At 37.2% G+C, this 72,089-nt stretch overlaps 5 protein-coding genes across 6 annotated transcripts; 4 read left to right on the plus strand and 1 right to left on the minus strand.

Moving 5' to 3' along the window:
* Window positions 1-8,099: 8,099 nt before the first annotated feature.
* On the plus strand, window positions 8,100-13,973 carry LOC107774136 (cytochrome P450 714A1-like). Its single transcript, XM_016593612.2, has 5 exons — window positions 8,100-8,505; window positions 11,681-11,907; window positions 12,017-12,267; window positions 12,422-12,794; window positions 13,150-13,973. The coding sequence occupies exons 1-5, from the start codon at window positions 8,148-8,150 to the stop codon at window positions 13,582-13,584; spliced, it is 1,644 nt and encodes a 547-aa protein (XP_016449098.1). The 5' UTR covers window positions 8,100-8,147; the 3' UTR covers window positions 13,585-13,973.
* Window positions 13,974-15,067: 1,094 nt separating this feature from the next.
* LOC107774138 (uncharacterized) lies at window positions 15,068-16,509 on the plus strand. The gene is made up of 2 exons (XM_016593615.2): window positions 15,068-15,643; window positions 15,804-16,509. The coding sequence occupies exons 1-2, from the start codon at window positions 15,202-15,204 to the stop codon at window positions 16,313-16,315; spliced, it is 954 nt and encodes a 317-aa protein (XP_016449101.1). The 5' UTR covers window positions 15,068-15,201; the 3' UTR covers window positions 16,316-16,509.
* LOC107774137 (uncharacterized) lies at window positions 16,443-22,027 on the minus strand. 2 transcript variants are annotated; one of them, XM_016593614.2, is made up of 6 exons: window positions 21,635-22,027; window positions 20,426-20,912; window positions 19,617-19,956; window positions 17,656-17,754; window positions 17,389-17,509; window positions 16,443-16,991 (listed from the first exon to the last, which is right to left on the minus strand). In XM_016593614.2, exons 1-6 carry the CDS (start codon window positions 21,804-21,806, stop codon window positions 16,777-16,779), a joined length of 1,434 nt encoding a protein of 477 aa, XP_016449100.1. In that variant the 5' UTR covers window positions 21,807-22,027; the 3' UTR covers window positions 16,443-16,776. The 2 variants fall into 2 exon arrangements, with proteins under 2 accessions (XP_016449100.1, XP_016449099.1); XM_016593613.2 differs by having other exon boundaries at window positions 20,426-20,921; window positions 21,635-21,991.
* A 4,887-nt stretch (window positions 22,028-26,914) lies between these two features.
* On the plus strand, window positions 26,915-31,882 carry LOC107774139 (uncharacterized). Its single transcript, XM_016593616.2, has 6 exons — window positions 26,915-27,362; window positions 27,662-27,770; window positions 27,876-27,967; window positions 28,049-28,307; window positions 29,444-29,587; window positions 31,542-31,882. The coding sequence occupies exons 1-6, from the start codon at window positions 27,013-27,015 to the stop codon at window positions 31,635-31,637; spliced, it is 1,050 nt and encodes a 349-aa protein (XP_016449102.1). The 5' UTR covers window positions 26,915-27,012; the 3' UTR covers window positions 31,638-31,882.
* Window positions 31,883-37,879: 5,997 nt separating this feature from the next.
* On the plus strand, window positions 37,880-38,479 carry LOC107774141 (uncharacterized). Its single transcript, XM_016593617.1, has one exon. It carries the CDS (start codon window positions 37,880-37,882, stop codon window positions 38,477-38,479), a length of 600 nt encoding a protein of 199 aa, XP_016449103.1.
* Window positions 38,480-72,089: the final 33,610 nt, after the last annotated feature.

The raw sequence follows: 72,089 nt of genomic DNA on the forward strand, positions 1-72,089 counted from the left end.
GTTGATCCCCTGAGTGAATGCCTGAATGGACCAATCATCTCCAACCGGTGGTAGGTCCATCTGTTCCATATGGAAGCTTAACATGAACTCCCCGAGCATCTCGTTATCTCCTTGCTTAACTTTGAAGAGATCTGACTTTCTGGTCTCAACCTTGATGTCCCCAGCATGGGCCTTTACGAAAGAATCTGCAAGCATAGCAAATGAGTCAATAGAATTTGGTGGCAAGTTGTGATACCATATCATTGCTTTCTTGGACAAAGTCTCCCCAAACTTCTTTAGTAACATCGACTCAATCTCATCGTCTTCTAAGTCGCTCCCTTTGATCGCGCATGTGTAAGAAGTCACATGCTCGTTTGGGTCCGTGGTCCCATTATATTTGGGGATGTCGGGCATACGAAACCTCTTTGGGATCGGCTTTGGTACTGCACTCGGATGAAAAGGCTTGTGGATAAACTTCTTGGAGTCTAGCCCCTTCAATATCGGGGGTTCTCCCAGAATCTGATCGACCCTGGAATTGTATGTTTCCACCTTCTTATCATTAGCCTCGATCTTTTTCTCACCTGACTCCACCCGTTTCGCCAATGCTTCAAGCATTTTCATTACCTTAGGACTTACCACGGGTTCGGTATCACCCGGTCTCTTGGGGATTTGTTCGTCTCTTCAGGTGTTTTCCCGGGATTGTTCAGGCTCAACCCGATTGGGGGCGTGGCTTTGGTTCTGCAGCAGCGCTATTGCTGCTTGTTGGCTTGCAGCATTTCGAAAATCAATCGTAGGATTACCCATCACCTTCGCCTTCAGGCGTTTCTCGAGTTATTGGTCGAGGTCCCCCACGGACACTGTCTTCAGGATCAATTGGCAAATTGGTGTTAATGGCTACCTACGAGTTAGCATCGACCGGGTCAGCGACTGGGACCGTTAGGATCGGTAGGAGGCACATCGTTGCTAGGTACCAAATTATTATTTTCGACGTGATGGCCAGACTCAGTATCAACGTTCAAGTGAGCAGACTGTGAATTTGACATTTTTGGGCTGACCTGAAATTAAGACTTCAAAGAACGAGCATAAAATAGGGTGTGTTATGGAGATTCGTATCAAACTACCACTATTATCCTTAGCCCCATGGTGGGCGTCAAACTGTTTACCCAAAAATTGGATATCAATTAAATTTGTACGCAGTTTTAAGGATACGTGGTTTGATTCAACACAAATAATTAAGAATAGTAGATAAATGAATTAAAGACGAAATAAGCGATCAAACCAATTGTGATGTTATAGCCAAGCCTGAACTTAAATTGAATAGTGACCTCGTCCTCGATTGGACCCTCGGTTCGAGCCCAGCCGTGAATGAAGAACAAAATAAGTGAACAAGAACTTTAACAGTAGCTAAAAGGCAGAAAATAAACTTGTATTGCTTTGATTTGTGTGTTGCAGTGTGTGTTACAAAAGAAAAACTTCCTTTTTATATAGTAGGAGAATTTCATCCCCAACATAAGTTTTAAAAAGGTAAAAATCTTCCTTTCCCGGTAATTACTGTTCCATAATCGACATCGAGCGAGATCCACGTCATGATATTTGGTTCAGTGCGAGTATCACGACCCTCTATCTGTCATGCGTAACCCGAGGTCTTAGAACTCATTCTTGGCTCGGGGCGCGTAGCTTTACCATACCCGATGACGGACACATCGTTCACTCTTCCTGGATCTCGATGTGAAAGGCTTCTAACCTCGATCACAATTTCGTGCATGTGCGCTCTCCCTCCATTTTCTCATTGGGAAATCGGGGTGGACATTACCCCGATTTTACCCGTACACAGATTATGATTTGGTTATGTGACAATGAACTTTGGAATAAAGTTTTCTAAATGTTGCTTACTTTTGAAAAAGCTAATTCTCCCAAGCAAATTAAGCTTTGATGATAGATATGTAAAAATATAGGTGCCTTGCAGACATAAGAATTGCTAGATGGAAGAGGAGAGTATTTTTTACTTCAACATGTAACAAATAGTCCGGTGCACTTTTAGTCTAAAGCCCAAACGTTTGTTAGGTTTTTAACGGAGACAACCACAAGCGACCGATATCGATCATTTTTGCAGTATTAAGAAGCTTAACTTCTTTTTTTCTAAATGCTTTTTTTAGACTCAGTTATTGAAATAACAAGAATGCATTTCTAATCTTTGTGACAGAGTATGTGCTCAGTTAAGTTATCAAACTGCGGTTGCACATTAACGACTTCTTTCACCACCTTTTAAACTTGTTATAGAACGGTGTAGGAAGGTTTTCTGTGTCTATGATAATATCTTGAAATAAGATTGAGAAATTAACAAATCTACTTCAATTTTATACACCCAAGAATATACCTAATTAAGAGAGATCACGAAAAAGTATATTTGTGAAGGCTTAACAAAAGTGGTGAAATACTCTCATCAACTAATACTATTTGAGGTAACTAACACTAATTTGATGTCAAATGTTTTAAATTGGTTAAATCTAAAGTAATAACATAGTATTTTTTGTACTATTTCACTATACATATCAATACACCTAGAGATTTTCCTAAGGGGATTAGAAACGAAATGCGAAATAACATATTATTTTCTTTGCGAAAACTCCCTACGACAGAAGCATTTGAAACGGAATTAATTCGCATTTATTTCATTGGCAGAATGAGAAACAATCTATTCGAGGCTTCGGAAAATCCAAAAATGCGGTTACGAATCATTATCATATTTACAACTCTTTCTTTTTGATTTTATATTTTAATATAGGAGTGGGCTGCTCTAGTGGTTAGCTCCCTCCACTTCCAATCAAGAAGTTGTGAGTTCGAATAACCCTAAGAGCAAGGTGAAAAAATTCTTGGAGGGAGAGAGACGGGGATCTATCGGAAACAGCCTTTCTACCCCAGGGTAGGGGTAAGGTCTGCATATACACCAAATATTAGATTGAACATCCACAAGCCAGTGGTTTAGATTTCTGAAACGTGTTCTTTAGTTGGAAAGGAATGACTCAATAATAGACTTAACACATCTTGTCAACAATTATAAGGATAAATAAAATGCTAAAAAGCAAAAGGCCCCTATCCCCAATATGGTTTGCGCACACGAAGTAGGTCTAGATGTGTGTTTTTTGCGATACATCCATATGCATTGTTGAAACTGTATTTGATAGGCTAGTCCCTTCCTATTTTCACGTTCTTCTATTGTGTTCTTAGAAATAATTCAACACATTTGTCGTCTTCCACTAGATCTTTCTTTTTACTCACCGTTCACTTTTAGTTGTCACATATAGTAAAAATAAAATTTTATTTTTATTTGTCACTTTTCGCATATTAAAAAATGATAATTTATTTTTTCTATTTTACCCTTAACATTAATTAATCATTCTAAATAATTTTTCTAATCCAATAATACTATACACCAATTAATATGAGTATCATGATAAATTATGCATTTTTTTATTATTTCTTAAGGGGTGTGCAAAGTCAATTGTGCATAAGTATAAGTGAACGAAGGGAGTAATAATTGTTCTTGCTATGTTTGACATGAAAGTTTGTCGCATTGACATAAACAGATTGCTCGAGTGGTAGGCACTCTCCATTTCCAACTCTAAGGTCGGGGTTTCGAGTCAAAAAAGGGAGTAAAGAGACAAACTTCTTGATATGGGTGTACGTAGGCCAGATTGTTCGGGTTTATTAATTATCAAATCAAACCAATTGTTTCGAATTTTTAAATCTATTAACCAAACCAAACCAACAAAAGTCGGATTTTTCAATCTCGTTTGTTCTCGATTTTTTTCGATTTTCTCGGGTTTTTCCGGTAAAATCTTCGTAACATAAAATATATAACTTGTACTCTATTATTTCTTAGATCCTAGTAGGATAAAATTATATATATTTGCTCTATTGACCATGAAATAGTACTGTATTTTTTTTTTAATAAGCATTGAACATTTCTTCTTTACTAAGAAATTATCACCTCATTTATAGATGTTTACTATTGAACTCTTTTATGGATATAATATATTTCTATAAGATTTCATTTAAACAAACAAGTTATAAACAAAAGTAGAACAATATAATTTCTAAATGGAGAAATGCAGACTGAAATGGCAAAAGGAGAGGTAACAGCATGGAAGGCTTTGACAGTAAAAGTTACTTCTTTTAGATTCTAGTTTCACTATATTTCTCAATGGTAGAAATTAGAATAGAATGGACCCTTCTGACCGTTACGATGGTGTAGGCCTAAACTTTATGTTGGTCTAATTACCCTATGAACTTTGGCAATTTAATAATCTCGACTCTCCTAGAGGTTGATATGGCAAAAAGCGTGAATATATTCTCTTTTAGGTACACATGTGAGAAAAAAAAATCGAAAAATCAGTTTCCAAGTGATGTATTTTTCAACAATTAATTGTCACTTAATCAAATACACAATGATTTATTTGTTCCAACAGTATTTTTCTCCTCGTTTCTTCTTAATAGACATTGCATATAAATTTTATCCAACTGTGTTGTTTTCCTCTTTAATACAATGGTTATTTGTTCAGCGCATATTTTTTCTTTTTTTTGGACCAAATTTGTAAAGTTTAGCTGAAACTCCATTACTTTTGACAAATAACATAAGGTTTAGCTAATGTAATGGAGTTCAAACGGTATATTTTCTAGAGAAAGAAAAAAAATATGTATTTTTTTGTATTCAAGCAATGGCTATTTGTTTTAACTTTGTGTTTATTCTGAATATATATGTTGACGATTGTTGAATTTTATAGATAACGCTTCCTCCTTTTAACTAATGAACTTTACGCGACATAAATTTAAAATACTCGATGGACATTTGGTTTTTGAATACCAAATGGTTATATAAACAAAAGAAATGAAATAAATTGTATCTCCTATATCTCTTATTTTATGCGATTCGACATTTAAGAGAAAACGTCGTTATCGACTCCAAAGAGTAAAAGATGAGAAAGAAATGAAAGAAAAAGAACATAAGAAGAAAGAAAAGGGTGCCTACAAGGCTAGGAATGGAAGGTGGTAAGGCATATGGCCCAAACATAAAAATGGTCCATCATCTTTTAGTGCAAGTTCCTTGTACATTTCCTTGTTTTTGTTGCCACTTCTAACATTAATTCATCATATGACTACATGCATGCACTTGTTGCAGATATTACTTCCTCTTTCAAAGGAAGGAACTTTAACAAACTCGCGGAGTAGATCGATTAGGCATAAATTTCTTTAGTGGAAACACACATCAATATTCTAACATGCCTGCTTCCCCTAAAGGGTTACGAGGCGGATCTAGAATTTTTAGAATATGAGTGCACCACTAATGAAAGGAGAAAAGAAAAGCATAATGTGAGAATTGATCTCTATTCCTTTGGTTAAATAACTCAAGTATTCAATCAAGTGCATCATTTAACCTTTTTAAAGTATGATTAGGTTTAATAGGCGTTTGGACATAAGAACTGTAAAATTCGAAAAAATGGTGAAAATATTTTTCAAGTGAAAATAGTATTTGAAATTTAGAGTTGTGTTTGGACATAAATTTCAGTTTGGGTTATTTTTGAAGTTTTGTGAGTGATTTGAGTGAAAATTTTGAAAAACAGCCTTTTGGAGTTTTTCAAATTTTCGAAAATTTCCAAAATGCATCTTCAACTAAAAATTGGAAATTTTATAAACAAACACTGATTTCGAAAAAAAGTAAATTCTTTTTGGAAAAAACTTCCATCAAATTTTATGTCCAAACAGGCCCTTAGAATATGAGTGCACCACTAATGAAAGGAGAAAAAAGAAGTATAAAGTGAGAATTGGTATCTGTTCCTTTGGGTAAATAACTCAAGTATTCAATCAAGTTCACCATAACCTTTTTGAAGTATGATTAGACCAATTCTAGAAAAAAACATACATAAAATACCTAGTTTGCCGGAGAGACCATGAGTTCACGTATCCCACAGTCTAAACTATAAATCCATCCTTGGATCCGAGGTGGATCTAATACAAATTGTGCGAGTTCAACTAAATTTAATAATTTTTACTCGAATTATATGTATGTACAACAAATTTAAAAATATAAATAATAAGATGTCACACGCATATTCTCAATTTATCAATTCTAAATCATAGATCCGCCTATGTCAAGGAGAGAAACAAACAAACAACGCCTAGTTGACGACCTGTCTCAATTTCCATTTCAAGGCCTTGGCGAGACAAAACGACCCAAATAATACTCCCTCCAGTTCACAATAAGTGATTTTTTGGTCTTTTTTTGTGATCCAAAATAAATAATTTTTTCAGATTTCAAGAATGAATTAATTATTTTTTTCCTACACTGTCCTTGGAGTAAATAATGTTGGACTATGTGTTAGAATTATTTATATGAAGAGATAGTAAAAATTAATATGGTCAATTTTATTGTTAATTAATGTTAAAAGGTAAATTTCATAATCCGTATGAAAGCAATCAAAAAAAATCAATTATAGAGGAGAGAGTATTAAGTTAGATCCGTTCAATGATGGCATCAAACTGTCGGCATTCTCTTATCCCATTCCATCAACATCAATTAATTTTCCCCTCTTAATTTTTAGCATAAAATTAAGTTCCAAATTTTTTAGTTCTTCTATCAACTTTAGTATTAGAAAGATTTGATTGATATGCGTTTTGATTTAAATTACTAGAGTCTTTGCCAATTTAATGCGTTAGGCTCTTAAAAAGTGAGTATCAAACACATGTGCTTACTGCATTTATACTGTTTTAATTCACGCAAGTCTTAATCAAGAGATGCCTACTGTATATTTAACAGCTTATTTCACTATCCGGGGTTCATTAGTCTAATCATTCTAGTGTAATTACTAATTAGTGACATTGTGGATAAGGGCGTTCGTACTTTCTATTTTCTAACAAATCTTTCTCACATTCTCTTTTTTAATTTTAAAAATTACTATTATACATAGTGGGTAGGAAGGGAACGGGAGGGGGATTACAAGGTGGAAATCAAAATCTCACCAATAATATAAACTTTCAGTAGTCAACCAGTTGAGCTAGATTTTACGTCCGATCCTTTTTATCTGTCACTTTAGCTTAAACATTTTGTCTTAAATATTTGTCATCCTAAAAAATTTAAGAAGGTACTAATCTTTTGTCCAATTCTACCCTTTCTTAATACCCTAAGAAAGTGTATAGTAATTAATTTGTCATTTAAAGAGAAATTATTTTAAGTAGGTTCTATTATGGTTAAATCTATGCAATGAATTGTTTTAAGTTCATTAAATGTGTCCAAATCTTAAACAAGTGCCAATATTAAAGATACATGAGAATCAGTTCATTAATTAGTTTAATCATTCTGGTATAGTTAGTAACATGGCGGGGGAAGGGCATAGTCTCTTATAAGTATCTCTCTTCGATCCTTTTTATTTATCACTTTAGCTTAATAATTTTCATTTTAAATATTTATCACCTTAGAAAACTAAGAAGATATTAAATTTAAAAATTTCTTAATCTACCCTTAGTAGTTACTACTCAAAAAGGGTATGGTCACTAATTTCTTATTTAAGGAAGAGATGAGAATAATTGTTACTACCTCTTATGATTAAAATTGTTACGAATTTTTTTTCTTAATAATTGTGTCAAAACCTAAAAGTGTCAATATTAAGGCACATGAGGTGTCAAAGTCGGTCCATTAGGTCTAATCAACTACTATATGAACTTGGGCAAATCCAGCTTAATATATATGTGATCACGTGAATTCAGTAATTTTTGTACATACATTGTATATGCATTAAAAATTTACTAAATTTTCATAAATATATGACTGTGAACCCAATTACTTATTGCATATTTACTTGAGATCGTTGTAGGAATTCATAAATTTTAAATCTTGAATCCGCCTTTTTATATAAATCATGATAATTTAACTAATTAATTTATAATGGAGCGTCACACAATAAGATGCTATATATGACACGCCCGTAGTGCCAATCCCTGTTTGTTACATTGTAATTCATAATAATAACATAACAATAATAACAAATCTAAATAAGGTGACAAAAGGCTGTCAAAATCGCAAAGCATTATATATATAGTCTCTCCCCGATACTGCAACCTGATTTATTATATATAGAGTGTGTATCCAAAGAAAGGCGCAAGAAAAGCCAAAAATGAAGGCTGCAGCTTTTGTACTACTCTCCCTCTTCCTCCTTCTTGTTCCTCTTCTAATTTCTCCTACTTTTTTCAAGAGCTTTATTTCTTCATTGGTGTTAATTCTACTGGTTCTTGGTTTTGGAGGTTTTTATATATTTAATATTCTGTGGTTAAAGTCATCTCAAATACTTCGATGGAAGCTTCAGAAACAAGGAATCAATGGACCTAAACCATCTTTTTTATATGGAAATGTTCCTGAAATGCAGAAGATTCAAGCTGCTTCTCTTAAAGCTCCAACCAACTATGGTGAATTTGTAGCACATGATTATACTTCTTCACTCTTTCCCTACTTTGAACAATGGCGAAAACTCTACGGTAATTAAATCTTTTTTACTATTATATATCCTTTTATTCTTTGGTTTCTGGGAAGATTCTTCTTTTTTTCTTATTCTTCTACTTTAGGGCTTGATTGATGGAAAGTTTTACGTCATTCCACGTGACTCATGCACCCATAAAGAACAAGAACAATGAAAAGATAACCGACCTTCCTATCCAAAATAAAATTAAAAAGAAAAAAAATAACAACAACGACAAACACAGTCAAATCTCATAAGTGGAGGTAGAGACACGGGTAGTTGGAGCAGACCTTACCTTACCTTGGGTGGGAAGACAGAGAGATTGTATACTTTCAATTCAAGAAAAAATGAAGAAAAAGGAAAAAAAGGGAAGGATAGCAATAATTAACTTGAAAGAAAGAAAAAATGGGCTGTTTCTGTACTTCAAAACTTCCAGGCTGTCACTAAAAATCATGTCTTTAATGGAAGGGAAAAGGATTCTAATTTTTGTCCATTTTTTCTGTTTCTATAAAAGAGTGCTTACATAAAATCAGAAAGGAAAAGAAAAAAAGAAGAAGACAGAAATGCTTGCTTAACTAAACTTTGATTTGTTTCACTTAACTTTAATTAAATCAGCACTTGGAATAGGCTATTAGCCTTTCCATAGAGAAACTTTTAAGCAGCTATGGGACTTTAATTCTCTCTTTTTTTGCTAATAAAGATTTATATCAAAAGGCAGTAGTACAAATAGCATAGTCATTATAGATATTTATGTATCTAGCAGAAGTAGTTCCTAAGTTGCATGCTATGTACTGTGAACTAAAAGATCTTAAGGCACTAAAAATTATGATCAGAGAGATGTGCTGGCATCTTTGCTACTAGTTTGAATTATTATCTCCTATAGTAGTATACTTGCAGATTCAAAAAGAAAAAGAGAAAGAGAGAAAAAGAAAAACAAGAAAAAGAATAAAATCCAAAGCTAGTGAGAATGATTTCATCATATGCACCAAGTGATTTCTTCTTGTTATTATTAAATTTGGCCCTCTTGGCATTTTTCTATTCATCTCTTATTATTCAATACTTCATACAGTAGCAAGGAAAATGGTTGTCATCACATGCTTTTGGAGCTTTCTTTCACAATTTAATTTGAAAAATTAATCTAAATAGTCATCCACTAAATAACTTAAACTAAAAATAGCCGACGAGTACATAATATATGTATAATATATGTATAAGATGTGTAGTAAACGTGTATAATTAATGTATAGTTTATATATACTGGCTATTAAAAATCTGATAGGCTATTTGTGTAAAGATTCCATTTAATTTTTTCTAGATGCGCATGGCAAATTTGTGTTGATGACAATATAATTAACCTTTTAGCATGGCAATACTTTACCCCCTGGGGAAATAATTAAGGGGGCATGGGTTAGACAACTGTATTCGTAAGAGGTTATAGTGATTGAATTAGAAATACTTCCAATTACGGACTGCATTATTGTTATGTTACAATATGCAAACGACAATGAGATGATAGTATTATTTAATACTGTGGACCTATAAATGATTGCCACCGATATTAAATATTTTAAAGAGATTTAAATATTTGTCGGGATTGGACGGGAGGAAAGAAAAAGGGACCATATTTTGTTAGAAATATAAGAACGTAGCATATCAAATATTTTATCCTGTCTTACTTTTTTCCTAAATTGTGTTTACATTCTTCTACATTTATCATTTCTATTACGTATTAATTATAAAATAAAATAAAAAGAACTTCGGGGTCTTCCTTAATTCTAATTTCTAAAAATATTTGAAATTTTAAAAAAAATCTTATTTAAATAGAATTAAACTTTAACTCTAACTAGATCCACTAGTTGGAAGCCAATACATGGATTCCAGTAATTTACTGAAGCTTGTACTGAAGTTTTGACCAAAGTGCAGTACTTTTAATATATTCAGTAAATATAAGTCAGATTTTGGCCACGTGATATCCTTAATTCACGGGCAGATCTAATCACTAGATCTCTACGATTAATGGAGTAATAAATTGTAGCTAAAGTAGGATAGAAATTAACATCAAATTGTTAAGTTTTACCAAAATAAATTATATTCAAAGGTAAATATAAGTCAGATTTGGCCACGTGATATCCTTAATCCACGGACAAATCTAGTCACTAGATCTCTATGATCAATGTAGCTAATGTAGGATAGAAATTAACACCCATGTTTGTATTATCAATATAATTTAAACAAACATATCAATTTATTAGTCAAATGTTCAAATTAGCATATTAGATTTGTTATGAAAAGTTACATTTTGGTTACGTAAATTTTATCCATAAAAATTCTAGTCGATGCGTAGGTCTGGTGAACTGTCTAATGTAAGGTCAAAATTTGAGGACCTTTCCTATTTTTGGTGTTATAATATTGCTAAATCAGACTTTCTTTTCAAAGGGACAATTGACTTGATGGGTGGGTCACAGTTAAAAGACACATGTAAGATTGAGTACAACCTTCCTCATTTACAAGTTGCCCAATTGGTTATTGGGTTAAGAGTTAGAGATTTAGGGAACACATGGACAGTAACAGTGTAACAACATGTTCTTCTTCACTGTTACTACTTTTAGTATGTACTTGTATAGTTACATTAGAGTTGTGATGCTGATGACGAAGGGTAGACTACCCCTCGTATAGTTGTTGGTCTTACCCACCCCCGATCGCTTCCGGCGAAGCTGCGAGTTCACGAGCAAGTGAATGAACGAGTCATGTTCCTAGAAGAAAATGACCCTCTCTGTTTTCTTTGCGAGTCAAAGAAAAGGATTGACAGACTTCTACGAATAACAAATTTCTAAAGGAGTGTGCATGATATCTTAAACGTCGGAATGGAAGAAGAAATTAAAGATCTTTATAAAATATTTATAATAAAAATTCACATTGCATGCGCGTTTTGCGCTTAGTGATAACGTAAACCGAGGAACAAGTCCACGAGGTTTGCTACCCCAAAGAGAACAGTACGTACCATTAGATTAGGTTATGACAAGAGCTCTTTCGTGAATTTTAACCGTTAGTGTTAGACAAGTTTCTATTCATATGTTAGTTAAAAATTCAAATCATTTATCAGATGCCGCGAGGCTAATATCACCAACGCCTACTTCAAATTGAAATAATCTGCATAACTGATTTGAGTGTTTTGCTGGTGTGATTAACTGCAGGTCCTATATATACATATTCAACAGGAAACAAACAACATTTGTATGTGAACCAACCGGAGCTAGTAAAGGAAATGAACCAAAGTATAAGCCTGGATTTAGGGAAGCCTTCTTATGTCACAAAGAGACTTGCCCCTATGCTTGGCAATGGTATTTTGAGGTCTAATGGCCACATTTGGGCTATGCAGAGGAAAATTGTCGCGCCTGAATTCTTCATGGACAAGGTCAAGGTAATCGATGAAAAAAGAAAATAAATAGAAACTTAATACCAATGTAGAATAATTAATGGTTGGATTGAAACAACATGAAACTTGAATACTATGAAATATGAATATACAGGGTATGGTGAGCCTGATGTTGCAATCAGCAGAGCTTTTGACAAGAAAATGGGATGAAAACATTGAAGCTGAAGGGAGTAAATTGGCGGAAATCAGCGTGGGAGAGGATCTGAGAAGTTTTTCAGCAGATGTGATCTCAAGAGCTTGCTTTGGAAGCTCTTATTTCAAAGGCAAAAAGATTTTCTCAAAGCTTCGAACCCTTCAGAAAATCATATCAAACCAAAGTGTTCTTTTTGGTTCTCCAGCATTAGGGTACATACATTCTCTCCCTCTCGTCCATATTATCTGCCTTTTAAGATTTTCGCTTATCTTAAACGAGTTTATGTTTTTTCTAAAACGTTAAATATTTGGGATTTGGAGGGGAGTATCTATTTTTGTCATTATTGACATGAGGACTATGCTATAGGTTTCTACCAAGTAGGCAGCAAAAGGAGATTGACAACTTAGAGAAAGAGATAGAGTCATTGATATGGGAAGCAGTGAAAGAAAGAGAAAGGGAATGCTTAGAAACATCCTCAAATGAGAAGGACTTGTTGCATTCATTACTCGAGGGAGCTATCAACGATGATAGTGTAGGCGAGAATTCGTCCAGGAAATTCATTGTTGACAATTGCAAGAACATATATTTTGCAGGTCACGAGTCGACTGCTGTTGCTGCATCATGGTGTCTCATGCTTCTGGCTTTGCATCCAGAATGGCAATCTCGTATACGTGATGAAATGGCTCAAATTTGCCCCGATGGCGTCCTAGATGCAGAGTCAGTCTCCAAAATGAAAATGGTACTCATCACATTTATCCTTCATTACTCAATCATATCATTCTAAATTACTAATATGTGTTGAACCGTGTGACCATCTGGTCTAAAAACTTAAGCGGTTAGAGAAACTGCATTTTTAGTTACTTTTATGTTTCAACGATCTATATCTAACAATTAAACTTAATATGAAGGTGACAATGGTCATTCAAGAAGTGTTGCGTCTATATCATTCTATCTGCGTAAAGAATTTTTACAATATCGATGTATTTTAGGTTACTAGTCTCACTTGTTTACTTTTTAGATGACCTGACAAGTGCATAGAAGATAGACTCTTCTAAAATTTTGATTTGCATCTAATACTGAAACTTGATATGAAGGTGACAATGGTTATTCAAGAAGTGATGCGCTTGTATCCGCCAGCAGCATTTGTGTCAAGGGAGGCATTGAAAGATACACAGATTGGTCATATTGTTGTGCCAAAAGGTGTATGCTTATGGACTTTGATCCCAACGCTGCATCGTGACCCTGAGATATGGGGACGAGACGCCAATGAATTCAAGCCGGAGAGGTTTGAGAATGGAGTTTCAGGTGCTTGCAAATTGCCTCAAGTTTATATCCCATTTGGACTTGGTCCTCGGCTCTGCTTAGGCAAAAACTTCGCGATGGTGCAACTCAAGATTGTGATTTCACTCATCATTTCCAAGTTTCGTTTCTCTCTTTCTCCAAAATACAAACACTCGCCAGCTTATAGGATGATTGTAGAACCAGGCCAAGGAGTGCACATTCTTGTTGAGAGATTGAAACAAGGCTGACATTGGCTTATATGCTTTAGCATCAGCACACTCCTCTTATTTTTCCTCTTCTTTCTTCCTTTGGAAGCAACCTATTTCCGCTATTCCGGGTTCTTATTAAGCATAGCGAAATCAAAGTTGATGATAAAGTCAGCGAAGTTTCCATGATATTTTACCTTTGCGTAGTCTCGAGCGGAAGGCTCCGCACCTGAACCTCGTTAGACTCAATTGAGGTGTAAGGTGTAAGTGAAGAAAATCAACATATTGTTATAGCTCGGTGGAAACAAAATCCTTTTTTATCCTCAGTTAGTGTAAATGTCGATACATAAATGATTACATAGTTGTAAACTTTTTCCTTAGTTCACTAACATAAAAAATGGTCTCTGGATGGGCTAGTGATTTTGGATAGAGCATTTTCCTCTAATGACTATATTATTCTTTATAAAAAGTAGAGATTTATTAGTTCGTCGAACAAGCTGTTTCCTATGTCACCACTTGTAAATAATCTCACTTGTCTTTTTGGTTTTAATTAGTTACCTAAAGATCCTTTTTACTTTCTAAATTAAAGATATTCTTGTCAAGAGGAGCAAGACATTGTTGGACACAAGAAAATGTGGAGAAGCTGGAAGCTAAAACCTTTTGAATCTATGTAAATTTTCACAGTAAATAAGAAAATCATACGTACACTGTGGCGTTGGGCTAAAACGGCCCACAAATACTCTTAGCATGGTCTTATATTGTTCATTTTAAGTCAAGCCCGCATGATTTTTCCGAAAAAGAATCACACTATTAAGAGTATCCAACTCCTTATAAGTAGATCAGTTTTCCTTTTTACTTTCCATGTGGGACTTTGTTCACATACCTAACAATCTTCCCCTTGAACTAAGTTCCACATAACTCATCACCATTGATGGGCTAATTTAAAGATTAACTGTATGCCACACATATGATCCGAGTATTTATGGTCACCGAACCCCATATGAGAGGTTGTGTATGCGTATTTGAAGCTACGGGTAAAGGTAGCAAACTGACTCATAGACGGGCAAAGACACTAAATCGGGCCCTACGCCATCACTCCGCCATCTTTATGCTTGTCTCACTAAATCATTGGCTTTCATACCCGTTGTTGAGCTAAAACGGCCCAAAGATACTCTTAAGATGGTCTGATATTATTCGCTCTGGACAAAACTCGCATGGTTTTTCCAAAGTACCATTAAGAATATCCAACTCGTTATAAATAGAGTGTTTCTTTTCTACTTTTTCATGTAAGAATTTGTTTATACCCCTAAAAGACTCAAATATTGTTGTAATTGTAGTACAACCATAAAACTGGTGGATAAATTACTTTCTTGTGGACCCTTGAGTTCATTTTTCAACGCTGTTATGTTGCAAACTTTTGACTAACATTCTGATTCCTGTCCCCCTCTGATAGACTAGTGAGTCACAATACGGGGAAAAGCTACCTAGATTAGTCTTTAACAGAACTCAAAACAATGTAAAGTAATTTCTTAGCATAAAGTAATCTAGCCTTCTTATGATGCAAAACAGTACACCTTTTTTTTTAATCAAGAAAAGAACCTTTGAGGAGCACATATTCTGTCACCATTTGTATCAATCAAGGAGAAAGCTTTTCTTGAAATGGGGAAAATATGGATTGAAGTCTGCCTGATTTCCGCCAGGGGAATCCGAAGAACATCATCTTTGTGGAAGCTGCAATGGTATGCTGTTGGATGGATTGATCCAAACAACAAGTACTGTTCTAAGATTGATTCTTCAGGCAATGCAAATCCTGTTTGGAAAACCAAATTCTCAATGTTGGTTGACACTTCTGAATTAGATGCCCTCCATGTTGAAGTTTACAGTAGAGAGCCCATTTTTCTAAGAGAAAAGCTCCTGGGAACAGCTACTGTGATTTTGAAAGAATTTCTGGACAAGTACAATAACAACTCTGAAGTTTCAAAGCCGATTGAAGAGGTGGGCAGCTTTCAATTGCGGAGAAAGAACTCGAATAAACCTCAGGGATTTGTTGATGTATCGATACGAATTTCAGAGGAAAGGGAAGAACCAAGTTCACTCCCAGGTATAAATATTTAACAAGCTTTTTACATTGAATAGATTGTTTTTGCTCCCTTAGAATCAATGAGAAAAGACCCTTGATTCAAGTAATGCTTTGGACCAAGAACCATACTCTTATGAGTCTTAAACTGAAGAGTTAATTTTGATGAAATCTGGTTTACTAGGTGACAATGAGGGATTTAAGCTTGCAGATAACTGCAGTGGCTTCAACTTGGCTAATGGATATAAACCTGCACCAGCATACCAACAGCCACAATCCTTGACCCCGTCTAAACTGCAGGGAAACCAACCACAGTCGAATCACCAATATGCACGCCCAGTAACATATCCTACAAATTATTCCCACCCATCGGTGGGGGGAACGAGCTACGCACCAACAGCAGGACCGAGCTATCAGCCACATCGTGCTCCACCACCACCACCTCCACCTGCTAATGTTGGTTACATTCCAACTTTCCTCCCAAGAACAGACAACACGCCGCCTAGTTATTTCAACATGCCACAAACTGGATCAGCAGCAGCACGAAATGCAAGACCTGGTTTTGGAATGGGAGTAGGTGCTGGAGCATTAGCAGCCGGTGCTGTGATATTTGGAGAAGATTTCATGTCTGGTTTTGATATTCCTCGTGGTTTACAGGATCCCTCTCTCACCATATCTCTTGATCCCCCTTTCTGAAGGTGGAATATCAACTATTGTCTTATGATGCATACAATGAGATATTGTAAAATTAATATGCTTTCCGCACTGCTACTATCGCAAAAATCTGCAAAGAAGTTTCAGTTTGTAGCTGCAAATCATGGGCTTCTTGTAAAACTGCAGAGGTTTCAGCTACTACGGAATAAACTGAAGTAAAATTTTACAAGTCTCAATATACATGTATTGTATTACATTATACAACTTTGTCCTAGTCTCAAGGGTGATCAAAGAAATCGATGTTTACTTGCACAAAATAGCAGCTACCTACCTTTCATATAGGATGAAATGATAGGTGTTTATAGGATTGAAAATATTGATAAAGAGGTATAATATATTCCTATATATGAACTAGAGTAGGCAACTCTTCTCTCAAACTTAATGTTCACCAGTCACCAATAGGTGTCAATCCTGGCCAAGTTGAACTAGACAAAATATCAATCTCAAGTAGCTGGTTGCAGATGGGGCTCTTTTTGCACCCCAAAAACTCTTTCAAGGAATCTGTCAACAATGGATACAAATTCTTCTACCTTTTCTTCATGGGGCAAGTGGCCACAATTCTTGATTATTTCAAGACAAGATCCAGGAATGGCCCGTGAAAGTCTATCAGAATTCCATGGTGGAACAAGGCGATCACTATCACCAGTGACAATCAGAACTGAACCTCAATTTGCAAATAAAAGAGAAAAATCAGTATTATGAAGTTTTTGTGTATTCACTGTGCTGGAATTTGTTGTTTATAATGTAAGCAAGCTTAGGACAATATGTTTCTTAGAACATGGTGTTATACCACATCTAAGAATGTAAAAAGAACATGATGGAACAAAGGCTCATATGACAAGCACTTTTTCAGTATCAGTTGAGGTGTAGCCTAGAGAGAAATGGTGCAATCAAGGTTAGTTGGTAGTCAAGAGATGTTGGTCATATGGCAAAATCTTTTTGAATACTTCATAATAACTTGAAATCTTTCTTACTTCTTCAATTAATTATTTAGAAATCTAATGTTTCCTTTTAGTTATCAAATTCAATTTGCTGGCAATAGATGATTTTCTAACCAGGACATGAGATTTCGCCCAATCTCTTTGACAGCGGTGGCTTTGATTCAGATGCAGAATCTGTAAGCATAGCCACTGTATACTCCACCAGAGCCTTATCCCAATCTTTTACTCTGAGAGGCTGCAAATGTTAAAGAGTCAAGATGACAACAATGCACTACGAAGCCAGGTCCCGTACCTGAACTGAATACAGCAGAATACAGCAAAAGGAAAAAAATCGAGCCCATCCTCACTCAGGTTGGAAACAACTAGCTGTCAAGGAATCACCTTTGTATACCCTTGCAAGACATGATCATCAACTTGTTTAGGATCGTACCAAGCATTCCTAACAGCAGCTAAGCCAAACTTATCAATTATCATTCTTACCTGAAAGAAAATGGCAGTCAATAGTCATTTTGAGTATCCATTTCAATCAAGTTTTATAGAGTGCTGATCAAGTATTTTCTCATTATTGCATATGACTAATAAGAACTGCTAAGACTTCTTCCATCTATTCTGATAACATAAATATCTCAAATTTATCATCAAATGAAATGTCAGAAAGATAAAGGAGTAAGGCTGAATACACATGCAGCCCCATAAACTTGCCCATATATTTCACTTAAACACTTTAACTGATCTCATGACCTATTGGCCACATTAACTTTATTCAAAATATACAATATGAAAAGAAAGTACTTTTTTGTTAAAATAAAAGAAAATACTTTTTTTACAACATGAAAAGAAAGTACTCATTTTGTGAAAAAGAAAATACTTTTTCTATATCATGAAAAGAGAGTACTTATTTTGTTGAAATAAAAGAAAATATTTTTTTTCTAAAAATATTCATTTTGTTGAAATGAAAAACAAAATACTCTATCTATAACATGAAAAGTAAGTACTTTAAATAATATTTTTATTTAGGGCGGGTGTGAGAGGTGGGAAGTTCTAATTTTACTACTTTTTTATTATTCTGTTTTTTGTTAGTATTATCCGCAAAGGGCCAAATATACCCCTCTACTTTCGAAAATGGTCTACGAATATCCCTCGTTATACTATTGGGTTATCTATACCCTGCAGTAATACTTTCTGTTCAATTATACCCCTCATTTAAACGGAGGGACACGTGTCATCGTCTTGTTGGTCAATTCTAAATATCTCCTAATTAATTAAAAAGACTCATTACCCATACCCGAAAAATAATTTTATTTTTTGTAAAAACTGGAAAAAACTAAAAAAACTTTTTTACTAAAAACTGAAAAAAAACGAAAATATTTTTTTTTTCCAGTTTTTACAAAAAAACTGCTTTAAAAAAACTGAAAAATATTTTCTAAAACAATATTTTTGTAAAAATGAAAAACAAAACTAAAAAACAATTTTCTAATACAATTAAAAACTGGAAAAAACTGAAATATTTTTAACTAAAAACTGAAAAAAAAGAAAATATTTGTTTTTTCAGTTTTTAAAAAAACATTGCTTTAGAAAATTGCTTCTTTTTTTTCAGTTTTTATAAAAATATTGTTTTAGAAAATATTTTTCAGCTTTTTTTAAAGCAGTTTTTTTGTAAAAACTGGAAAAAAAATATTTTCGTTTTTTTTACTTATTTTACAAAATAAAACTGCTTTAGAAAATTGATTTTCAGCTTCTTTTATTTTCAGTTTTTACAAAAACATTGTTTTAGAAAATATTTTTCAGTTTTTTCTAAAGCAGTTTTTTTGTAAAAACTGATAAAAAAAATATTTTCGTTTTTTTTTAGTTTTTAGTAAAAATAATTTCAGTTTTCCCAGTTTTTACAAAAAAAAAAATTGCTTTAAAAAATTATTTTTCGGGTATGGGTAATGGGTCTTTTTAATTAATTAGGAGATATTTAGAATTGACCAACATGACGATGACACGTGTTCCTCCGTTTAAATGAGGGGTATAATTGAACCGAAAGTATGACTGCAGGGTATAGATAACCCAATAGTATAACGAGGGATATTCTTAGACCATTTTCGAAAGTAGAGGGATATATTTGGCCCTTTGCCATAGTATTATTAGTGAAAAATGAATTAGCATCTCCTACTTGTTTGACTGCCATCTTCCTTCAAAATGGCAGGGAGGATTTCTCATTTAAAAACCTTTTTCGAAATTGGAAAAATGAAGTATATAGACCTAAGTTTGCTTTCACAAAGCTTCAAGATGTCAATTTTGAGAAATAAAATTTAGGTTCAACAAATAGATTAGAAGATCCAAAATAGAGTACATACCAGCATAATACCAATGGTAGAACGCAAGAACGCAGATAAAGTTTTCTTATATAAAGAATTTATCATGTCTCCCATCCCTTTCACCAATCGCACTATTGCTTGTCCAAGATATTGGGATAACTTTGACAAAATGCTGACAACCGTGGTAAACCAATTCCCTTTAGAGTTCACTTCCAAGTCATCGCCTTTAGTCTGGTTACTTTTTCCACTTGGATTGTCCTTAGCTACAGGGCCTGAATTCAGGGGTGCTAGAATTGCTGGCGCAACAAGTATAATGGCAGCAACCCGCTTAGGTGCTTCAAAATATGCTTCAACTGCTACAAGGGAACCAGCTGAGTGTCTGGTGTCTCATTAGTTACCAATAAGAATCAAATCTTTGAGAATGAAATAGGAAGAGCAAAGGAAGGAGGGCGATAATGCAACCAAAATGACAATTTGAAGTACATTATCCTCTCAATGGAAATCATGTAAGTAAATACACTTTCTAATAGTTGCACAGACAGATGGGAGGGGGAGGGCAATGAAGATAATGATTGAGAATAATAATTATTAACTTCTAATCATGTAAAAGTTCATCGGAGAGTAGGCCAGTCATTCATTTAGGAACACACATCTGATTTTCCACAAACATCATTTTCGCCTTTCCTTCCTTTTATACTTCTTTCATTTGTGGTGTAGCAGATGGACCATTATTTTGGCAACTGAGCTAGTGTAATTCAGTTTTCACTGCAATTATGCTAAATAAAGTCACATCCATAACATGTTCATGACGGAGATTGTGGGGGAAAAAACTATAAAATAGAACTTACCCCACTAGAATTGCCTTCTCAGCTGCTAATAAGTCAATGAAGTATAGAGTGGCCAGCACGGAGAATACCATAGAGTAAGGATTAAAGGGTCTGGTGTCTTCACTTCCCTGAGATGAATGGTTGACATGATTCAGCCTTGAAGTCAACCCAAAGGCTGGTCTGTCAAAGGCCAAAACTTTTGATCCTGTGACTTGTGCCAATGGCTTCATAACTCGATTCCATGAATAAATAGAGGCACCAAATCCATGTAACAATATCATGGGAATGTTCACTCTTTTATTAGCATTAGGAGATCGAGAACTATCCCCTTCTTCTGACAAGTTTGTAGCAAGTGATTCTGAATCATATATCTTGTGGTGTATCTGTACTCCTTTAAACTCGCAAAAGCAACTATCAGGATCTGCTAGAAGAGTTGGATCTTGTAATTCATCTTGATCTATTCCTGCTATCTGCTTTTTCCGCTTTGGCCTTGTCTCGGGTAGTTGTCCTGGATTAACTTAGAAAAATTAAGAGACGGATAAGATGAAAAGAAGGAAGACTCCCAGCTTTATCAATTTTCTCAGCTGCTTCTAAATGCCAACAAAAATCTGATTGAGCTCCCATATGTTCCATTTAGCGTTAGCAATTCTCCAGCATTGCTTAGCCTCTAATAACAGACTTGATATTACTCTAACATTTTTTTAGTTGACTTCTCAGGACGAAATAAATGGTAAACAAACATCCAATTGCTGAAACGTAATTTGCGCTATAGATCATGTATTCCATATATATATATTTATTCCGTCTCTTCGTTCCAAAATGAGTGTCCTATTACTATTTCAAAAGTCAAATAGTTTTTTCTTTAACTCCATTTTTTCGAATCATTTTTAATATGTTTAACTGAATAAAGCTGACAAACATATTATTTTTACGTGGTTTTATGTAAATTTTATTTCAGAAAAAATAAAAAAACGAATGTGAAAAGTCGCACATACAGCCATTCTCTTTTGGAACCACAAAGTAGTTCTTATCTTCTTTGAATAAGCATGATTGAGAATTATTTGTTGGGGGATGTGAAAGGATGAGAAATTAGAGTTGCGCTTAAAGAGTTAAAGTGAAGGAAGAAATCCAACAGTCAGGAGAAGTTTGATCGAGAATGTAACATGAAGTAAATGCTTAGTACAAACAGAGAATTAAGGATAATAAAGAGTGATTTGAGTCCCAATTTACCTGGATATTCAGCAGGTGGGAAAGAAGCAGCAGCAAAAGCTACAATTGGGAAAGACTTCGAGATTGGTTTTCCCCAAATAGAATGAAAATATTGCTTCCTCCTAATTTGTAAGTGCAGTTGAGGATAGGTGAGACAACAAGGCAGTTGCAGATGAAGTAGACAAGTATTCATGTCTTAATTTACAAAATAGATACTCCGGCAAATCAATATGTTCACTCAGCTCGTCTTCCGGTAATTTTACGGATTTCAGAATTCCTACTGCCCACTGCACTGCTCAAGAACAGTACAATAGACGAGGGTAATTGTAACCAAAAATAGAAGAGAAAATGCCTAAAGACCCATTGAACTTATCTTCAAAAATCATTTACAAGTCTAGACTTTATGGGTGTCCTAACACCCTACTATTATTAAAATAATTATATTTATTTACTCCCTCTTAAGCCACATAATTATGAAGCCACATAATTATTTACTCCCTTTTATTATGAAGCCATATAATTAAAATGTTCGTTAAATAAAAATATTAGCCTTCCACTATTTACTAACACTCTCATTCATCCCGTTAGTTAAAAATTCTCAAATTGAAGAGCTCTAATGCCTAACCTTCAAAGATTCGATTTGCCTCATCAAAATCGATTTGTCTGACCAAAATCGAAGGGACCTGTTGCAAAATCCTTCGATTTCATTGTTCTTAAGGGTTCCGTTTGTTGTTACCCGTTCGAAGCTGAAGGTCTTTGAAGAATCGAGTTCAAAGGATTTTCTCATTATCTACGTTTGGAGGTAAATCCATCAACCCTAGCCTTTTCTATCATCAACCCTAAACGTTATCTCTGTTTTAGTTTGTTTAATATCATCCGTAACTAGGGTTTTGAACTTGCTTCAAATTTCTTCACTGTATCTTTTTCAATGTAAAATCGAGTAACAGAAATACAATTTTTAAGGTGTAATAATAACCAAATTTTAGTTTTTTCTTATTACACGTGTTGTCACTTGTAAGGATCAGGTCTAATAGTAACTATTAATCCTTAATTAGTTTATTTTCTACTATATTCAGGTATTTCAATATCTTTTGTACTTGTTACATTGAGGTTTTTCTATGGTGGAAAAATCTCCATGGATAAGTTACATTCCTTTTCAATGGAGGATTATGTTGGTGGGATGATTACTGATTGTGTTGATGTCGATGTTGATAGGTTCTCACATTTTGAGTTTCTAGGTTATGTGAAAGAGTTTGGGTACAATAGTTCTTCTGCTGTTATTTATGTTAGACCAGCTAATTGTCTTGGTTTAGTAGTAATTAAGGTTGATAGGGACTTTATGGGTATTTGTGAAGAGTTAAAAATAGGAATATTTTGGAGGTATATGTAGATCACATGGTTGATGATGTTGTAGTGGTCCCCCTCTATTAGAATATGCCAGCCAAGTGGGGGGAGGGGGGTGATAGTAATGTTACTTTTGAGAAGGAACTTCTGAAAAGGCATCCAATGCTGCTGAAAATAGTGCCAATAACAGTATGCCTACAGCTGTTACTACTGATGATAGTTCAAACTCCTCATCTGAATCAAACTCATCTGAATCTAGCAGCAACACTAATAATAGCTCAGATTCAGAGCATGAGGAATTGTTTGAAGAAGGAGAAGTTGATTATGGCAGTGATACACATGAGGATACAAGGCATTTAGGGCAGAAAAAAGGACTGTAGAGAGAAGGAAGAGTAAAGAAAGTGCTCTTGAACAAGAATGTGTTAATCTAGGTAAGAGAGGGCCAGATGTGGGGTATGATGAATAAGAATCTAGGAAGAAAAAGAGTTTAGAAGGTAAGATAGGTGGTGATGAGCCTTATTACTATTCAGATGAAGCTGCTAGCTTTGAGACATATCCAGATGATGTTGATGATGAAGGTGAAGGGGAGGTTCAACAGAAAGTTAAAGCTAGAAGAAGAAAGACTAAAAGAAGAGTAATCTCTGACAACACTTGCAAGAAAATAGTTTGGGAAACTTGACTTGCATTTGCAAGTGAGAGATTTCAGAGAAACTGTAACTAAATATGTTGTTCAACAAAAGGTTTCTATAGAAAAGTATGTAAATGAACCTACAAGGGTGAGTGTTAAAAGGCATACCATGTGCTCATGCAGTTGCTGCCCTGCATTATAAAAATTTGTAGCCTTTGAACTATATTTCTCATTGGTACAGTAATACCACTTACATGAAAACATACAGTTACTTTCTTCAGCCTATTTTGGGTATAAATATGTGGCCAGAGTCACAAAACCCAATTGTTATACCACCTCATGTAAAGAAGATGACAGGCAGGCCAAAAAAGGTTAGAAGAAAAGAGCCAAGTGAAAATAAGACAGAAAAATTGATCAAAAGTGGAGTGAAAATGACATGTAGCAATTGTCATAACAAGGGTCATAACAAGAGAGGGTGTCATAAAGCTGCTGGAAGTAATACTGCTACTACTTCAGCAAGTTCTATGCCTGCAAGTGTTGGTAGTTCAAAGCCACCAAAGCAAAGTACTGGAAGAGGAAAGAGTAGGCCAAAATATTCTAAAGAAAAGGTAAAGTTCTTCCCTTTAATGTCTTCTTTCTCTTTTTTAAATAATTAACATATTCTTACTTTTAATTGGTTGATGTAGGATATTGATACTAAAAGTGATGTAAGAACACAATATAACAGGACAATGATAGTTGGGATGGGAGTTTTACACACTTAAAGTGGCTTCAAAATTCAAAATATAAGTTCTAGCACAATCTCTCATATTTAGGTGAATTCATTGTCTGATTTTCTGTTGGATTTTGGCAGCCTGGAATGTCCTCTACAAACTTTAAGAATGTGAGGTTTTCAGCAGAAGTAACTGGAGATCTAGTCCATCAACCAACACGAGGTGTTAAATGAAATGGCAAAGAAGTTATGACATCAAGGCAGCTTCAACAATTGAGAGACAAGAAACTCATCCAAACAAGGTGCAGGGCTGCTAAGTTGAGCGAGGAAAGCACCACTGCAAAATCACCCAATTGATCAAGATACTATTTTGTGGATGACTGTATTGCAATAGACTGCATTATGATAAAATTTTAGGCAGCTATAAACTGCAATTCTATATTATGATAAGGATTTTTAGGCAGCTATAGACTGCATTTTGGATTTTGTTATCTTATGGTGTCTGTTTTGCTGCTGCTACAATGAGAACAAATAGATGTTTTGTTATCTCATTTTGTGATTGTTTATCTGTTTCTTTTAGGTCAATGAGACTAAATATGTGTTTTAATACAGTTTATGCAGCTACCATATTAAGTCTTTTGCGTGTCTATTGTTGATATTAAACACTAAAAATAGATGTATGAAGATACACACTTGATTGATTGACAAGTTCTGGGCATACAAAGAAACAACAAGAGCACGCCTACAACACTTCAAAATGTAAAAACAACACTTCATTAGAAACAACACTTGATTACATTCCGTTAAAAAGGTTCATTACATTCAAATGAAAAAGTCCATTATAAACATACAAAATAATACCTACAAGCAACAACTACATACATATTGAGATGCCAAAATTAGATTCAAAATAGTAACTTCATTGCATCTTCTTTCAATGACATTCCTGGATACCTACAAGCAACAAGTATAATACATATCCCCAATATAATAAACCAAAGTATATTTTCCCTAGTCTTGGACTTAGCCAATTTGCTCTTCCACTTCTTTTCCTTCTCTTTCATCTTCTCCATATCAACTTGCAATTTCACCAATTGAGCCTCAATCTTCTTCATCTTCTCCCCTTTTATGGTGTTTTCAACCTTTAAAGTTGCCCTCGGCTTGACAAGATTTTAAAAGCCTTCTAATGCAGCCTCAAGTTCACCCATTTTGTCAAGCAATTTTGGAATAACAAATTTGAACCTAGGTTCAATTTCGAAATCCTTCCAAACCCAAAAATCACAAGATCGTGGACCCTAAGATGAATAACAAAAGAAAATTAATTAATGATAATTTTTCACAACTCAATTATTGAAAGAATTTTTACTATCATTTACCCCATAGTATGGACAAACCCAATATCTTCTTCCTGGGTTCCAAGAGGTCCAAGCTGTTAACAAAGGCAGCACATAGCCATGGTTGCATCGAATTTCTCCACTCGACTCATTTTCTTCCTCTTTCGTGCAAAGTCTTGTCAGATTCAAGCCTTTTAAAGGCATTGCAACAACTACAACACAAACAGACAATACCAAAGTCAGATAATTTGCTGACGAAAAAATTAGAAACATCAGCTACATTACAATGTTTAACCGAGAGAAATTGGATTTTAGGAGAAAGACATAACAATAATAAAAGAAAGAAATTAGGGTTCTTAAGAAGGAGAAAGATTAACCTTTGCTTTCAAAGATCAAAACTTCAAAGGGCAATTTGATGCAATTTTGGCAAAATTTAGATGAAGAAGAAATTAGGATTCTTCAATTGGGTTTAGTAAAATACCGGGGAACAATGGATTTTACCGTTGGTTGGGGGTTATATTGAAGTTAAAAATTTTTTTTTTTTTTTGGGTATTTTTAACGATTAAAAGAGAGCAAAGACGCGCTCAATTCCGTTGTCTAAGACACGCGGCTGGCCATGGCTTAGGAGGGAGTAAATAAATACAATTGTTTTAACAATAGTGGGGTGTTAGGACACCCATAAAGTTTAAATGTGTAAATAATTTTTTAGGATAAGTTGAATGGGGTCTTTATGCATTTTCTCTTGGATGTTTAATATAGTCACTTAGATATAACTTGAGTAGTTTTAATTTTTTAAATATATAAAAAATAATAATATATTCTAACTACGTTAGATTTAATGAGAATTTCAAAATGCAACAATATATGAATTATCATGTGATGAACTAATGTATAAAAATAATAATGCACAATTTATTAAACAATGAACAATAATCCAATAGTGGAGTATTTTATTTAAGAAGAGATTGTCTAGCGGAGATTTTGCCTTTAAGTTACAGTGCCCCTTACTTTCTCAGTTTCACTTTATATGACCCTATTTTATTTTTGTTTCATTAAAAAAAATTAATCCTTTTTAGAATTAGAAGTAATTCAACTTAAACTTCTCATATCATTTCTAGCCACAAAATTTTATGTTAATAAGAATGTTATAATAATATGATTAAAACAACGAGTATAAAAAACTTTATAGCTACAGTTTTATGACATATTTAATTTTTGTCATATTTTCTCGAGTACCCGCAATGTCAATTAAATACAGAATTATGGAGGAAAACAAAATACAGAATTATAAGAAAAATTTAAAACACAAAATCCAAAACAACCGTGTAAGTACAAAAACCGAGCATATCTGGAGTGTAGATGCACAAAGATAGTGTGAAAAATGGAAGCTCTACTTGTAAGAAAACTCGGTGATCCTACTCTACCACCGAATGCCTTAGAGAAGAATTCTCCATTTGATCTCTCAACCTCTCATCCAATCCCTAATTTGGGTTCACCAACCGCCGTAAGAGTTCGAGTCAAAGCCACCAGCTTGAATTTCGCAAATTACCTCCAAGTCCTCGGCAAGTACCAAGAGAAGCCTCCTTTACCGTTCATCCCTGGCTCCGATTACTCCGGCGTTGTTGATGCCGTTGGCCCTAATGTTACTAAGTTCAAAATTGGTGATCCCGTTTGCTCTTTTACTGCACTTGGCTCCTTTGCTCAATTCATCGTCGTCGATCAATCCGACTTGTCAGTTCTTCCTTAATATCTTCTGCTTTATTTTACAATAATTAAACAATTCTAATGCGGAAAGCTTAGTTTTCGTTTTCGAAGTTTATCTATCAGTATTGGAATTGATTTACTTGGTTTAGACAGCACTCTCCATTTATATTGATTTACGTGGTTTAGACCCCTACTTGATTTCGCGTGACATAGGTCAATGGTCATTATATATGAGCCAAACTAGAGTTGTGTTTTTTCCCCTTACTTTTGGGTTGGTTCAATGGTTTTAGTGTTCAAAAATGTCTTAAGTTAGCTTATAATTGAAGGTTTCGAGTACCTGATGGGTGTGATCTAGTGGCAGCGGGTGCACTTCCTGTTGCATATGGGACATCCCATGTGGCTCTGGTGCATAGAGCACAGCTGCGTCCCAATCAGGTAGGGTCACCTTCCCTTTAGCTTTAGGGCATAAAATGCTAAGGCCATTTTGTTACATGATTTATCATAACCGAATCATGTGACATACTGGTTTACACATGGTAGGTGTTAATGGTACTTGGAGCAGCTGGAGGTGTTGGGCTCTCAGCGGTACAAATTGGGAAAGTCTGCGGAGCAACAGTTATTGCAGTGGCTAGGTACTTTTCAATTCTCCAGTGTACAAGAAAGTTTATTTAAGGTTATTGTACTAAAACCTATCCTTGTCTGTTGAATCCTAGGGGAAATGAAAAGGTGCAATTTTTGAAATCTTTAGGAGTTGATCATGTAGTAGACTTGAGCAATGCAAACGTCATCGAAAGTGTCAAGGACTTCCTGAAGTCAAGAAAAATTAAAGGGGTCGATGTCTTGTATGATCCAGTCGGTGGGAAGCTTACAAAAGATAGCATGAAGCTATTAAATTGGGGAGCACAAATTCTAGTTATTGGATTTGCAAGTGGGGAAGTACCTGTCATCCCAGCGAACATTGCTTTGGTGAAGGTACTGCCTCTAAGCACCGTGATCTTTTTCTTTTTACCCCCTTTTGGTTCTTTCCTTCTTGTCGGGTCACTGTACCAGGCTTAATTAGTTCGGTTGCTGGTCAAATTGAGTAGCTCTTAATTAGACATGTCCAAGGCTGGTAAGTCAAGCATGTGGTGGGCACCACTAGCTCCTTGAAGTTCCTACTAATAGTTTGAAACTTGAATACAAGCAGTAAGTTAAAAGATCATTCTCAGAATATAGACCGTCTTAAAACCACTTTTTATGCCTTTTGGTGTTTGTGAATAAAATGAGAGGAGTAGTAGTTAAATTTGGGTTTTGCTTGTTCTTTTGTACTTGCATTTTGCTAGAAACCAAGTGAAGTAGATCATTACTTCCGTATGACAAGGATTATATTAGGTGATGGTTAGATTTCCATCCCCATTTCAAGAAATTGTTTAACTAGTTCATCAAAGAATACTAGCGTAGATGTTCAGAATCATTTTAACAAGGTCCATGACTCTTGCCATAACCTGACCACATATACTATGTTGAAACATGCAAGCAGCATAACATTTCTTAGTCTCAAATCAACAATCTTGAAGGATTTTGTACCCAAGGGTGTGGCTTAGTGGTCAATGAATTGAGTGCAAACTTGGGAGATCATTCAAATTCCAGTAGAGACAAAACACTAGGTAAATTAGTCTCATCTTCCTGAGCTATGGTGGGCAGAGTTATCCGGTACCTGTGCTAGTGGGAGGTAGCGGGCACCCTGTGAAATAGTCAAGGTGCACCCAAGTTGACCGGAGTACCACCATTTGGAAAAAAAGAAAACCAATCTTGAAGGATCTTAAGAGTGGAAATTTCATGGTGTTGTCACAAGAGGATGGCAAGGCATGTAAATATATGCTTTCTTTTAGACATGTTGCTCCCAAATTATTGCATTAGAAGTTTTCTCCACCTTTCTTTTTCATTATATGGTCATGCTACTATCATTTATCCAGGTGTCATAATACAAGCAGTATGAGCAGCAAAAGACTTTCCTTTCTTTTTATCTCTCTTTACTCCGTCATTGCAGCTCCAAAAGGAGAAAGCTTATTCATTCTTTTGTCCGAGAGTAATAACCATAATTGTTTTTGTACTTTTTTGTTGTTCAGAACTGGACGATTCACGGACTCTATTGGGGAAGCCATAAGATATATCAACCTAATGTGCTTGGGGATTCTCTGAAAGAGCTCCTATCCTGGTTGTCTAAGGGTTTGATTACAATCAACATTTCTCATACATTCAGCCTGGCAGAGGTAAGAATCTATGGCATTTATCACTTTTTAAATCCAGAAAAAAGTAAGAATCTATGGGGCGGGCCCATTATCCACCGAGTTTCGAAGGCTGCGGTTGGTCCAAAGGATCGGCCCTAGAAGGATTTCTCGGTCATCAAAAAAAAAAAAATCCAGAAAAAAGTAAGAAAAGATCCTAGCAATGTGCAGGGATTAGCATTTCATATGTGAAAAACGGCTGATATACAATTCACCTGAATTAATATCTTGTCAAGAAGAATATAATGTAACAGTATGTACTTCTTGTGCATGAAGGATTATGTCACTGGCCATGCACAAATGCACCAGACTACCTCTCTCGATACAAGAAATTCTTTATAGTAACCCTACAACCTTCTCCTACGACCTAGAGCTCTAAGCTTTCAGAGGCCATTGTGTTTCTCTCGTGCATGATGATCCAGGAATGGACCTTGAATAGCTATTAATCAAGCATTGAATAGCTTGGCAAGCTCCCATTCTTTAGGATTAATGGTCGGAGCTGGGCACCTTATTTTAGGATTTTAACTATCTTGAAGGTCCGTAAGGATCAGACAGTGTTCAACTGAACCCAGAGTTCTGAACCGAAAGGAAACCAACACATCGCTTATCTGGATGTTCATTGTTTCTTCTATTTGATATTTCTGCTTTCAATTATGAAGAAATTTTTGAGAAGGAAAAAGTAACATATCAAATGAAGTTCCATTCAACACGGAAAATTTCTTGAAATTGGTTATAACACTAAGGACTATCTCGATCTGGCTAGTCTCACAATTCTCTAAGCAGCACCTAGGCCAAAGTTGCTTTCTTTCTTTTGTCCAGTTCAAGAATTAGGGCGATTTTATTCCCTGAGTTTTCAATTGTAGCATATATGTGGGACTTCTTGTCACAAATAGGAAAAATCAATGACTTAAACAGTGCGGTGTCAGGCATACTGGTAGCTGAATTCAGACCTATAACTTCAGACACACAGAAAACGTAGTAAGTTATTGCTCATTAATATTTCTTTTTTTATCAGAAAATTCTAAATATGTTAAAATTGATTGGGGATTTATGTGCTATAATTGAGAACTTAAGGACTAAAACTCCCACTAACCCTACAACACACAAGGACCAAATTTTAATTATGTGCAAAAGCAATTTTTTACTATAAATCACATGTTAAAAGCTTTAATCTTTTGAATTTAAAATATAGTTTATGGTCTATCAGATGCATGTCATTGTACAAATCCCTTTAGTTGCCATTACTAACATAACATGTTAGTCAAATCAATCAATGTCAGTTCAGAGGGCAGAACAGAAACATAAGGATTAACTGCTGTTCACTGTTTGTTTACATGTTTGGCTATTTGATTTTTAAAGGAACTAGAAATGAAAAAAATCTTTTCAACTTATTCGAGGCAGAAAAAAAGTAGTTTTCAAGTGACATTACTTTGGTTTCTCCCCCAATTCTATTTTCGAATTTTGTTCACTTAATGATCTCAAAGTGGTAGTTTCCTGCCCCATAAAACGTGGGTCAGCCGACTAAACGACTTTCCCAAGGCATTAGGGAACCAGTTTATTCTTTATGCTGTTAGAAACCTAGCATAGTGGTTTCCGCCATGCCTTCACAAATTTAGCAGGAAACTGTAGTGTTCTTTCCCTGTTTCATCTTTTCTTTGTCAATATGCATTGTCAAAGGAAGGAAGGACCAGAAACTAGTGCAATCGTGTGGAAACTTCCAACAAAGCAACCAATATGTCAAATTAGAGTAGAATTAAGAAAATGCATGACAATATGTTAATATCTGAAAGGGTTTCATGGTGAAGTATATGTTTCCAAAAGCTAAGTTACATATTTGTGTCATTGGTGCATGTATTTTAATTGTGCTTGGATATAGTTCTTATTGATCATGGAATCAAGACAACTGCACATTATATACATTATTGTTCGCTTTTGGCAGGCCCATCTTGCCTTTACTGCTCTCAAAGATAGGAGAGCAATTGGAAAGGTGATGATAACATTTGATGATGGGAGAGCACTCAAGTCTAAGCTTTAATTGGACTTAGGAATGAAAGGAATTGCAGAAGATTGTCTTTGCTGCGTGAATATCCAAATTATGTACTCCCTTATGCTAGCTGCTACTATAGTTTTTTGTCATATAGAGGTGCTGAAACCAATAAATATGTTCTTGTAATCAGTGAAAGAAATGTTAAAGCATTATTAGATGCTGTTTGAATGTAACAATAGACGTACTTGGAAAAATTGTGGGAAATAATAATAATAGAACATTTGTTAATTGCATATATTTCTCTTAGGTTCATTGCTGATCCTGACTCGTTTGTGTTCTTTTTTTAAACCTTAATCAAGTAGCACTTCTCTTATATTCTTTCTTATTTTCAAAAAAGAAAATTTTCTGTGTCCTTGGTGGGGTAGATATCTTTTGTAACTAGCTTCCAGATGGGTAAAATCGGATATTAATATTTTAGACCTAATTATATTGTGTAATTTCCTCTAATAGTAATGACGAAAAATATACTTTTAAATTTTGATTACTTTTATATTTCATGAACCAAACTATATTAACCACATTTAAACAATGCAAACTCTTTTCTTCCGTTAGATAATCATTTCTCCAGCTCTTCTTCTACAATAACAACAAAAAAACTCAGTGTAATTCTATAAATTGGGTCTGGGGAGGGTAGTGTATACGCAGACCTTACCCCTACCTTATAAAGATAGAGATACAGTTTCGATATATACTCGGCTCATTCTCCAGCTCTTCTTCTCTTCCTCAATATTGAATTGGTTAATCTTTCATCAAACCGGCAGGGGCAAATCTATCATGTAAGCTACCCGTTTGGTTTTTGCTTAGATCCTATATATGTGTCAAGAAACTCACTAAATATCAATAAATATTTGATTGTAAACCAAACTATTATTATATATTAACTTGACGTCGTTAGGAACCCATAAACTTCAAATACATCCGCCTCTTATTTAGCGACGCACAACCATATGCCATGTTTCATTGCCCATTGCTTTTAATGGAAGTAGAACTTGATCACATTAGTTTTTCACTAGCTGTGGTTGATCAACTTGAAGGGCAGAGATGAGAGATGTATAAACTATTTAAGTAAAACAAAGCCGTAGTAAACTACTGCATCTACCTGTCACGAAAAACACATTATCTAACAACTAGGCTGATTCCAAGTCTAGTAATCAGGGGCGGAGCTAGAGTGTCCCGAACGGGTTCAGCCGAACCCAGTAGTTTTGATTTCAACCCTGTATTTGTCTTAAAAATTCATTGAATATATATAGATTATTAATTTAGAACTCAGTGGCTTAAAACGACTAGAATTCCGAACTCATAAACTTGAAATCCTGATTCCGCCTCTGCTAGTAATGTCTTTAAGTTTACAGTACACCCGATATTTTTCTTTGGCAAGTATAGAAAACCTGAAGGGTCCAGCAAAATGAAATGAAAATTGGGTGTTTGAGTTGAAAATAACTCCACCTACCTAATATATGAAATACTTCATTCCGTCTTATGTGATGGTATTTTATTGCGCACAGAGTTGGATATGTTAATATAACTTAACTTCTGCAAACTTTAGCTTCAACTTTTTTATTTCAATTTCAACTTAAATATTGTCTAACATGTAATAAATCTATATCATCTCAGCTTTTTCTATTTTCAGAAGATACAGAGAACACTAAAGGGACAATGTATTAGTAGACTAATATAAATGACAGTAGGATATGCTGCAAGTATCTGAGAATAGGGTAATAAAACAAGAGGTACATGAACAACAGGTATCCCAGCACCAGTTGACAGAAAGCGAAAATACTACAAACCAGATTCAAGCTTCCATTTAATTACAATCTACAATAAATAAAAAGTTGAACTTCTATACTGCTGTCAAGTTACCCGTCTGATACAACATGTTAAATTATACTGATAGAGAGAAAATTCGTGTGTATATAAGTTAAATCCATAAATGGGTACTTCCTTATTTTGACATATCATTGAAGCAACCACCTTAGTTTTACCTCAGTAATAAAGCTGGAGTTTCTGGTGCTAAGTGTCCTGAATGATTTTGACAGAAGATGAAAAGGTTGTTCTAATGGAACCATGATATTTCAAAACTACCTGAAGTGCTGAACACATACCATATGCTATGAAATTGGAACAAAAAATTAACGATACATCAAAGATAATAAAGAATTTCATTCTTTTTAAGAACACCCAAGTTTCGAAATCAGATTATTTGGTGGAATTTTATACATGACTGAAAATGAGATAGCCTTACCTCTAATGTACACAAAAGAGAAGGAGATGACCTTCAACATTTGAGTATGCACTCAGCTCACAAAAAAATGCTATACATTTCCTAATGATAGCATTAAAGAATACAAGATTGATTTCTAGCTAACAAAATCCTTTAAAGTAAAGCGACCTCTTCTAGTATTGATTGGAAAGGCCCCGATTAAGATTAAGAGAAGATGACAAACTTACTTTCATAAACTTCCGAATGAAGAGGGGGATCGGGATATTGTGCTAAGTGAATTGGAGCATTCCGAGAGTCGCCGTAACTTCGGGTACTGTAGGCGCATCAAGGTTGAGGAGATCGTGGGAGCTATGCGTAAGATGAGTAGGGACAGAGCGACCGGCCAGACAAGATTTTGATTGAATTTTGGAGGTATGTGAGAAGAGCAGGCTTGGAGTAGCTGACTGAGCTGTTTAATGTTATTTTTATGATGAAGAGGATAACAGATGAGTGGATGTGGAGTACGGTAGTTCCGTTGTATAAGAACAAAGGTGATATCCAGAATTGTAACAACTATAGATCAAATTACCGAGTCATACCATGAAAGTTTGAGAGAGGGTGGTTAATGTCGGGGTGAGGAAGACGGTGTCTATATCCGATAACTAGTTCGGGTTCATGCCGGGTCGTTCCACCACAGAAGCTATCCACCTTATTAGGAGGTTGGTGGTATAGTACAAGGAGAGGAAGAAGAATCTGCACATGGTGTTTATTGATATGGAGAAAGCGTATGACAGGGTTCCTAGAGAGGTTCTCTGGAGATGCTTGGAGGCAAAATGTGTGCCAGTTGCCTACATTAGGGCGATTAAGGACATGTATGATGGAGCTAAGAATCAGATTATGATAGTAGGATGCGACTTAGAACTTTTTTCAGTTGTTATAGGGTTACACCAAAGTTCTGCGCTCAACTCTTATTTGCCCTGGTGATGGACACACTGACACACCATATTCAAGAGAAGGTTCCATGGTATATGTTATTCGCTAACGATATTGTTCTAATTGATGAGACGCTAGCCGGTGTTAACGAGAGGCTGGAGGTTTGGAGACAGGCCCTCGAGTCTAAGGGTTTCAAGCTGAGCAGGACTAAAATGAAATACCTGGAGTGCAAGTTTAGCGCCGAGCCGAGGGAAGTGAGCGTGGATGTGAGGCTTGAATCACAAGTTATCCTGAGTAGGGGTAGTTTCAAGTAACTTGGGTCGATTATCCAGGGTTGCGGGGAGATCGACAGGGATGTCACACACTGTATTGGGGTGGGGTAGATAAAGTGGAGGTTAGCATCTGGTGTCCTGCATGAGAAGAGAGTGTCACCAATACTCAAAGGTAAGTTTTATAAAGCAGTGGTTAGACCGGCCATGATGTATGCGACTGAGTATTTTCCTATTAAGAACTCACATATCCAGAAGATAAAAGTAGCAAAAATGAGGATGTTGAGGTGGATGTGCAGGCAAACTAGGATGGATAAGATTAGGAATGATGATATTCGGGAGAAGGTGGGCGTGGCTCCCATTGATGACAAGATATGGGAAGCGAGGCTCAGATGATTCGAGCACGTTCAGAGGAGAAGCCTATATGCTCCAGTAAGGAGGTATGAGCGGCTGGCTTTGGAAGGCACGAGAAGAGGTATTGGGGGGAAATTAAATGACATGGGTTAATTAGGGTACCTCACTCTCCTCGACCTGTTTTAAGTATTTCCCCCAAACAACTTTATCCATCTTTTTTTTGGGGGTGGGGAAGGAGGAATAAGAAATAGCCAGATTTAAAACTGATAATTAAAAAATAGTTACAGTTTCAAAAGTAATCGAAATTTAGCCATTTTTTCATGTAAAGATAAAATCTGAACAAAAATTCTTAAAATCCAAAAAAGAGTTCAAATGTTTTATACATGATATTCCAGCATAATTGTATGGGTCAAAAATTATTTCTAATATGATCAAGCCATGTTAACATTAAGGAGGCATTCACAGACCACCATGTCTTATCAGTACGATTTCAATAAAGACCCGCCCAAGGTCAAAGCGGTTCCAAAAGTAATGAAGGTTACGGTTGAAGAGTCAATAAATCTAACCCCTTTTCAGGTGACTTATATGTTCTTATTTACATAAAAACCATCCATTGCTATATGTTATTATTTAATGCTATCTTCCATCTTTTTGGATCATTGAATACTATCGTTATTGCTCACATTCATTATCATTCGGGCAAACATACATATTATATGCCATAAAACCGACAACCTTATCTTTTGGATATTATCATTAGCTAAGATTGACTCTATTTTACTTAAATCTAATTAGTTGAATCCAGATCTAAATTTTTGGGTCAAACAGTATGGTACCGTCTGTGGGGACTTCTTAGCTAATTTTTTAAGTTTCCTTATATCTACAGTTAACGTGAGTCACTAACCTAACAACCCCAAAGATCTTTCTCTTTCTTTGCACGTACGGAAACCTACATGGCAGGTAACCAAGGAGATAGGACTAAAGTGACAGGTGATTTCCCTGGGAAACTCATGAACATTATCAACGAGAGCCGTGAAACATTAGGCGATGATGTGACACCCAATGCCTCCCTCAGGCGCGAGAGGTCACCTCCCCCCCATTGTAGCATAACAAAGCCAAATGGAAAAGGGGCCTCCATGTCCACAGGAGAAGGGACGCCAGCGGCCATGAAAAAGCTCCTCGAAGCGTCATTGACCGATACGCTGGCAAGCGTGCTCAACAAGCCTACTCCATGCACGATTACAGAGACTACAAGAGCCCATATAGTGCAACGAGTAGACAAACAGGGCGACCAACCAGACTCTCCAACACCAGGTATAACTCAAAATGTTACTAACAATACGGGTGATAAAGTCCTTGACGCTATTCTAAGGAGGATGGAAGAATTGGAGAACGAAAACAAATTGCTCAGAGATCAAATGAAAGAATGCCAAGAACGAGTCGACAAGATACCGGGCACCCCTAAGCTGCTACCAAAGAGGGATGCCGATAGATTCGTAGATCAGCCATACAACGAGGAAGCGAACCCATATGCCATACCAAAGACCTTCAAAATGCCACCGTATCTCAGGATATACGATGGAACGACTGATCGCGAAGATCATGTGACTCATTACGTTACCGCCGAGAAGGGTAACGATCTCACCAAGGAACATGTGTCCTTTGTTTTGCTGAAGAAATTTGGCGAAACCTTTACGGGAGGGGCATTAAAATAGTGCTCACAACTACTAGCCCACTCCACATAAACCTTTGAAGAAATGGTCGATAAGTTCGTAACGGTGCATGCCGGAGCCAAGAAAGCTGAAACAAGAGTAAACGACATATTCTCCATCAAGCAGTCCTTGGGAGAGGGATTGAGGGACTTCCTCGCCCGATTCAATAGGGTAAGGATGACCCTACCAAACGTGTCTGAGGGGATGGCGGTCGCGGCTTTTCAGAACGGGTTGAGTAGTGGTTCAAGAGCAACTAGAAAATTGCTGAGCCGATTAATGAAATATCCTCCAACCACTTGGGATGAAATCTATAGTGCTTACTGTGCCGAAGTCCGAGCAGATGATGATGACCTCATTGGACCAACTCGACGGCTCGTCTCGGTACAAGCCGAGTCCAGAAAAGAATGAAGAGATAACATAAGGAGGGATCACCGGGTCTTACAAACCAACAAGGAGCGATATCAGCCATACGTCAGGGCCCCCCGCCCCACTTTCTTTCCTCTATGATGAAGGCCAATCCAAGTCGAGAACGGGGACTCACCGGAATGAGAGAGGTATGCCACTTTATTATCTACTCACAATTTTTGTGTGTCACATACATAAATAGTCTATGTCCTGGAGAAACTCAGAACGAAGGTAAAGTGGTCGTCCAAGATGAGGTCTGATCCAGGCACCAGAAAATCCGACATCCTCTGCGAGTTCCACCAGGAGCGCGGACACAAGACATAAGACTGCATCACCCTCAGGCAAGAGGTCGTGAACATGTTGCAGCAGGGACACCTCAAAGAGCTGCTGAGCGACAAAGGGAGAAACAACTTCGCCAGGGGATGTGAATGCCAAGGCCCGCCGAAGCCACTATTACCAGCTCGCACCATTAACATGATCATCGGCGGTAGTAACGACGCCTCCATCAACGACGTTAAATTCACTGCCACTCACAAGCTCAAAAGATCCATCACCCACGAACGGTATGACGAACTCGAAGAAAGTATCATTTTCGACGAGTCAGATGCCGACAGTTTGACTTTCCCTCACAATGATGCTCTCGTCATTACTTTGTGCATTTTAGATACTGATATCAAACGTATCATGGTGGACGATGGGTGTGGAGTGTGCATTATCCATCCCCGAGTCATCGCCCAGATGAGACTCGTGGACAAGATAGTGTTGCTCTGCATCACACTAGCCGGTTTTAATAATGCAGTTGAACGGATATCGGGAGAAATTACACTCCCTATCTTGGCTGGCGACATAACGTTGGAGACGACATTCCACATCATGGACCAGGCCACTGCATATAATGCCATATTAGGACGACCATGGACACATCCTGTGAGGGTCGTCCCCTCCAACTTATTCTAAGTAATCAAATTTCCAACACCGTGGGGGATATTCAGCATACGGGGAGAGCAGCGCACGTCCCGATAATGCTACTTCATTGCCTTAGATAGCACGACGACCCAACAGAATAAAGACAAGGAAAAAGTGGAATAACAATCAATAGTGCCGAGGTCGACATAAGAAGAGACCAAGGACGCCATCATGGATCCCGAAATAGTTGAAGCCACGAACTCGACTACAGAGGACCTCGACCCCATTTAATTAGATCCCTACGACCACACTAAAAAGGCTTACATCGACTATAAACCCCAAGAACCATGTAAGTTTAGTCAATTTTTAATAACTAGTGCAGATTTGTTTGCCTTCAGCCATGCAGATCTACCGGGTATCCCCAAGGAGATCTCCACGCACAAATTAAATGTCGATCCATTCTACCCCCAATAAGGCAGGTCAGACAAAAATTCAACTCCGCCATCAATGATGCTGTCCACGAAGTAGTGGAGAAGCTATTAGAAAATGGCTCCATCAGGGAGTCGAAATACCCCAAGTAGATTGCCAACGTAGTGATAGTCAAAAAGAAAAATGGGAAATTAAGGATGTGTGTAGACTTTATGGACTTGAACAAAGCATCCCCGAAAAATTCGTTTCCATTACCATATATCGACCAACTTATCGACGCAACAACTGGGCACGACCTATTAAGGTTTTTGGACGCATACTCGCTATAACCAGATACTTATGGAAGAAGATGACCAGGAGAAAAGTACGTTCATCACCCACGGAGGAACATATTTTTACAAGGTCATGCCATTCGGGTTAAAGAACGCGGGAGCAATCTATCAAAGATTGGTCACTAAAATGTTCAAAGATCACCTCGGCAAGACCATGGAGGTATATATCGACGACATGCTGGTCAAGTCCGTAAAGGTGGAGGACCATATCGACCATTTGAAGGAAGCTTTCGACATATTGAGACGATACAAAATGAAACTAAACCTAGAGAAATGCGCATTTGGCGTAGCCTCAGGAAAGTTCTTGGTCTTCTTAGTGTCACAACGAGGGATCGAAGTCAACCCAGACCAAATAAAAGCCATCGAAGGGATACCGGAGCAACTGACTACTAAAAGGTAAGTCCAAAGGTTGACCGGTCAAATCGCCGCCCTATCGAGATTTATCCTGCGATCGTCTGACATATGTCATCGATTTTTCGGTGTACTCAAAAAGGATAACGGCCTTGAGTGGATGCCCGAATGCATACAAGCTCTATGAGAGCTAAAGGCTTATCAATCATCACCACCTCTGTTCTCAAAACCCGAACCCGGGGAACATCTCCTCGTCTACCTGGTCGTCTCCGAAGTGGTGCAGTCCTGATCCGAGAAAGCAAAATTTCACAATCTTCCATTTATTACATTAGCAAAACACTTGTTGACGCCGAGACGAGGTACCCACACCTCGAGAAACTGGCCTTGGCACTTGTCATAGCTTCACGAAAGCTTAGACCCTATTTTCAATGCCATCCAATCTGGGTCGTTACCACCTTTCCTATGAGAGGCATTTTACACAAACCCAAACCATCGGGAGGCTGGCCAAGTGGGCCATCAAGCTGAGCGAGCACGATATCACATATCAACTGTGAACAACGATAAAGTTGCAAGTGCTCGCCGAATTCGTCGCAGACTTCAGTGCGAAGATAATGCCTGAGGTTGAAAAGGAAGCCGTCCAAGCTTTTTTCCAAACACAAGATCTTTGGGTCCTACACAATGACGGCGCATCCAATGCTTCCAGATCCGGACTGGGACTCGTGCTCGAGGTCCCTACCGGCGAAGTAATTCGCCAGTCCATAAGATGCCCAAATATGACAAGGCCGAGTATGAGGCCGTAATAGCAGGATGAGACTAGCACTTAAGTATGGGGCAAAACGGTTAAGGCTCCGTTGTGATTACCAGCTCGTACTCAACCGAGTCACATGGACTTTCCAAATCAAAGAACAAAGGTTGCAAAAATATCAGACAGAGATCTGTAAGCTGCTTCCCATGTTCGATGAATGCCAACTCAACCAGATCCCACGTGCGCAAAATATTGAAGCAGATAACCTCGCCAAATTGGCCGCAGCCACCAAAAATATCACGACCGGGGATAAAAATGTAGTCCATCTCCTTAATTTATCGCTAGACTAAATCGAGGTAAGATCTGTAAGCTTAACTTGGGATTGGCGCAATCGTATTATCGCCTACTTACAAGACGACACACTCCCAAACGACAAAAAGGAAGTAAAAAAACTAAGAATTCAAGCAGCCAGATACAATCTCCTCCATAGCGACCTATACAAGAGGACATACGGCGGCCATCTAGCGAAATGTTTGGGCCCAAACCAAATCCAGCGCATCCTCAAAGAAGTCCATGAAGGCCATTGTGGCACTCACTCGAGCACTCGTTAGGTGTCTCATGCGGGCAGGATACTATTGGCCCACCATGAAAAAAGACACCTTAGAATTCGTAAAGAAATGCGAACAATGTTAGAAATACACCCAACAATTCACCAAGCGAGCGAACATCTCCACTCAGTCACCTCTCTACGGCCATTCATCAAGTGGGGAATGGACATCGTGGGCCCCTGTCATGACCCAATTTCTCCTATAGGTCGTGATGGCGCCCAACGTTACCGCTAGGCAAGCCAGCGACAAACTAGCCATGTATTTGTTCTTTTTAATAATTTCAAAGTAGTTTATTTGTATTTATTAAGTAAATAAGAAGTGAAAAATTTAATAAAGTAAGCGTAAGCTCATAAAGGAACAAGTACAATGATATAAATACCCAAAAACCACCAAATATCTACTAGCATATTTCCAAGACCCGGTGTTACAAGTGTATGAGCAACTAGTAGAATATACAAAACACTAAGCTACTGTCTGAAATAGAGTAGACAGAAAGTAAATACAAAAGAGAGACTACGGGTGCTGCAGAACGGCCTCAAAGAGCAGCTCACCACTAAGCCTGGGGGTAACGGGGATGCGCGCCTGACTGACTGCTAGATGCACCTGCCTCAGATCCTGCATGATTAGTACATAAATAACATGTACCTAGTAAGTATCTAGTCTAACCTCGAAGAAGTAGTGACGAGGGGTCGACTTCGACATTTACTATGGGTCAATAATAAAATACAAAAATCCTAAATAAGCATGGAATACAAGAATAATAATAATAACACAACAATCAGCAATGAATAAATGGTTCTTTAACTAATAGTCAATTTAAAAGTCTCCATTTGGCACGTGCTAACTCCAATAATTTCAGGCCATTAAATAGATTATACCCTCTCAAGCTATAGAATAATATCAAGTGTAATCGGGCTCCGAGTGTTATCACGCACGATTTATGCCGAGGTCATACGGCCCGATCCAAAATACCGTGTGCACTGCTGAGGGTCGAATGACACGAACCATAGATACATCTATTATACTGCCGAGGCGAACGATCCGCTCCCATGAGAGTAGAGAAGTATACCTCGCTCGCGGAAGTACTTGCGACGTGAGAGGACATGGATTTCTCAAAGTTATTATGTATTTCCTCAATTTTTCCCAAAAATAATAAATCTAAATATAAAATTTGCTACTTTAAAATCCCTAACCTCAACTCTACTCAAAACACTTAATATGCGTAATAAACACAATGGTACAATTAAGGCATGATGTAGATCTAAGACTACCCGGACATATCATGGAATATAGCTACGCACGGACTCTCGTCACCTAATGCGTACGTAGCTCTCTACACATGTAGTACACAACAAGATACAACCAAGGGGGTGAGTTATCTCTTACAAGGCTAGGAAAGAGACTTACCTCGTTCTCAATCTCACTTCCGGTCCACAAATCCACTCTAAATCCTCAACTTGGTGCCAAATAATCTGAAACTAGCCAAATATTATATAAATTAATCAATATACACTCACAAGTTCATAGTTTAGCTATTAAAGTAATTACCCAACCCAAATTGGAAGGTTTATAAAATTCACCCCAGGCCCACGTGCCCGGATTCCGAAAAATTTCAAAGATAAATGTTACCCATAAGCTCACGAACTCAAATATATAATTTTCACCCAATTCAATAATCATTTTCGTGGTTAAATTCCATTTTTATAAAAACCTAAGTTTTTTTTAACTAAACCCATAATATTCACAATTTTACATTTTAAAATCTACCCATAATCCATATATTAAACTCACATTGGGTAGGAATTACTTACCTTCAATAGTTAGGTGAAAACCCCTCTCCAAGAAGCTCCAAAATCGGCCAAGGAAATGAAAAATGAGAGAAAATGGCCTAAGTCCCGTTTTTGAAACATTCTGCCCAGGTCTGTGCCTTAATCAGGATCTCAGACAAGCTTACGCGATCGCGAAGGCAAAACTGAAGAACCCAGGAAAATAGCTCTACGCGATCGCGAGAAGGCACTCGCAAACGCGGTGCACTGAGTAGCCCACTTATCACGAACGCGGGCCTCCACTTGCGAACGTGAAAGGCAATGAAGGTTCCCAGGCCCAGGCCCAGGCCTAGGCTCCTACACGAACGCGGTTAGTTAATCGCGAATGCGAAGTCCAACAGTTCCAAGCCTCCACGAACGCGGCCCTATCTTCGCGAACGCGAACGCGAAGAGCAAGAGCTTCCAGTCCCCAAATCCTTCATCGCGAACGCAAGGGTCCTTCCGCGTTCGCGAAGAAGGATACCAGAACCAGCACACCAACAGTTATGGACTTAGCTCCGGGCAGTTCGAAACGCACCTGAGCCCCCGAGACCCTGTCCAATTGCACCAACAAGTCCATAAACATAATATAGACTTGCTCGAACTCTCAAAACTCGAAAAACAACAACGAAACTAAGAATCTCACCCCAAAACCAAATGGAATCAAATTATGAACTTCAAGTTCTTCCAACTTACTCCGAACGTGTTGAATCATACTTAGACTGCTCGAAATGATACCAAATTTTGCGTGCAAGTCATAAATTACCATACGGAACTATCCCTAGGCTCGAAATTCCAAACGGATCTCGATGACACAAAAACCTACTTCAAACCAAATTTAAAGAACTTGAAAACCTTCAATGCGCCAACTTTTAATATTAAGCGCCGAAACGTCCCCGGGTCATCCAAAACCCGATCCAAACATACGCCCAAGTCCAAAATCATCATACAAATCTATTGGGACCGTCAAATCTCGATTCCAATGTCGTTTACTGAAAATGTTGACTCAAGTCAAACTTAACCATTTCAAGCCATTTTTAAGGAACTACGTGTTCCGATTTCAACCAGGTCCCTTCCAAACCCGAACTAACCATCCCCGTAAGTCATAAAACATTAAAAGCATGTACGGGGAGTCTTATTTACGGGAATGAGGATCTAGAAAGTAAAATGACCGGTCAGGTAGTTACTGCCCCCTCTCAGCAGGGCGAGGTAATGTATGATTTCTTTTGGTTTTAATTGACTATTTCTATAAATGGATGGAAGCAGGAGCGTTCACCCAAATACGCTGTCACAACCCAAACCGAAGGGCCGTGATGGGCACCCGGTGCCTAACTCAACCGAGTAACAACATAACGTATCCTTCTTATCATACAATCATGGGTAAATGAGCCGGAAAGGCCATCATGAGATAACCAGAATTAAACATAAGAGAATACTCGACATAGGACGACCAACATGGTATACAAACTTATACACGTGACATACGGGCCTATAAGACCAAAATGATCATTTGTACACTTAAAACATAGGCCGACAAGGCCATACAATCATCCATATACATGACATATGTCTACAATCCTCTAAGAGTACATAAATGTCATAAAAGCTAGGACAGGGCCCCGCCATACCAATCAATACATGTCCAAAGCATACTGACTAAATAGGTAATTCCGGAGCAAGTGGAGTGCACCAACACCTTTCACTGAGCTGATAGCCTAATAGGATGACTATAAACCTATCTATCGGGACATGCGGGCATGAAATGCAGCGTCCCCAGGAAAAAGGGACGTCAGTACAAATAAAAGTACCGAGTATGTAAGGAATGAAAAGTACTATATAAAAGACAGAAAGAAATATGGAGTAAAGGATTCAACCTGTAAGTCTGAATGGCTTAGTGAATCATGAAACCTTTATAGTATCATGTATATGCATATAAATATCATATCATGCATATGTATATCTGTACATAACATCCTCAAGCCTCTGAGGGCATCCATCATATCATATCGGCCTCAGTGGGCGAAATCTTACACGTATACCAATTGATCAGGTGGTGGTGCGTATATAATGTCGTAACCTTTCCCCATACCCCATATACATATAATATATGTGTATATAATGCCATCTGGTCATGGGTCAATGTACATGTATAAATGAATGCAATGCATAAGGAAGTAAGTCGATAAGATCTCTCGGAATGTCATACGATCAATATGCTTTCGGTTAATATCATGAAATAAACATTACCAACTTACGTATTTTCTGAGACCCATGAATAGACGATATAATAATAGGACACATGGGGAATCAAGAACATAGTCACCCATAGTACTTCTAAGAATAGAGTCATTTGTGAAAGTTCCGTGTTTGCTCGTTTTGTTTGTATCATATGGATCATGCCAAAAGAGAAGAAGGAATGGCCTTAACATACCTTATCATATTCTGTCCAATGACCACGTTGAACTTGTCTCGTCACACTTTAATCTACAACATCGATAATAATACTATTGTTAAGCTCCGAATGATATGACTATCGTACAATGAATGACAAGCTTATTTTATATTAAAACGGACAACATCTCCCATGTTTTCCTTGCTTTCCCCAAGTTCATCAAAACAACAAGAACACATACAAACTTCAACTATATACCTTCAGCACCACAACACACCCAACATCCCAACAACATCAATCAATCTACACAACAAGTGCATAAAGGTCACCAATGAAACTACTATTTAGCACTACGAGTGGCAAGCTTGGATTGGAACCAAACCCCAAATCTTTTTCCCATATCCCCTGTACTTACAACACCATTAACATGTCCAGCATATATACATATATATTGACATAACATTCCAACATTATATGCATCATAAAAGTAACATCAAACAACCTAACAAGATATAACAACAACATGGACAACTTCTAGGTATTGTGTGTTTGCTTCTTCTCCTATTTACAACATCATCAATATACTCAACATATTGAAAAGCATAACAACAATAAGAACATTATATACAAGATATTCCCCACGATTTCTAGCGATATGAAGTCATATATACAACTCCAAAATTGTCCAATAAGAGACAATAACTTCTTATACAACTTCAAGTTCTATCTTGTAATTCTTCATCCATATAACTTAACCAACACATAGACAATCTTAAGCCCAAGAAATACGGTGTTATACATAACTTAATTAATCAAAACAAACTTGAACCCAAGCTTCCCTTAGCATACAAGCACCCTTAAATACATCACAACACCATAGAGAACTCCTTCTTCACTTAGGCTAACTTTAGAGGCTAGGTTTAGGTAAAACAACCTTGGATTCGACTTGGAATCTTGGAGAACTGTTAGGGAAGTGTTGAGAGAGTTTGGGAACTGTTCTTGGTCGAAATGACCAAAAATGAGCCGCCAACCGCTTTAAAATATTCAAGGGTAGTTCACCGCCTAAGTGGGTCCCATTGGGAGCTGCTTGCACAGTCTCACAAAAACGTGGATATCTCTCTACTCAGATATCGTATCAATGAATGGTCTAATGCGTTAGAAAATAGGCTCATACATCTTCAATTTGGTAGGTGAATAATTCCATATATCCAAGTATATTGTGAGACAAGCTCAACATTTGACCTAATGTTCAGCACATTTATGAATGTAACTTGTGATGACCTTTGCCAACTTTTGTCCCCCAACTCGCTTGACTTCAAAACGTAATACACGACTATCATACAACTAAAATAAATCATAATATAACCTCCTTATCAAGTTAAGTACCCTATTATCACCCTAAAAGTACATGTTATAACATTCCCAACTTGTCGACATTCGTCGAAACTTATTCTTCAATTTGCTTAGCTTCTAAGCCTTTCAACCCTCTTGGTACTTGTTATCCATGATCTTAAAGATTTGTAACCTCCAAGGTAATATGATTAACTTACTTTATGTACTTCCAAATATAATCTCATTTCTGAGCTTACATCATCTGACTTACGACGTACTCTCACGTACGAAAAACATGGGGTGTAACATACACGAACAAGAGGTAATCACCTTCATAGGGAGAAACATCATCTGCAGATTCGGCCTATCCAAAGAGATCAGCTGCGACAACGGACCCCAGTTCATGGGAAAGACGACCGCCAAATTCTTCGAGAAATAGCATATTAAGAGGATACTCTCAACCCCTATCACCCGACGGGTAACGGGCAGGCAGAATCCTCCAACAAATCAATATTAAACATCATGATGAAAAAGCTCGAAGACGCCAATGGATGGTGGCCGGAAATACTTCCATAAGTATTATGGGCGTATAGAACCACCCCGAAGACGAGCACAAGAGAGACACCCTACTCTCTGGTCTATGGGATAGAAACAGTCATACTAGTCGAAGTCAGAGAACCCAGTCTAAGGTACAACCATGAAAGCGGTACTAGTAATGACGAGAATAGAAGGCAGGAACTCGATGAGATCGACGAACAAAGAGATGTGGCACACATAAGGATTGTCGCCCAAAAGCAAAAAGTAGAAAACAGAATGTTACTACAACAAGAAAGCGAAGGTACGGCTGCTTAAAGTCGGGGACTGCGTACTCAAAGGAAAACTCAAGAAAATAGAGATCCACGGGAAGGCAAACTGGGACAACCCATACAAATTTATAGCCAAAGCAAACAAGGGTTCGTTCCAATTAAAGATGATGGAGGTTAAACACTTATCGAACAATTGGAACATTAGCCATCTAAAATACTTCAACTTCTAAAAGTAAAGAGGCGGCCCCAAGTCGTACTCTTTTTCCCTCACTTGAGTTTTTTCCCATTAGGGTTTTCTCAATGAGGTTTTTAATGAGGCGACGAAAGGGACACTTCAAATCGAAGTATGCGAAGGAGGGATTGTTTTATCTTTCATTGCCCGACTTCTCAATATTTTCCAAGTCAAACAATGAAGGGACTAGGTAGACTGGGACTAGGACTGGAATGCCAGTCGATGCCCAAATATTTGTAACTTTCTCCAATCATGTAATCAGAGCAACAACGTCAAAGTAATAAGAAACTTACGCTATTCAGAAACACCTCAACAAAGGTTAAGTTTGACCCTGCTCGAACAACACCTCTCAGCCCTCGGCCGCATATTAACAAAGGTTAAGTTCGACCCAGCTCAAACAACACCTATCTGCCCTCGGCCACACCTTAATAAAAGGTCAAGTTCGACCCAACTCAAACAACATTCATCGGCCCTCGACCGCAATTTAACAAGAAGTCAAAATTCAACTAAGTTCAAATGACACCTACCGGCCCTCGACCACGTTTCGACAAAAGGATAAACTTAACCGAACAAGAAGCTAAGTCTGACCAAGTTCAAACCTAATCGATCGATCTATAGACATACTCGATCTATGGGGACAAAGGGGTAATTCAGCCCATAGCTATTCAACCCAAAGACTTCGATTAGTCAAAGAATGACATCAAAAGTATAAAGGAGCAAAACACGCAAAGTACAAGAACAAATCACGGCAAAGAAGAAAGGCACAAACGAAAGCAAAAACCAACTTTGATATTTATAGACAAAGGTTTCTTACAAAGGCTCTTGAAGATGCCAACAAAAGTATACAAAATTATAAAAACAAACTACTGCTGACCATCGCCTTCACGACCCACAACGGCTTCACCAGTCCAATCTTCAATGCCTTCTCCATCCTCGCTCGGAGGGTAATTAGAATCGTAACAGCCCATATCCTCAAGGTGATTTATAGCATCCTCCCTGTTCTCATCCTCTTCGCCAGGGTGAGGCATAGCCGGGTCGTAGCCACAAGCAATCCGAGCCTCGCGATCCTTGACCCGAGCATCCTCAAGGTCCGTTTCATAAACGGAGCCCGTCACATGTAACTCACGAAGCACATCTAGTCGAGCCTCAACATGAATCCATTCTTTATTCAAATCACATAGGACATTAGGGAATCCAGAAGCCGTAGACGAAGAGGGTCGTGCAAGAAGTTGGGATTTCTTGGCCTCCAAAGCAGCAACTCGATATAAAGATCGGAGGTCTCTTTTTCCAATTTCCCAATCCTTTCATCAAGCCGTTCCTCTTTAGCCCATGCCGTTGACAAGTCGTTTTCCCTCTTAGAACGAAGGTTTCGATTTGCTAACTCAAGGAACTCCACCTCCTTCGAGCCTCCGACCGGGCAGTCTCCGACTTATCGAGCTCCTCCTACTTCTCAGCGACTTCGCCACTAAGAGCCTCTGCCTTAAACTGGCACTCCTCAAGTTCACCTCGTAGCTGGACTACTTGAGCTTGGAGATTGCTACATTGGGATTCTACGCCCCTATTAAGCTCGTGCTCCTCCTCTTTTCTCCTCAACACACCTTCAAGGATGCTACATTTCCCCACAGCCTGCACAAATTCTTCGTCGCTCTTCTTTTAGTATTCCCTCAGGACCCGCACATCTCCACCTTCGCAAAGCCGATATCAGAGCTCCCGATACTTCCTAAGGCACGTTGTATACTTGTCTTTCAGTTTCACGTAAATGTCTTTACGTATCCTCTCCCGTAGAGCACTCTCAATCTCTAGAATACCAGTCTACAAAACAAGGAAAATGAGTTAGAACTCACAATGAAACCAAAGCATAAGGAAAAGAACAGGCGATAGTCGTACTTACCCGGAGAGCAAGACCAGCAATGTTATTAAACATAGTGCTGTCGTTTACCATCTCGAGGGTCGTTCCCTCAATCTTAGAACAAAGAGGACCGAGGGCAGGGACTATTTCCTCAGTATTTTCAAGCAGATTAAGATCTATAAGGATTATAATAGTTCTGAAGCCCCCTTCCAACCTCACCTCGAGTTGAGTAAGTCCCTCGTCGATCATTCTCAACTTGTCTAGATCCATATCGGAGTCAGCTCTGGCAGCTTTTTCAGCAACAGCCTTCTCGCTGCCATCAGCAGTGGAAGGGACATCTACGACAACCCTAGAAGACGCCTCCTCCTCTTGCCTCAGAGGTGGGAGGCCGTCGTCAGACATCCCGCCTTCGCCTATCTCCCCAGCGGGATGTGTCGATGCACTCACGTTCATCTCATCTAAGTACGGGACCTCAGAGCCCACTCCAATGCTCTCTCCAACATGTACTGTGGCCGTCTCTCAAAAAATAAAGTCACGCTCTTCCAAGTTGAAGGCTACTGTCCTTTCTCCTCCCGCATGCAGCCCTTCACTTACGAGGCATTAAACTACCGTCCTCAGGAGAGATATCGTCGTCCTCATCCTCATCAACAAGCAGCAGATGGAACGGAGACCGGTTCTTAGACTACGGCATCCAAGGGAGGGGTCGGCACATGAGCGACGGTAGTTGCAATAGGGGAATAAGCTAAAGGGGCATCAGCCTTCCTCCGAAAGGATGGCACCGGTGTCCGGCTCTTTCGAGAAGATCCCCTACCTGGGAAAGAAATAAACGTTGAAGTTAGCAAAACGAATTGGCGTACAACAAAAAATGAAATGACCACAGGAAAATAGGAAACGTTACCTAACGAAGGAAGAGCCGGTCTGAACTTCTTGATGAAGCTCGGCCAGTTGTGGATCCCAACGATGTGGGGGAGGATTCGCTCGACCTAGTAAGAAATACGCGTAACCAACAGGGGATATTGTTTGTTGGCTACAAGGAAAGGAAAAGTACTTCGATTAATTCCAAGCAAGCAAAAGAACGCAAACATAATGAGCACTTACGTGTGTAATTCCAAGCTTCGGGAAAGCCATCGGCATTTTCTACCACTTCCTCGGTCATGACGTAGAAAAAATTGATCCAAAACTGGTGACTAGCCTTATCGTTCGTCTTTACCACCAAACATTTGCTACCATGATGGCGAAGATTCAGCATCGTTCCCCTATAGAAGCTAGGGGCGAAGAGATGAACCAAATGCTACAGCGTCAGCTCGACCCCAGCCATCTCGGCAAATTTTGTCAGCATTCTGATAATTTTATGGATGTATGGCGCAAGCTGAGCAGTGCAGATGCCGTAGTGACGACGGAATTCCTCCACCAACAGAAGGAGGGGAAAGAATAACCGATGAGAAAGGGATAAGCGTACAAACAACAGTATCCGGGGCGATGAACCTGCACCACATCCTCACCAGCGGGGATCAGTTTGATATGGTTTGAAAGGCACACCAGCATTTGATGGTGAGTTAAACATGACGTAAAGTAGTAAAGAAGAATAACACGAGGGAAAGAATGAGATGGAGTAGAGCAAAAGAGTGAGGAAAGGAAATTCAGAGAGGAAAATAGAAAGGGGAAGGATGGTGCTCTGAAAAGTTAGAAGAAACAAACTTCAAACTCGAATCCAAAAACCTCTATTTATAGAGATCATGGCGCTAAACCTAAAAGTGACTTGTTATAATTGGCACCAGAATCGAAACGACAGATCCAATCAAGGTTCATGCATGAATCGAGGCAGTGTATCGTGAATATGTGTCATAATGACGCCCAATGTGATGACGTCATTCTAATCCTTGGACAGGATAACTCCAACAAATCGCCCGGGAAACTTGAAGTATTTGAAATATGCGATCCACAGAGGGCCACGTGGCATGTTCGATATGACGTTTACGACTTGAATCTTACTCGATAAGTTTGATCGAAAATGACACTATCCGCTCATTGAGCTCACCTGCAAGGACGACCTCAATAAGCGGAGGGACTAACTGTATGGGTAAAAAATTATTTTTAATATGATCAAGCCATGTTAACATTAAGGAGACATTCACAGACCAGCATGTGTTGTCAATACGACTTTAATAAAGACCCGCCCAAGGTCGAAGCGCTTCCAAAAGCAATGAAGGTTGCGGTCGAAGAGTCAGCAAGGATCAAAGTTGAGAAGTCAACGTGGACCAAGGTCGAGGTTGAGCATCCTATACAAGGTTATAACGGCTAGTTTTAGGATATGACACAAAAGAGAATATTCTAGTGGATATTCTCTGGACCTGTACTATTAAGGTTTTTAGGAATAAGTTTCCTATAAATAGAAAGTGACACAATGATATGGGACATAAAATTTTCATTTGTAAGAATACACATTGACTTAATTGAGAGAATCTAACCCTATTGCAAACATCCAAAAAACACCTTTACTAAGAGTCTTGCCTAACTTTTCCACTTGATCCAAGAACAACCTGAATGTTCCAAGGCTCATCAATCATACATCATTGTTAGAAGGAATATCAACAGTTCCAACCCTTTTTCGGGTGACTCATATGTTCTTATTTACATAAATATCATCCATTTGCTATTTATTATTATTTAATGCTATCTTCCATCTTTTTGGATCATTGAATATTGTCATTATTGCTCACATTCATTACAATTCGTACAAACATATATATTATAGGCCATAAAGCCGACAACCTTATCTATTGGATATTATCATTAGCTAAGATTGACTCTATTTTACTTAAATCTAATTGGTTGAATCCAGATCTAAATTTTTGGGTCAAATAATAATATGCTGAAATTTTATAATGTGTCGGAGTTCCAACATAATACGCTGGAAGTTTATGCACAAGAGCTCCATAATCCATCGTATTATGCTGGAACTTTTCGTGTGCTAGAATTTCATCATAATAAGCTGGAAGTTTATACGCAAGAGTTCCATAATCCAGCATATTATATTGAAACTTTTTATATTTCAATAAAATAGTGACTATTTTTAATGACTTTATAAATGCTGCTATTTTTCAATTATCAGTCCAAAAGCTAACTAGCCCATGCTATTTTCACTCTTTTTGGGGGAATATGGGCGATACCCTTCTTCTGAATCATACCTATCCCTGTATTGATCTTTTATGGGACTGGACGTACCATCCTCATCACTGGTGAAACTCGTCTTGCAATTGGCCTCTTCATCAAGTTTCTTCTTTTTTTTCCTCCGGCGGAATCTCCGTTGCGTTTGAGAAATCTCCGCTCTGAACCACCGCTATTGACGAAAAGTTGCATGTTTTACGAATATCCAATCAAGGAAAAATTTGTATTTGGACTTATGTTAATTTATCTTTGCATTTCTTTTAAAATTGACCATGCCAAGCATATGAAATATTTAATTTACTTGCTAGGACAAGTAATGAGCTCTTATGCCACGGAAAGGATCGGTATGTACATTGGTTTGAAACATGACAAAAAAATATGATTAATACTGATAAATCATGGTTAGACACTTATGATATATGTTCATGCACAAGGACGAGTTCACCGTGCAAGAAGTGTGTATGGAGATAATACAAATTAGAGATCTCACTTCATTTAAAAAAAAATTTACTCCACAAATTTACACAAAAATACTACTACTTGCAAATTATACTCTCTTGGTTCAGTTACTAAACTAATTAAGTACAAAAATAAATTTACAAATCCAGTTTATTTGATGATTGATTAATTGGAAGTTTGAGAAGTTAATTCTCGCTTTGTTGAAATTATATTTTAAATAATTGTATTTGTAATTTGAAGTTATGATTTCTAAATTATATATGGTTAAATTGTAACGACCCGACCGGTCGTTTTGAGCTCTAGCGCATCATTCAACAGTTTGAGGCCTTGAGTAGCCTAAATTCAGGTATTATGACTTGTGCGCGTGGTCGGAATCGAATTTCGGGAAGCTCGGAGTTGATTTGGAAAGAAAAATTCTAAATTCGGAAGCTTTAAGTTGGAAGAATTGACTAGGGTTTGAATTTTTAGTAAACGACCTCAGAATCAGGAATTTAAGGTTCCAATAGGTTCATATGATGATTTCAAACTTGAGCGTATATTCGGGTCGAGTATCGGATGGCCCGGGAGTATTTCGGCGCCTATTATGGAAGGTTGGCATTTTGAAGGTTTAATAATTTCCTAAGTTTTGGTTGAAGTGGATTTTGATGTTATCAGTGTCCATTTGGGATTTCGAGCCTGGGAATAGTCCGGTATGGTGATTTTGGTCATAGGAGCGTGTCCGAATGTTGATTTGGAAGTTCGTAGGTCGTTTCAGTGACTTTTGGCGAAAGTTGGAACTTTGAAGGTTTTTGGGAAGTTTGACCGGGAGTGAACTTTTTGATATCAGGGTCGAATTCCGATTCCGAAAGTGGGAGTAGGTATGAAATGTCAATTATGATTTGTGTGCAAAATATGAGGTCAATCTAACTTGATTTGATAAGTTTCGGCATAAGATATAGAATGTGGAAATTTAAAAGTTTATAAGTTTGATTAGAGGCGTGAATTATGATTTTGATATTATTTGACGTGATTTGAAGGTTCGACTAAGTTCGTGTGGTATTTTGGGACGTGTTGGTATATTTGGTTAAGGTCTTGAGGGTCTCGGGTGGATTCCGGATGGTCAACGGATCGAGTTTGGACTTGAAAGAAAGGCTGAAGCAGATGTCTTCTAGTGTAACCGCACCTGTGAGGTTTTGGCCGCAGGTGAGGAGCCGCAAAAGTGGCCAAGGGGGACGCATATGCGGATTTCGTTGGGCAGTGCTGAGACCGCAGATGCGGCCATCTTGCCGCAGAAGCGGGACCGCACCTGCGGAGTTGACAGCGCAGAAGCGTGGGTGTAGATGAGAATGAGGGCCGCAGAAGCGGCCAACGACCTTGGCTTGGTTTCTCGTAGGTGCAAGACTTGGAGCCAAAGAAGCGTCTGTCACAGAAGCGACCTTCTCACCGCAGAAGCGAAATTTGTGCTGGGCAGTGGGGGTTCTTTAAAACGGGGGTTTGGCCCATTTTCATCTCATTTCGTCCATGAGAGCCGATTTTGGAGCACTTTTGGAGTGCCATCTTCATCAACTATAATAGGGTAAGTGATTTATTCACATTGTGAGTTAAATATATGGTTTTATATGGATTCAAGCATGAAAATTAGTAAAAATTATGAAATTTTGAAGGAAAACTAGAAATTGTTAATTTCAGATTTTTACCACGAAATTGGACATGGAATTTGGAATAAATCATATATTTGAGTTTGTAGTATTATGTGTAAAGTTTATCTTCAAAAAATTTCAAAATTCGGGCACGTGGGCCCGAAGGTTAATTTTTATAGACTTTTCGAGCGGAGTTGAAAATTAATATAAATTGATCAATTACGGGTATTAGAGTATATTTTGATTGATTTGCATATTGTTTGCATAGTTTTGGATCGCTAGTATCAGTTTGAGGTGTTAAAGTAGCGTTGGAGCCGGCTATGAGACTTCGTAGCGAGGTAAGTCTCTTGTCTAACCTTGTCAGAAGAAATTTACCCCATAGGCGATTTAAATTAATATCTGTTGCTAATTGTGGGGGCTACGTACGCACGAGGCGACGAGAGTTCGTGCTTAGCTACTAATTATACTTTTGTCCTGGTAGTTTAGGACCCAAATCATGAATTACTTGTAATGTTTGCATCCTTTGTTAATTGAGGTACCTAAATCATACTGGAAATTTATTAGAGGAATTAGTAAAGGACCGAAATTTTACGTACTTGAATTTTTGTGCGAGTTAATCGACCGTTAATAGAAATTATACATCCTTACGTGTTTGCCTTGTGATAGCTTCTCATTCTGGAGGTTCATAAAGTGTCCTCCTTTCTTGTGGAGCGGGCCGAATGCCTCGACAGTATAGATGTATCTATGGATCGTGCCGCACATCCCTCAACAGTGTACACGTTATTCCGTATCGGGCCTAACGACCTCGGCAGAATCGTGCGTTATCGCCAGTAGTTCGAATATTCATAAGATAAACCTTCCACTGAAGCAAAACATTTTATGGTATTTCTTACTTAATTGGTATTGACACTTGGCAATTTTCTAAGATATTAATATAGAATACAAGATCGAGAAACTTATACTTTAAAAGGAATAATTCCAAGATTATAAACCTTACTATTGATGTGCACTTCATATCTGCTTACGCCTTTATTATGTTGCTTTATTGGACCTTTAGTAAGTGTCGATGTCGACCTCTCGTCACTACTTCTTCGAGGTTAGACTTGATACTTACTGGGTACGCGTTGATTTACGTACTCATGCTACACTTGCTGCATATTTTGTGCAGGTACATATAAGTCTAGTGGTCTTCTGGACGGAGAGGCACGACTATTGCAGGGACTTACGGTGAGCTGCATTCCATGTTACGAATCCGCAACATACAGAGTCTCCATCAAAGTTATTTACATTCTCCTGTCTAATCTGTATTCCAGACAGAGGTTGTCTTTTTTCATATTTCCTAGTTGATACTCATGCACTTATGATACCGGATTTTGGTGGTTCCTACTGGATGTTTAGTATGGTAGTTCACGTAATTAACATTGTTTCACCCTGTAAATTCTATTTCATACTATTTAATTAATGGAAATTATGATTTCAAAAGCAATAGAAATGAGTTATTAATTTAGTAAATTACCGTTGGCTTGCCTGACGGTGGCGTTAAGCGCCATCACGATCTATAGTAGATTTTGGGTCGTGACATAAATAAACTTTTATAGCAAAAATACTCTTATGCCCCTAAACTTGTTTAGAAAAATTATTTGTGCTCCTATTCTTAATTTACACATTAATTTTAGGTCACCCTCCTATTTTTGTTTGAAGATGATGAATTTATTTACCCCCTAAAATATCATTATCATATTTGTATTTTTTACGCTAAACACATTGCTTTAACAGCAACTATTATTTGGTCAATATTTTGTATTAAGGTTAAGTAAGCATTAAGTTTATGCTCAATCTGAAGCCACTTAAAGAACTTAACATACTCACAGGATCGATGAGAGCAAACCCTGTTGATTGTTAAATAAAGAAAAGTCAAAGAACGATAACAAAAGAAGTATAAAACAGACAAAGAAAAAAAATTAAATATTTGTCTACAGGAGAAAAAGTAGTATGAAGCAAAACGTTAGGCGGAAGAATTCATCATCGAATTCTTTTCTTATGACGTAAGTGATTACTTCAGCAGGGCATTCAGATGCCTATAAAATGGGTATCTACCTTTCATTTGCAGATCATCCTCACAACTTCTTCTTTCTCTCTAATTAATAAAGAGCTATTCTTTGTGGTCGTGGAGTAGGCAAAAATTATCGAACCATATAAATCGTGTCTTGTCTTGTCTTCTGCAATTTATTACTCTTTTTTTTAAATTATTTTTTCCCTTCTATTAGCCTGATACGCTTCCCAACAACTGGTATCAGAGTACAGATAATGTAATTCTGGTAGAAAGTACGGTGTTGGTGCAGTGTACTACTTACAAGAATAGTACGACACTATTGCTCATTGATACTAATACTATTCACAATAGTAAAGTACTATTCATTAATAATGATAGTACTATTCACCAATAGTGATTGTTGTCTACTTTACGGTTGGGATATTTTTTCTTACACAGAGTAGTATTTGCGGTTACTATTCATAGGCACTATTCACTTAATTTTTTTTTTTTGTGAAAAATGGCATCGGAAGAAGGGAAGGTTAAGATCGACAAGTTCAATGGCAAAGATTTTGGATTCTGAAAAATGCAAATAGAGGATTATTTGTACCATAAAAAATAATGCTTACCTCTGACTGGGGTAAAACCAGAGAATATGGCCAATGCGGATTGGGATCTATTAGATCGCCAAGCTCTTGGTGTGATTCGTTTAACACTAACACGAAATGTAGCGTTTAACATCATTAACGAGGAGACCATTGCAGGCTTGATGAAGGCATTATCAAATATGTACGAGAAGCCATCCGTTTTAAATAAAGTCTATTTGATGCGGCGATTGTTCAACTTAAAAATGATAGAAGGTGGATCTGTTATGGAACATATCAATGAGTTTAATATAATATTAACTCAGTTGAGTTCTGTTAATGTAACATTTGTTAACGAAGTCAGGGCGTTGATTCTACTAGCATCTCTACTGGAAAGTTGGTCTGCAACAGTAACTGTAGTTAGCAGTTCATTGAGTAGTACCAAACTCAAATTGGATAATATTAGAGACTTGGTTCTAAGCGAATATATTTGCCGGAGAGAATCAAGTAATTCCCCAGGATCTACTATTAATAAGGACAAAGTCATGGTCGTGGCATATCAAAGTCAAAGAGAAGGGGGCAATCCAAAAATCGCAAAGACATTACTTACTGGAATTGCGATAAAAAGTGTCACTACAGTAGTCAGTATAGAGAGCCCACGAAGAATAAGAATGACCAATACAAGGATGATAATTCAGCAAATACAATTGCTGAACAAGTCGGTGATGCACTAATTTATTGTGCATATAGTTCAGTTGAATCTTGGATTCTGGACTCAGGTACATCTTTTCACTCTACCTCATGCAAAGAATTATTGCATAATTATATTGCTGAAAATTTTGAAAAGGTTTATCTAGTAGACGGCGAACCTTTGGATATTATCGGGAAAGGTGAAGTCCATATAAAGACTTTACAAGGCACGCCATGGAAATTGCAAAATGTCCGACCCGTTCCTGGCCTTAAGAAAAATCTGATATCTATAGGTCAGATTGATAGTGAAGGATACACAACAGTATTTGGTAACGGATTGTGAAAAATAACCAAAGAAAATTTGGTTATAGCACGAGGATTCAAGAAGGGAACACTGTATGCAACAACAATATAGAGAGATACTATAGCAGTAGTTGACCATGGTCATGACACAATATTGCTGCACCGGGGGCTCAGACATATGAGTGAGAAGGGAATGAAGTTGTTGGAATTCAAAAAAAAGTTGCAAAACCTCAAGCATGTTAAATTAGGTTTATGCGAAGATTGCATTTACGGGAAACAAAAGAGAGTTGGTTTCTCAAAGGCGGGAAGGACGCCAAAGAAAAAGAAGCTGGAACTAGTGCATACGGATGTGTGGGGACCAACTCCTGTAACTTCTCTGGGAGGCTCACGCTATTATGTCACCTTCATTGACGATTTCATGAGAAAGGTATGGGTTTATTTTCTAAAAAATAAATCTCATGTGTTTGTTGCCTTTAAAAGATGGAAAGCTGAAGTTGAAAATCAGACAAGCCAAAAGTTAAAATGTCTGAAGTCTAACAATTGACGAGAGTATGATAGTCAAGAGTTCAAAGTATTTTGCTCTAAGAATGGGATCAGAATGATCAAGATAGTTCCTGGAACAGCGGAACAAAATGGCGCTGCTGAGAGGATGAACAGAACCCTAAATGAACGAGCCAGAAGAATGAGAATACATTCTGGGTTGCCGAAGTATTTTTGGGCCGAGCCTTTTCACACGACAGCTTACCTCATAAATAAGGGACCCTCTGTACCGCTGAATTTTGAAATTCCTGAGGAGATATGGACAGAAAAGGAGGTAACTCTCTCACATCTAAAAATCTTTGGTTGTGTTGCTTATGTGCATGTAAACTCCAATGATAGAGATAAGCTTAATCCTAAAGCCAAGAAATATTTCTTTAATTAGCTATGATGGTGATAATTTTGGTTATTGGTTTGGGATGATCAGAATAGAAAGATCATAAGACATAGGAACGTCACATTTAATGAAAATGTGATGTACAAGGATAAGCTTGAAGTAGAACCAACTAGTACCAACAAATAGACATATGAAACTATTGAGTTAGAAGAAATCTCAGAAAATGAAGTGGCTAGAGGGATTAAAACTGATTCTAAAATTGAAGATGAAAAATGAGAAGCTAAATCTGTATCAGAATCAGAACTAGAACCAGCTATAGAATCAGATGCAGAACCAAATCTGGACTCAGGACTTGAATCAAATTCGGGATCAGTTACTCCTTAACCTACATGAAGGAAATCTAAAAGAGTTACGAATGCTCCAGATAGGTTGGGAGGATTAGCTAAGAAAATGCTTGGGATGAGGATTAGCAAAAATAAGTCGGAAGGAACCTTAAAGTTGTCTCAAGAAAAGTATATACAGAAGGTACTAAGCAAGTTCAGTCCTCATGATGCAAAGACTATAAACACTCCACTCAAAAGCCATCTTAATCTGTCGAAAGACCAATTACCTAAGACATATAAAGAAAAGAAGTACATGTCCAAAGTTTCATATGATTCAGCAGTTGGAAATTTGATGTGCGCAATGGTTTGTACTAGACCTGACATAGCCCATGCAGTTGGAGTTGTCAGTAGATACATGTCAGATCCAGGAAAGGAGCATTGAAAAAGTGTAAAATAGATATTGTGATGTCTCAAAGGCACCTCAGGTATGACACTTTGTTTTAAAAGGAGCAATATTATCTTACAAGGTTTTGCTGATGCAAATTTAGGTGGCGATCTGGATAGTGGAAGTACCACATGCTACGTGTTCACCTTGGGTGGTACTGCTGTTAGCTGGATGTCCAAACTTCAGAAAAGTGTTGCTCTATCTACCACTGAAGCAGAGTACACGACAATCTTAGAAGATGGAAAGGAGATGACTTGGCTCAAGAACTTTCTTAAAGAGCTAGGTAAAGATCAGGACAATTGTGAGCTTTTCTGCGATAGCGAGAGTACATTTCATCTTGCCAAGAATCTCGTGTTTCATGCAAGATTGAAGTATATCCAGCTGAGGTATTATCATATCCGAGAGTTGATAGATGAAGAAACTCTTTCCCTGCAGAAGATACCAGGATCGAAGAACCCATCAGACATGTTGACCAAAATTATCGGTATTGACAAACTGAGGCTGTACACTGTCTCGGTTAGCCTTCAAGATTGATAATGTGAAGGCGCCACACTAGAGAATAGCAAATAAATTTTTTTCTTTATTGATGTAACATGAGTTTGAGGGGGAGATTGATGGGAGCAAACCCTGTTGATTGTTAAAGAAAGAAAAGTCAAAGAAAGAAGATAAAAAAAGTATAAAACAAACAAAGAGAAAAGGCAAATTAAATGTTTGTCTGCAGGAGAAAAAGTAGTATGAAGCAGAAAGTTAGGCGGAAAAATTCATCTTCGAATTCTTTTCTTATGACGTAAGTGATTACTTCAGCAGGGCATTCAGATGCCCATAAAAGGGTTATTTGCCTTTCATTTACAGATCATCCTCACAACTTCTTCTTTCTCTCTAATTAATAAGAGTTATTCTTTGTGTGGCCATAGAGTAGACAAAAATTACTGAACCGCATAAATTTTATCTTTTCTTGTCCTGTGCAATTTATTATTTTTCTCTTTTATTTATTTTTCCTTTCTGCGGGTGTTGATGACTATTCAACTCGCAAAGTTCTTTCTCTCCACCCAAAAATGTTAGTATTTAACGTTTAACCATTTGCATAATTTTACAATGCAAGTTTTAGAATACAACTACCATCATATTTCATAGATAAATATGCTCACCAGCAACCCATTCTCTCTCAGTTTTCGATTATCGTTTAATTCTTCAACTTTCATCTTGCAACAAAATGGAAGAGGAAAGATCAAAGAGTGTGCCCTCATGAGCTGTTTAAAACCAGGAAATCGGAACTCCTGCAGAGTCCTTTCTTCTAAAAATGCATGTTAAATAATTAAGCATTAGATTTTCTTTCCAATCATGCATTCTCATTGTTTTTCGAACCTTTTGTTTTGTTACTTCTTCTACTTGAGAGGTTTCATTTTCAACTCTATTATCCATAACTTTTAGAACCATCATCACATCACACTAATCACCCCCGGTCATAATTTATTTGGATATTTTTTCTTTAGATCTCGGCTCGTGTTTTTATTCTTTTTTATGTTCTTGCTCATGCCCGAATAAAGAATGAGTTGCCAGGGATATAGTAGTTATGCCCTAGATCCAATCTCATGTTTGATAATTTGAACATATTTTTTATGAATGTTATTTGATATAAAATATATTTGGCATTTCATATTCTTTTATCATTGTTATTAATTACTTGATTAATTTGATAAAATCCTTGATTAAATTTTGAGACTTGACATTGTGATGGAGACTATGATAATGAGAGTAAAGTTTCTTAAATTTAATCTAAATTTGTTTTTGATCGTAGAATTATTAATTCGGTTAGATCAATATTTATGTGGTTGTCTTTATGGGATAAAGATTAGTTGATCTTATTAACCAAATCACATATATAGATGATGCATATAGAGATATGATCATTGAACCGACTCATTGGATAACTCTTAAGAGTTAGAATTACCATAAACTGTCAATAGGATATTCTCTTGAATAATGTGATGTAAGAGTTTCCTTTGACCTGAGATCATCATAATAATTAACAAGTTATTTATTGTGTTTTGATACTAGACACCTATGACCCTGGAGCGACAATTGAAAGGATATCGAGTACGATTAAATACTTATATAATTAGTGATTGATCAAGATAAAATCTGTAGACTCTTGGTAATGAGTTTAAGTTCCATATTGTCATGAATTATAAATGACCGAATTAAGACCTTGGCCGGGGCGATTGAATGAAAAGAAGAAAAGAATTTCTTAGATCATTCAATGGTCGATTATATTTGACATGAGCATATAGTTGGTTGCCGATTGGGATTTGACAGTTGAACCATATCCTAGGGTGACCCAGAGCTATAAGAATATAACGAATTACTACAGTATTCTTCTACTGCTTCTTGAGAGTAAATTGTGTACTTCATTTTATCTGGTTGTTAAGGAGTGTTACTAGATGCCACCTTTGATTAGTATATTGATGTGAACAATTTACTACCGACTTAGTATTGAAGTGTTGGGTCGTGACACACTAACGTCTGATCTTTTCTAAAGGATTAGTTACTTTATTATTTGATAATTAAAATAAAAAATTTAATTAGTCAAATAATTTAGTTATTAGTTCAAATAAAATATTATTATATTCTTTGCCAGCATAGAGAATATAATTAATATTTTGAAAAAATTGTTATTTTCTATTTTGAATAAAAAATTAAATTATATCTCTTGGTTGAAATATATATATATATATATATATATATATATATATATATATATATATATATATATATATATATATGTGTGTGTGTGTGTGTGTGTGTGTGTGTGTGTGTGTGTGTGTGATATATATAAGGTATTGTAACGACCCGATCGGTCGTTTCGAGAGTTGTAGTATCGTTCCCCCATTTACTGATCCATTTGTGCTTTATAGTTATTATATGACTTATCGGGTTAGTTGGTTCGGGCCCGGAGAGATTTCGGAGTGAATTGAGACATTTAGTCTCATAATGAAAAGCTTAAGTTGGAAAAGTTGACCGGATATTGAATTATGTGTAAATGACCTCGAATTTGAATTTTGATGGTTCTGTTAGCTCCGTTAGGTGATTTTAGACTTAGGAGTGTGTCCGGATTGTGATTTGGAGGTCCGTAGTAGAATAAGGCTTGAAATGGCAAAAAATAAAATTTTGGAAAGTTTGACTGGGGGTGGACTTTTTGATATCGGGGTCGGATTAGATTTACGGAAGTGGGAGTAGGTTCGTGGTGTCATTTGTGACTGGTGTGCAAAGTTTGAGGTTAATCAGACGTGATTTGATAGGTTTCAGCGTCGTTTGTAGAATTTTAAAATTTCAAAGTTCATTAGGCTTGAATTGGGGTGCGATTCGTGTTTTTGATGTTGTTTGAGTTGATTTAAAGGCTCGGATAAGTTCGTATGACATTTTAATACTTGTTGGTATGTTTAGTTGAGATCCCGGGGGGCCTCGGGTTGATTTCAGGTGGTTAACGGACCAAGTTTTGAAATTGAAGAATTGCTGAAGATTTACAACTGCTGGTGTAAACGCGCTTGCGGATTGAGAACCACAGATACGAGCTCGCAGAAGAGAGGAAGCGGCCGCAGAAGCGGTCAAGAAGGGGAGAGGTCACAGGTGCGAGGTCCTTTCCGCACCTACGTGTCCGCAGATGCGTGTGTTGGATCACAGAAGTGCGTGGGAGCTTGGTGAGGCAGCTTCGCAGAAGTGGATGGTCCTTCGTAGGAGCGTGTCCGCAAAAGCAAAGTCATGCTGGGTAAGTGAATTCCGCAAATGCGGAGATTTCACCTCAAGGGCGGGACCGCAGAAGCAGAATTTGGGACCACAGGTGCAGTTTGACTGGGCAGAACGTATAAACATATGGGTCCGCGATTTTCTTCATTTTCTTACATTTTGAGCTCAGATTTTGGAGGTTTATTTAGAGGATTTTCAATGGGATTCTTGAGGTAAGTTCCTTGTGTTCATCTTTCTTCAATAATTATGTTTTCCCACTGATTTTTCACTTAGTTGGTATGGTGTAATTTGGGGGTTTGAGGCTAGGGATTTGGAGAGTTGATTTTGGGGATTTGAATGATCAATTGGTGTCAGATTTTGAAGAATTTGGTATGACTAGACTCATGATTGGATGGACTTTTGGATTTTGTGAGTTTTGTTGGATTCCTAAGCATGGGCCCGGGGGCCGGGTTTGAGCCGATTTCGGATTTTTGAGTTATAACTATGTAATTTCTTGTAGAATTGATTCCTTTAGCCCGTATTGATTGTATTGTACTGTTTGTGGCTAGATTCGGATCATTTGGAGGCCGATTTGCGAGTTAAAGGCGTATTGGAGTAGGGATTTTCTCGGATTGAGGTAAGTAAAACTTCTATACTTGGTTCTGAGGGTTCGAAACCCCAAACTTATGTGTTATGTGATTGGTATTAAGGTGACGCACATGCGAAGTAACGGGCGTGCGGGCGTGCACCATGAGAATTGTGACCTGGTCGATTCCATGACACTGTCTAGTGGTTCTATATTGTTGATATCCGTTTTTTCATCATGTGATAAAGTAATTGAGTTGTCACTCATACTAGATATCATGTTTAGGCTTTATGCCGGTACTGCTGGGACCCATAGTGGTCGTTTCTTGCCGTGGTCTTACTAATTGCATTGATATTTCGTACTCAGTTATATTCATTTATTTCATATCATATCTAAGTCTTTGTTGTTATTTATTGATACATCATATCACATATCATTATTTTCGGGCTAGTATTATGACACTGTGAGCCCGTGAGAGAGAGACTGGAGAGATTGATGATTGAGTGAGGCCGAAAGCCTGATTATGAGTGGCATTTACGGGATCGGGCTGCACGCCGTAGCGGTTATACTGGTTTATGATAGCGCTTAGACTGAAGGAGCCCCTCCGGAGTCTGTACACACCCCCAATGACCGCGGTTGATTATATTAAGGGATGGATCTTTCCTGGACATGGATCTTATCCGAAGCATTATATACCTGAAGATGGATCTTCTCCACGGGCTGGATTGACCCTACTTGGTACTGGGTGACGGATAGTCAGTGATGTATATATTTCGGGATGGATCTTCCCTGGGTCGTATGGGCCATATACAGTACCGATGGATTGATCATTTTAGAGTGTGAGCGCATGAGGCTGTCAGCATGGTGCATCACATACAACATGTGCATTGGCATGTAGAAGTAGATGAGTTATATTCTTCATATCATTCAGATTTGATCCATTTTTACTGTTTTGATATATCTATCGAACTTGAAAGTATGTCTACATTTCTGCACTGTTATTTTCTGTATTGAACTGTGCCGGTTGAATTCGTCACTACTTTCAGTGTGCAGATCCAGGTGCTTCCGGTTACGGCGGTTGCTGAGTGAGGAGTCGAGATCTCGGATACTATCGAGGTAGCTGCATGGCGTTCGCAGGCCTTGACCCTCCTTCATTATCTTTGTTTGTATTTCAATTCTTATTCCTCAGACATTGTAGTAGGCTGTATCCTGGTATAGATGCTCATGTACTCGGTGATACCCCAATTTTCGGGAGAGATTTGTATTGCGTAGTGGTTTTATTTCAGTTTTAAAGGGGTTTTCATAAATATTAACTACTTCCGTTTAATTTTTAAAGTTTTTATTTGGTTGAACTGGTTGAGTAGTTGGCTTACCTAGTTCTACGATAGGCGCCATCATGATGGTTGGTTTTGGGTCGTGACAGGTATGTATATAAAATATTAATGAAAGACTTATGAATGAAATCCAATTTAGAATTGGATTTTTACGTCAAAGTCCATAAAGGATGTTCAACAAATTCAACCCATTTAGATGGGATTTGAATTTTATAATCGGAAAATATTTATAAGTTTAGAATCCAAGTTTGAATTGGATTAAAAATGATGGTCACGTCATTAATCCCTTTAGGAGGAAATTTGATATTTTCCAATAAAATATTATGGTAAAGTTTAATTTTGGAATTAAACTTACACCTCAAATAAATCATTACCTCAACCTCAACCAAATAGGAAAAGAGTTTATAAGTGATGCAATATAAGGGTGAGAAGAAAAATTGTCGTATTAATTCTTGAGAAAAAATTACTTTGTAAAAGTGAGAGTGTAATACAATCAATAGAGAAAATATTGTTAACAAGAAAATTGTTCTCTTGTTTTTTTTTTTAATTTTGAGTTGAAGTTTTTGAGAAAAACATCATCACAAAGTTTTCATTCAATTTGTTCGCAGATTTCGTTGATCAAAGAGTTGATAACATGGATCAGTTTCGATGTGGATACACATAAAGTCTTTGCACTATCCAAAAAATTTTGAAACGAGACTAGTCTCTTCACCAAGTACGTCTTAGATCGATCTCTGACATGTAAATAAATTTTAAACACGAAAAGATTTTCCTACGATTGTTATTGTCTTCTCCTGCGTGTTACGAACACCTATTTGCGATTCTGCATGAGCACGACTCCTCTTATCCATGTTCTACCTTTCAAACAAGCCGACTGTTCTAAGTTTTAGAGTTGGGTCGGATAGGACTGTCACGACCCAAATCTCAATATAGGTCGTGATGGCGCCCAACGTCGTCGCTAGGCAAGCCAACACTTAATTATTCATTTTATTATTTTTAAAATCATGAATCTTATTTAGATAGAGAGCTCAGTGCATTTAAATAAATCTTAGTTACTTTTAGTTCAATTAAAAATAGTAAGTAAAAGTATATCAATATAAAACAATCCATAACAATTCTAGAACACCCCCCCAAAACCCAGTGTGACATGTGCATGATCATGTAATAGAAGGTACAATAAGAATACAACATCTGTCTGGAATACAAGTTAGACAGAAAAATATAAATAATTCTGATGGAGACTCTGTATATTGCGGATCGTAGCAAAAGATGCAGCTCACCGTGAAGTCCCCGCAACAGCTGCACCTTTGCCCCCAAAAGACCACTAAAAATATATACCTGCACAATAAGTGCAGAAGTATAGTCTGAGTATGTAAATCAAAAGTACCCAATAAGTATCTAGCCTAACCCCGGAGAAGTAGTGACGAGGGGTCGACATTGACACTTACTAGTGTTCCAATAAATCAAATACAGAAGAAAGTAAGATAGTATATATAATTTTTGAAGTTAAAAAGTCAACCCTCGGGCCTACGTACCCAGATTCTGAATATTTTTGAAGATAAAAATTACCCATAACACCACGAACTCAAATATATAATTATTCCTAATTCAATTTCCAAAATTATGGTCAAAATCTAAAATTATCAATTTTTAGGTTTCTGTTTGCAATAAATTTGTGCAGAAAAATAAAACTGCAATCACAAACAACTATAAAGAAAAAGATTTTATTGATAAACATTGCAGGTTATAACTCTGTTTATCCTTTGATTCTTCCCTCCGATTTGTTATCCGTAATTCGAGGGCCTTAGCGGCGTATTTCTCAAACGTAGGATGATATGCATCTCCTTGATGTATTTGATGATCAAGAAGCATATAGCAACACTCCATTTGGATCTTAAATGTTGCTAAAACTTTGAGGAAGAGAAGGGGTAGGCCTAAGAAGTATTGGGGAGATGTTATTAGGCATGACATCGTATATATGGCCTTTTTGTGCACTATGGGACTGGTGAGATCATATTTGAAGGACATATGTAGCCTTATTTATAGGCATGAATTAGGGTTTGGATGGAATAGCCACCAAGTAACACTAATAGACTCCTAATATTTCAAGAGTCGTCTTGAATTTAGGATTTATCTTGATCTGTTAAAATTTTAGTGTCTACAAATGCCCCCTACTTCAAAGTTTGTCGAGGTGTAGGCTTGCTGAAATATGAAGATGAGACTTGAAGTACCCGACCATCACAACAGATAATCTTGAAACTTGAAGTTTTTGATATGCAGGAGGAAGAGATGAAGGGCAGAACTGGTCCCACTGGGCGTGCCAATTTATTTGCAATAAATTTGTGCAGAAAAATAAAACTGCAATCACAAAAAACTATAAAAAAAAAAGATTTTATTGATAAATATTGTAGGTTAAAACTCTGTTTATCCCTTGATTCTTTCCTCCGATTTGTTATCCGTAATTCGAGGGCCTTAGCGGTATATTTCTCGAACGTACGATAATATGCATCTCCTTGATGTATTTGATGATCAAGAAGCATATAACAATACTCCATTTGGATATTGAATGTTGCTAGAACTTTGAGTAAGACATATTTGACATGTCTTTGATCTCTAATGAATATTCCATGAATTTTTATAGAATTTCGAGATCATATATGTGACCTCTTTGTGCACTATGGGATTGGCGAGATCATCTTTGAAGGACATATGTAGCTTTATTTATAGGCATGAATTAGGATTTCGATGGAGTAGACACCACGTAACCCTAATAGACTCCTAATATTTCAAGAGTCTTCTTGAATTTAGGATTTATCTTGATTTGTTAAAATTTTTGTGTCTACAGTTTCTTCAAAAATACCACAATTACTACAATTTTTCATGTTTAAATCCACATGTAAATCATGTATTTAACTCACAATGGTAGGAATCACTTACCTCATGAAGGATGATAAGAATGGCATTCCAAAATCGCCCCCAAGGCCGGCTCCAATGAGAAAATGAGGTAAAATGAGCCAAACCCACGTACTTAAGAAAGCATTCTGCCAGTGATGCTCCGCACCTGCAGAACTCTTTACACTTCTGCGGAAGCAACCTCGCAGGTGCGGCTTCCCCCAAGGCGCTAGCTTTCCGCTTCTGCGGACATCAAATCGCAGATGCGAATCAGCTTATGTGGAAATCACGTGCATCTGTCGGCCCCCTGCTCAAGCAGCACTTCGCACTTGCGCGCCCATGACCGCATATGCGGCTCCGCAGGTGCGCTATAACACCCGCACCTCCGATCTTCCAGCCAAAGGCCAATTTCGCTTCTCCGCCCCTCCGCCCGGCTCGCAGGTGTGGTAAATCCCTCTGTTGATGGCCAATTTTAACCATCTCTTTTAAAATTAATTTATTCACGCTTAACAATTTACAATAAATGCATTAAAGGTATTTTTCTAGTATTGAATATCTATTTTATAAATTAGTTAAGTATTAGTTTCAAAATTAATCACATAGTTCTAATATTGTGTAATTATAAATATATTTACTATTATAAAATAACTTTTGTATGTACATTACATATGTTTTACAATTTGACAAAATTATTCCTTAATTTCCAAAATTAGGCTACTCTATTAATATTTTAAAATTAGTGCTACAATTTAAAATATGTGTCACTTATAGATAATTAAAATAATTAGTAACATATAGTAATTATAATTTCACCACATTTTATTGAAACTGTTAAGTTTATTTAAATTTATTTTAAAAGGGATTTTTTCCTAAAACTAACAAGCTACAATTGCAATTCCTTAACCAAGCACAAAGTGGCTATTCTTTAAATTAATTTTGGCCCAAATACCAGGCCCAAATCGGAACAACCTAACACCCCATCCCCTTCCAACTTGGCAATCCTTGCCATTATCTCTTAACCAATCATGACCTGACACGTCACCCGTTGATCCCACTCACAAAACAAACACAAGCGATCTGAACCGTTGATTCAAACCATCAACGGTCACAAATCATTCCCTATTTTCCATTTAAGTCCCAACCCATTATCATAATTATCTCAAATGTTGGATCACACAGATCTAACGGTCCCCCATATTTTCCAAAATTAATTTCTTTTAATGTGCATTGCCCCGATTTATCAGGGCCGTTGATCAAATGATCCAACGGCCTAGATCGTTTTCCCCATTTTAACTCAAAGACCAACGGGTCTCACACCCCAAACCCTAACTCATTCCACCTCACCCCAGTCCCTTTCTTTCCTCTTCTTCTCTCTTTCTCTCGTCTGCCCTAAACCCCCATCAATCAACAAACCTTGCACAAATTGGTACAACGTTATGCAATCGACCTAAAATCATCTCATCTGTCTTCTATATCGAGGATTCCCGTTGGGCTTTACCTATTTTATCACCAAATCAAATCTCCCAAAATCTAAACTTTAATCTTAGAGATGAGATTTCAAATCATCACTGATCTTTCAAATCCATGGCATGCATGGCTATTCCTTTTGTTCCTGCACTCTCAGTCCCGTCGTTCTTTCTGTTTTCGCCTTTCAAATTCAAAACCCTAAAAATCAGACCTCAAAGGTGAAACTTCAAACTCGTCTGTTTCGTCCTTCATTCTTTCAAATCAAAGCGAGCAGGCTCATCATCAATATTCGACACCCAGAGTTCAAATGCAATGACCTCTGGGTATTAGGGTTTTGACCGATGGTTTCTTGTGCCTCAATGTTCAATGATTCACTCCATTCCAGTACTCAGGTAAAATTATTATGGATTCGACCCTATATCTTCTGATTTTCACTCGATTAGCTGTCATCATATACCATGCGTTACTCTCCACTACTGGTTTGAATTCATGAAGCCTTAGAGTATTGAATACCACTATAAAAAGGGGTCTTTAATGTTCTTACCAACACAACCTAACACAACAAACTAGAGCAACCAAAACACTAAGAAATTAGGTTTTCTAATAATTAGATCTCTTACTGTTTTCTTCTCTCTTGCCGAGTTCTTTGCTGGTTCAAGTTTGAAAGTTTTCTGGGACCTTTGAGCAATAAAAGGGAATTTGTTTGGTCTGTTGCCCTTGAGAAGGTCAACACCTTTCTTTTCATTTTCTTTTGTTTGCCTCTCTAAATAATTTAGATATGTTAATGTTAAGTTCTGTAGATTATAATTATACTATGTGTGTTGGACTTGTTTTGATAATCATGTTTTGTTAGCATAATAATCCTTTACGAGTAGCCTATTATGTTATGATTCCTAAGAGATAATCGATTAGTTGAATGATAATTATCGATCTTTGTTCTGAGCTTTATTACAGTCTCTATGCCTAAATTCTTATATGTTTATGTTCAATATAAACTTCATAGTTCTCAGTGACTCATAATGAGCTTATTCTTATTTTATTGCACTTCTGTAATTTTATGAGTTGTAAAAGCTAAGTGTGTTATTTGGTAGCTATTGAAATCTGAATTTGTTCAAGACTTGTGTCCTTGTTTTTTAACCTTAAGTAAAAACTTACAATGTTCAAGAAGTTTCTAGTCTGTCTTTGTTTGTTAAAACTACTTTTGAATTAGCACTATGGTCTTTATTCTGTTTGATTACTATCATTGATAAGCCAATTATGTTCATGTTTCCATTCCACCAATAATACAGTCATAATGTACACCTCTGCATATCATTCCCATGATTCTATATGTTTGTAGTCAGGTTCATTATGTGGTAATCTTAGTTGATATACCACATGTCCATGTCACTTAACTGAGTTGAAGGAGTCTGAGTGCCTAGATGCTTTCTTCTCTGCATCTGTACCTATTAATTCTAAGAGTGATATCTGAGTTGTCACTAAGACTTTCCCATGATCATGTTTAACTGTTGCATGCATAGGAACACTATCTTACTTACATCAAGTTGTTCCGTCCTCATGAATCTTTGTTGCATATACATTCTGTAAGATTAACTATTTTCCTCTTTTAGTGTAAGTCATGATTTGTTTAGATAAATTCAACTAGTAATTGTTGCATAACTAGGTTTGCCTGTTCTATAATCAGTTGAGATCTTTGTACCCATGTGCAATACATCCCTGTCTTTAGTCTTTGAACCCCTGGAAATTTTTGAAAAGTCTGCATGCATCTATAGTTAGTTTATCTCTCATGAAGAAATGATTTAGGCCTACTGCTAAAACCAATGATAGAATTGAAACATGATTACTTCATACCTATATGTTGAGCTAGGTTCATGTTGAGTTTGAACTTGTTTGACACAATGTTTTCATCTCCTCTCTCCACTTGCCTGATCAATTTGATTCTGTAATGTGTAAAGTTCCTATACTTATTTGAAGTCACTACCTCATTTATTCTGCCCATAAGCAGTTGACTGAATGTTGCTAACCTTTGTTTAATTCTGCAACTCCATACTCTATTTTGAACCATGCTCAGTCTTTCTTCCTACTGTTGATGTAAAACTAGATTTGACTCTCAAACCCTATTGAAGTCCCTTTATTGATATTGTTTGAATATGGTAACTGACTGATACTGTTAGAAGCATGATCCCGTTGATACCCTAGGGATACTATGTTTAAATATGCGAGTGTGTAATCATAAGAAGAATTCAGACCCATGACCTTGATTATATCACTAAAACAATTG

The sequence above is a fragment of the Nicotiana tabacum genome, chromosome 4 (genome assembly GCF_000715075.1).
Source record: "Nicotiana tabacum cultivar K326 chromosome 4, ASM71507v2, whole genome shotgun sequence".
NCBI classification, from domain to species: Eukaryota; Viridiplantae; Streptophyta; class Magnoliopsida; order Solanales; family Solanaceae; genus Nicotiana; species Nicotiana tabacum.

Excerpts from the sequence above, each read along its gene's own strand:
- LOC107774136 (XM_016593612.2), top strand. The coding sequence starts at position 8,148 with ATGAAGGCTGCAGCTTTTGTACTACTCTCCCTCTTCCTCCTTCTTGTT. Across the intron at positions 12,268-12,421 it reads TTTGGTTCTCCAGCATTAGG|GTTTCTACCAAGTAGGCAGC; the intron begins GTACATACATTC and ends ACTATGCTATAG. Across the intron at positions 12,795-13,149 it reads CAGTCTCCAAAATGAAAATG|GTGACAATGGTTATTCAAGA; the intron begins GTACTCATCACA and ends CTTGATATGAAG.
- LOC107774138 (XM_016593615.2), top strand. The coding sequence starts at position 15,202 with ATGGGGAAAATATGGATTGAAGTCTGCCTGATTTCCGCCAGGGGAATC. Across the intron at positions 15,644-15,803 it reads AGAACCAAGTTCACTCCCAG|GTGACAATGAGGGATTTAAG; the intron begins GTATAAATATTT and ends CTGGTTTACTAG.
- LOC107774137 (XM_016593613.2), bottom strand. The coding sequence starts at position 21,806 with ATGAATACTTGTCTACTTCATCTGCAACTGCCTTGTTGTCTCACCTAT. Across the intron at positions 19,957-20,425 it reads GAGAAGGCAATTCTAGTGGG|ACACTCAGCTGGTTCCCTTG; the intron begins GTAAGTTCTATT and ends ATGAGACACCAG. Across the intron at positions 17,755-19,616 it reads CTACCATTGGTATTATGCTG|GTAAGAATGATAATTGATAA; the intron begins GTATGTACTCTA and ends ATTTTCTTTCAG.
- LOC107774139 (XM_016593616.2), top strand. The coding sequence starts at position 27,013 with ATGGAAGCTCTACTTGTAAGAAAACTCGGTGATCCTACTCTACCACCG. Across the intron at positions 27,363-27,661 it reads GTCGTCGATCAATCCGACTT|GTTTCGAGTACCTGATGGGT; the intron begins GTCAGTTCTTCC and ends TTATAATTGAAG. Across the intron at positions 27,771-27,875 it reads CACAGCTGCGTCCCAATCAG|GTGTTAATGGTACTTGGAGC; the intron begins GTAGGGTCACCT and ends TACACATGGTAG.
- LOC107774141 (XM_016593617.1), top strand. The coding sequence starts at position 37,880 with ATGTTGCAGCAGGGACACCTCAAAGAGCTGCTGAGCGACAAAGGGAGA.